We start from the raw sequence: 72,089 nt of genomic DNA, 5'->3' as shown, positions 1-72,089 counted from the left end.
CAACCTCTACCCCTATCACTACTCCCATCGCTACTGTCGTGGCCCTTGCGACCCCCCCCCCATTCCACCCCTCCCTCGGTTCGGCGCAGTGGATTGCTGGAAGGGGCGGTGTCTCAGGGACAGGAAGGGAGGAGCCTGGATTGAGAGTGACAGGAGGGAGGAGGAACAAGGAGGGGCAGGATAGCGTGGCGGTGTGGGTGCCCGCGAGGTCGCCTCAAGTTTAATGTTGAGATAGGGGTGGACCATGAGTCAAGCGCCTCCACCCTCTCATCCTGTGCTGCTGGTGCTTCGGGGCGATGCGAGGCACACGAGGAGCATGACGCTGGGCTGCGTGAGGGTTGAGATAGAGGCGCGGCACAGGAGATTTGGCCTGAAGCCATGTGGAAGCCCGACCTTGCCTGGTAAAAGCTTGGGAAAGGGCATCTTATGCGGTGTTGCAGGAAGCATAGTCCTGGGTCTTGACAAGTCTGCTGAGCCTGGAGTTGCCAATGAGTGATAGTAGGTAAAATATTGAGTCAGAGAGAGAAAGACAGCCTCAGGAGCAGGTTGAAAAACGTTATGCAGGTGGGCACACATGCGCCATGCCTTGGGAACTTATGAAATACTTTTAGAAATGCTATCTGAGAGTTCAGGGCAGAGAGCTATTTTACATTGTTTATATTTTAGGCTTCAGGTTAATTGGTTAACTGGTCGGGGTGTTTTACAAATATCAACAGGTGTGTGCTGGTAAAATGATTTCAGAGGAGGTTCATTGTTTAGGGACGCCATCACTCGTGACTTTTTAAGAGCCTTTATTTAGACAGCACTTACGATGCCCAGGGCTGGGTCTTGAGGTTTGAGCTTGAGAGCCGTCCCCTCTCGAACGTCCCATCTTGTGCTGTCTCCTTTTATACCTGCCGAGCCCCCTCTCTGGAAGCGTCTATCACCCCACTCCCTTCGGCCAATCCTCACCCTTCTCCACCAACGTTTCTCAACCATCCTTCTACAGTCGACACTTGCTTCCTGCCTTTTTACCTTTAAAATATTTCCTCTAATCCGTTTAAATCTTTCCTCTTGTGTCAGATATGCGGTCTGTTATCTTGGTCACTTCAATTGTTAAAGTACAGTACTGGTTATTGATGACATTTTACATTTAAGTTTTCAGGCAGAGAGTCCTGGAGCTGAGTTTTGAGTTAAATTTTTTGACACAGGAAGTGTATCGGATTTCCAGGGTTACAGGCGGAGCGATACAAGAAGCATATCGAAGGTTTTCCAGGGTTATAGGCAGAGTGATACAGGAAGTGTATGAACACGTTCAGTGTGACAGGTAGATGGTTTGAACGAGGCAGTGTGTAAACAGGTTCAGTTTTACAGGTAGGGTGGTATCGAGGCAATTACCGGCCATCGCTGTGTCTGGGTAGCAGCCGTGACCTGCATCTGCCATGCACTTCAAGGAGGAAGCGTTTTCTGTTATTGATGAACCTCCTAGGCCTCCACATTTATGCAGCCTGTGACCTGTGGGCATCCGATGGCTATCGTATTGTCGAGAATGTAGCTCAGGGGTCTGAGGCTGCACACTGCTCCTGAGTGTAACTCAGGGGTCTAAGTCTGCAAGCTGCTCCTGAGTCTAGCTAAGGGGTCTGAGGCTGCACGCTGCTCTGTGCTGAAGAGTGACTGCATTGAGAGTTCGCGTGGGCTGGACGGCTTCACGAGCGGTTTTGGAGAGAGGTCCTCATGGACCCCAATCCAACCGTCACAGCTACTCCAACCCCTCCGTAACCTCTCCCACCTATCCTGTCATAACTCCACCACCGAATTTAATAACAACCTCACTATTTGTAATCAACAACTATCATATTTACAATTATATAATTGCTCGATAGTGTCTTGGAAAAGGGTGCTATATATTTAAATCTATATAAGATTGACATCCTCATCGACACGGTTCTCCTGCAGAGATGGAGTTCACCTCTCCGGTACTCACGATCAGTGGCATCGATGGAGGCAGCTCCACACTGCACTGTTTCAATTCAAGTCCAACGGTGCAACCGCGACGCGTGACGTGGTACAAGAACTACCCGGACGAGAAGCTCGCCTCGTGGGACGGGGCAGGAGGCGTGGTGTACCCCCCTCACGGAGGGAAGCTCTGGCACCTCCTGGGAGTTGAGGGAATGAACTGGAGCCTGAAGCTGAATACCACGCGGCATGAAGACGCTGGCCTGTACGCTTGCGATGCGCAGTTGGAGGACGGACGGGAGGAGGTCACGGTAGTGCGTCTGAGCGTCATGCACGGTGACTCCCATAACGTGAACATTTGTCACTAGTATGCTGCACCAAGACAAGACAAATATCTCCCGTATAGCTATTAATATACTGTAGGGGCAAGTGCAGTTAGCGAGTACTTATGAAGGCTGGCACGGCACACGAGGGGGTGGGTTGCCAGCGGCACACCCTCCCGCCTTTGTTTCCGCAGTGGCGATGTTGACACACCACACCAGGTCCTCATTTGAGGCTGAGTAGAGCTAGCGGAGGCCCAGGACCAGTTCAGATAATCGCTATCATTGGTGTTGGTGGCCGTGAGTGCTAACCCCTGAACCATTGCTACCACCATGTTGCACCACTACGATTAACATGATCATCATCACCCATGTCTCTACTAGCACCACACGCATCATTATCACTCTAAACGTATTTATGGGTTATAGTCAGGTAACCATCTGACTACATTTGTGTCGGTGAAATGATCCAATGCTCAACAAAGCCAATCAAATGTGTAACACAGAAATGATTATTTCAGCACATCAGTAAATTCAACAATGATCACAACCACATCTAATTTATTTGAAACTGCGTCAAACATAATCGGACAAGAATATATGTCACACCGTATGTAGCCAACCATGCTAATTGACGGTGCGGAGAAGGACAACAAACTAAATACAAAAAGCAGTTCAATTGAAATGGATGTTGTGTCAGGTTAAATATCTAATTGTCAGAATAACAGTGTCAGCCGATCCAGGTTCTTAAATTAAACTATAAGACCCACTGAGCTGTGTATCTACTTTTCAGAAGTGACCTGGCTACCGCAAATTATATCTCAATTAAGTGGCTTATCACGTGGCCATCGATAGCAGCCAAATGCTCTAAACGCGTTTTTCTAAACGTGGACGGAAAAAACGGAGAAAAATCCACATGACCACGACGAGATTGACACACAGACTCGAAATATACAGCAGGTGTCAGGGTTGGGATTGAACCCACGACCTCCTGCATACCAGGAAAGGGAGTTAACATCTCGCCACCCAGGCACCCCAATTTATTATGACCTCATAGGAACAGCATTCAGATCTAAAATAGATACGAACAATTCGTAATTTATATATTTCTAGGTACGTTTTTACGAGCAACATTACGATTTTATTTCGCTTAGTTTGGGTTAGAGCATGTAGTAGGTACAATATCACGTGATGTTTAACTATATCCCTGCCCCACCCGACAGAGGCAATCAAATCAAATTGTCACATGGACAAATATGTAGATTTGTTTGGTTTGATATCAAAACTCCCGGAACGTTGAATGCAAGCAAAATGTTTACATGTTTATACGAAACATCATCCAGAATCATCGGGCGTGAGCAAGAACACTGATCTCGTAAACAAGGGATTGTACTACAAGAAATTGGTGATAAAATGTGCACCATAGTATTTACAAGGTATACAGTAGAATGAAAACAAAATATGTGGACAGAGATGAAGATGGTGAGACATTATCTCATTGAAACTTGGAGGGACAGCGATAAGTTGACGTTTAAGCGAAGGAAAAAACTTGCAAAAAATGGAGTAAGGTTTAAGCAGTATGGTCATGAAAACTCAATCACCTTAACATGTGCATGTAAATCGTTGTCTCTTTGCATCTTGCAGCTTGCCGGGTCGTTCTGCCAAATGAAGAGATACTGAAAACGCTGGGTAACTCCGTTTTGTTTTCGGCTCAAATAACCACGCCTCCGAGATGCACACTCAAGACCATCATGTGGACCAAGGACTCATACATTGACAGAGCCAAAGGGACGTCATATAAGCTCCAGATCGCATCGTTCAACAGTTCGATACATGTGCACTCACGCTACCTGGGGAGAGCCTGCCTCTACGGTAACAACTCCTCCAACTCCTCACTCTCCATTGAAGCGCTCACAGCAGACGACGCTGGATACTACAAAGTTACAGCCGTTTGGGACTCGGACAAGGGGGAACTGCGATCTGAGAGCAAACAGATCTTAGCTGTTCGTGAAGGTAACGAGATGGCCTTGGTCCTGAGTACCTGCAGTCCCGTCTGGCCCCCCAGACATCTGGTAGATACATATTTTGTGCTCCTCAGGCCAGGGTCTGTCGAGTGTGGCTCCTAAGATCTGGAAGTCACTTCTGCCGGCCTCTCAGATTGGCTCCGAGCACCGAACAGTTCAGGAAACTCTGCAATACATTTTTTCTTTCTTTTAGCTTTTCCTTGAGTATGACCTTTCATTTTGATATTTAAAATGTGTTTTTATTTTATAGGTAGGACTACCTTCGCTTATTTTATACTGTAAAGTATTGTGATGCCCTCTTTAGTGGGGGCGAGTTCTTACTAAAAAAATACATTTAATGAATGAATGGAAATCACTCAGTCGTGAGTGGTACAAGTGTGATAGCAGGGCAATGACCATTTTGTATCTTACCTGGTAAGGCCCCCATCGAGCTATGTAGCTATTTTCTAGAAGTTACCCGGCCACGAACTATAGCTGCCCAACGAAGTGGCTTATGTGGACATTTTTAGCAGCAGCCAAATACTCGAAGCACGTGACCGTTGATTCTTAAACCGGAAGACCCGGAAAAATTTACACACAACCACCACGGTGGAGAGAGACACGCAAAACGCCAAATATACAGCAGGCATCGGCAAGGTCGGGATCGAACCCACGATCTACTGCATACAAGGAGAGGTAGATAACATCTCAGCCACCGTGGCGCCCATTACAATTGCCTTTCAGGATAGCCCTGACACATTTTGACAGTGCCTAGGCACCCATATACCCCAGCCGTTTCTGTTTGGCTAGATAAGGGGGGCCTAAATGGGTGCGGCACAGGCTGGAGTAGAGATGGGCTGATGGGGTACAGGAGGATGTGGAGCCGAGTGGACTTGCCGATTGCTGACCATCCACTCCCTCGTGTGCCCTGTTGGCCTTCATAGGCGCTACTCCCTAACAGCACTTGCCCCAACAGTATGTTTAGGCTATATGGGGGATCTTTGTCTTCTCTACTTGTGTGAATCCGTGTGTGTACCCTTTGTGTGTGTGTGTACCCATGTGTCTGTACTCATGTGTGTGTGTACCCATGTGTGTACCCGTGTGTGTACCCGTTTGTGTGCACACCCGTATGCCCAGCCACTGCCTGCCCAAGCAGCTTCTGTTTGGCCGCATAGAGGGGGCTAAACAGGCACAACATGGGCTGGAGAAGAGAAGGACTGATGCGGTACGGGAGGATGTGGAGCTAAGTGGACTTGCCGACAACTGGTACCAGCGTTGTCAAGATCGGCCTCTATGGAGGAGGCTTATGAAGGACGCTGCTGGGCAGTTGGAGGCAGTTGCCCTCCAGCAACAATGGAGGGCAGAGGAGCGATGCTTAAAACAGTGAGCAGTGCACCAGACAGCTAAAATGCAGCAAGGTGGCACAGTAGGAGGTACAGCTGGTGCATCTACCAGTCATCTCAATCACCCGACCCAAGACGCCTGGGTCTGTTCCGATACCTCCTGTCAGCGAGCCTTTGACAATTCACGTGGCCTCAAAGTGCACCTGTCTTGGCACAGGCGGCGTGGTTATATCGCCGTCACTTAGTGGCGAATGGCGGGTATTGGTATTGGTGTACCCGTGTGTGTGTGTGTACCCGTGTGTGTGTACCCATGTGTGTGTTTTACCTCTCTGTCCCTCTGTGCCCTCTCGCAGGCTGCGAGGTTTACACTCCACGGGATTCACGTCGCTGCGCTCCTGGGGAGACGGTGACGCTCCCGTGCCAGGCGTACTCTCTGCTCTGTGCCCTCGACACGGTCACGTGGCTCAAGGTCACCTCAGGGAATCAGTCAATTGTGAGACGCATGAAGACCGGCAATAACCACACGGAAGCTGGGTACAAGGGCAGGGTCCGCCTGGCCGCCTTGGGAGCCCACGACGCCTCCCTGATCCTCACCAACGTCAGGCTCAATGACAGTGGAATCTACACGTGCCAACATCGATGGGGACCCGAGAACGAAATCCGTTCCAGCGATGCATCCGTTACGCTCGAGGTCCAACGTGAGTTGTTGCCGAGGCCCCGGAGTAAGGACGATTCTTGAGAGTGAGTTTCACGGTGTTGGCCATGGGCGGGGGAGAGGTGGAACTTCGTCAAAACAGACTCAGGCTACAGACCCAGCCACGTGAGTTTGATTCAAGGTGACGGGCTAACATTGGTGGTGAGCAATATCTAAATCTGTCCGAGTGCGCCCTTTCCCTCGGGCGTGAAGTATTACTCAGCTGCTATGTAGCACTTTTTCAGGAGTGACCTCTCTATCACATGTCATAGCTCAACAAAGTGGCTGATATCATCAGTATCACGTGGAAATGTGTAGCAGTCAAATACCCTAACCACGTGATGTTGATTCTAAATGTGGACGGAAAAAAAACAGAGGACCCGGAGAAAAATCCACAGGACCACAGGGAGAGAGGCACGCAAACTCCAAATAAAGGGCAGGCGTTAAGGTTGGGATCGAACCCACGACCTCTTGTATACCAAGCAAAGGATTTAACATATCCTAGCCACTGTGATGATGACAGGGAGACATGCAAACTCCAAATATACAGCAGGCGTCAGGGTCGGAATCAAACCCACGACCTCCTGCATACCAGGTGAGGGAGTTAACATATCCTAGCCACCGTGATGATGATGAGAGAGAGACATGCAACTTCATATATTAGAGCAGCCATCGTCAGGGTCGGGATCGAACCCCCGACCTAATAATAATAGTCAGAACCTCTATTTTACAAAGCGCCTTTTATATTTGATGTATCCCAAAGCGCTGTATGTAAAATAACAACTCCACTCACAAGTACAGCAGATGCAATCTCAGCGAATCAGAAAGCTGACACGAACAACATCAATGACTCTACGCTCGAAATTCCAATAACATGAAGAACTGTGATTAAAGCAAATAATAACACTGGTCTACAGACAATATGGTTCCGAAATAAATGTAGTCCAACTTTACTAATGCTGGGTAACTGAGAATGAAAACGATGCTTAAAATTGTTGATTGGCTCTAGTTTTCAAGATATGTTACTGGGTCAGTATATACGACCCTAGATGTGGGAATGGCGGAAGATAAGCGGGTTATAAAGGGAAGGGATCTCAATTTAAACCAGAATTGACTAAAATACATCTTTGACGGCATCTATGAATAAATATATGACTGGGTTTGGACAATACATATTTTTGAGCAAAATAATGAATAATGCAATCTGAACCTGGTATTGTATCATACATTATATGAATTGCATCATGGTATTCCAATAAGTCATCGATGATGTAATCATTACTAGGCTTACATCCCTCTGCTGAACAAATTGCCCTATATCAGCTCTAGAAATTGTACAGTGTTGTGCTCTCTTATTTGTCAGTGTTTGATTTTGCAAAGGGACACATGTCTGTTTAGCCAAAGTGAGCAGAGATGCCTCGTACTTGTGTGAACAAAGCAGATACATTTTGCTATGTTTGTGGTGAAGTGACTTGCATCATAAAAGCGCAGTATAACCACTATGTTTAAGAAAGCCTATCACCTTCATTTTGGCTGCAAAATTGGAGATCAGGACAAGATGTGTGCCCCACACATATGCTGCAACACTTGTGCAACAAATCTTTGCCAGTGGTTTAAAATGTTAAGTAAATCTATGCATTTTGAAGTGCCAATGATTTGGAGAGAGCCAACATCATATCAGCATGGTGCCTCCAGTTGGGAAAGGTGTGTCAAAGAAGAAAAAGTGAACTGCGCATTATCCAAACATTCCATCAGCTATACGCCCAGTACCCCACGGAGAAGGACTTCCGGTTCCTGATGCACCAGAATCATTCTCACTTGAGTCAGATGAGGAAGAGGAAGAGTATGAAACTTCTGGTCCTGAACCATCAAGGTCACATGACCCAGATTTTCTCCCATCTTCCTCCTCTGAGCCACACCTCATAACACAAGGTGAACTGAAAGACCTTGTCAGGGATATGGAACTACCCAAGAGTAAGGCAGAGCTGTTGGGCTCCAGACTGCAGCACTGGAATCTCCTGGCAGGTGATGTCAGGGTTTCCATGTTCTGTGACCATCAAAAGGATCGTGTCCCATTCTACTTCATGGAAGGTGATCTTGTAGTTTGCAACAACATTGATGGTGTGATGGCAACCCTCAACATCGTTCATTATCCAGATGAGTGGAGACTGTTCATTGATTAATCGAAGATGAGTCTTTAAGCTGTTTTGCTGCATAATGGAAATGTTTTGCCATCAATTCCAGTTGATCATGCAGTCCAAATGATGGAAACCTATGACAACAAGAAACAACTTTTGAGGTGCATAAACTATGACTAACATCAGTGGCAGCTTTGTGGCGATTTGAAGGTTGTTGCTCTCTTGCTTGTTCTGCAGACTGGATACATAAAGTACTGATGTTTTCTCTGAGAATGGGATAGTCGTAAGAGAGATTCCCACTACATCAAGATAGATTGGTCACTCCGACAGTCATTGAAGCCTGGGAGGAAAAGTGTTTAGCATCCACAATTTGTTGAATCAAGGAAGATTTTGTTACCACCCTTAGACATCAAGCTGGGTCTGATGAAGAACTTTGTAAAAGCCATGGACAAAACACAAGCAGCTTTCAAGTTCCTCCGTGGAAAATTTCCAAGGTTAAGTGAAGCTAAGAAAAAGGAAGGTGTCTTTGTTGGTCCTCAGATTCGTGAACTTCGAGATTATGCATTCGATAGTGCACTGCGTGGCAAGGAAAAGACGGCATGGAGAGCCTTCCAGTTAGTGCAACAAATTTTCTCGGAAATAACAAGGCAGACAACTACAGGCAAACAAAAGCCTTGGTTGCAACATGTCACGAAAGATACACCTTTTTCACTCTCATCTAGATTTTTTCCCACCGTACTGCGGAGCAGTGAGCGGCGAGCATGGCGAGTGATTTCACCAGTACATTGAAACAATGGAGAAACGCTATCAGGGCAAATGGAGCCCATCAATGCTAGCAGACTATTGCTAGACATTGACAAGAGTTGCTCTATTTAATGAATACAAGAGACAACCAAGAAGCACCTAGTAAACACCAAATGAGGACTAAACTATGTACTTATATATATGATAGTTTTTTGCCTTTTTTTTCATAATACAATTTATTTATATAACCCTTTTGATGATTTTTAAAGTGTTACATGAACAGGACATGTGACATGTTACAATTTAAAGCAACCATAAACACATGATCAGACCTAGGTTTACAATTTATGAGTAAAACTCGACTATGTACACTATACATGATGTAAAATGTAAAAACTTAATATCTTGGGAACAGTAGCCAATCAGTTGTTTTAATTGTCATTTATTTCAGCACATCAAAATCCATAATAAACAGCACATTTCATCCCTGAAGCAGACGTCGTTGAAAAAATTGTAGACCAGTATGATTGAAGAGCAATCAAATCAGATGACAAGATTTGGATTTTAAAAAATCTTAAGTTACAGGGAAAGCCCGCAGGTACACATCGGTGAGTTTTTTTAGACGGTGACTTTACAAAGTGAAGCAGACCCAGAAGAGTCACTCACGGACTGACGGAAGAGGATTCCAGAATCTTTGGATAAAATATTTTTTTTGTTATCTTCACTTCACACGTTGGTCGCGTTCACCGTTCAAGCCTTAAGCTTGAGCGGCCAGTGCCCTCTGGCGGTGGTCACAGTTTATTTTCCCATCCACATTTATAATCAACATCACGCGGTTAGAGTATTTGGCTGCTATACATTTCCACGTGATGCTGATGATGATATCAAGCACTTCAGTGAGCTGAAATTTGTGATAGCCAGTTCACTGCTAATAAGTAATATATAAAAAAAAAAACTTTTTTAAAAACATGCTTTTATGAAATGTACTAGTAATGGCAGAACTCCACGACTCCAGGAAGTGGCCCTGAAGCTTGCCATAACGTAAGGGACCGTGGCCAATTACAGCCAACGTCAGTTTACCATGGACAATTAGACCCAAGCCGAAACATAACATAAAATAAAATGTTTAAAAAAATATAGATATATTTATGATAGAATATAGTATTGTCATCAGTATGACATAGGTATACCAAGTTTGCAGTCGATACATTGGGAAGTGGGTTAAAATGGAGTTACAAGATTTGAGGATACAACAACGACAACATCGACAACAGAGTGAGTTAAAAGAAAGCGTGTAAACAGAGCTGCATAGCATCTCGGTAGTGGGGCTTTACCTGGTAAAATTTAAATAATAGTTGTATTTTAGTTTCTAACCGTGGCTTAGATACAGCTCACTCGAGGCACAGAGTCGAGTTTGAGTGGAGGCACAACAAAGACGACGCCTCTTAAGTGTGGTAACGGAGGTCCAGTGAAATTAATTGAGAATTAGTTGTGTTATGTGTGTATTGAGTGTGTGGTTGTGTGTATATGTGTGTTTGCGTGTGGTGCTTGCGTGTGGTGCGTGCGTGTGCTGCGTGTGTGTGGTGTGTGTAGCATATGTAGTGTGTGTAGGGTGTGTGTGTGTTATGTGTCCGGCAAAACAACCTCCTACCTCCTCGCGGTGCCGGACGGGCAACACTGTCGTGGGCAGTGCTGTGGGGGGAGGGCCAATGCCCATTGGCCTCTCCCCTCATGGCGTCTGTGACCACCACAGTGGCTAAACGGGGGCTCTGGACGGGTGCGAGGGGCTGGTAACCCCTCCACCTTCAATTAACCACCACTAAACTACGAATTAAACATAAACCTGTAATTAATAAGCTTGTGCCGGAGGCCCCGGGGGGTCAGGCTTTTATGACGTCTCCTGGCCAAACCCCATTTGGCGGAGCCAGGAGATTGAATTTTAACCCTCGGGGCTCCTCCAGAAACAACGAAAAACCATTGCGGATGGCCACGTGGAATGTTCGAACGCTCACTGCGGAGGAGAGGCTGCCACTCCTCTGTCGGGAGCTGGACCGGTACCGCCTGGATCTCTGTGGCATTCAGGAGGTCCGGTGGACCGGTTCTGGCTCCTGCCACCATGAGGGGTGGACAGTCCTCTACTCGGGGCAGGAGACTGCCAAACAACAGGGTGTGGCTCTTCTTCTGAACAAAAGAATGAAGGGGGCGTGGGAGCGTGGCGGTGAGGTGTGGGAAGCTGTAAGCCCCAGGATACTTTGGGCTCGCCTTCCCATCAACCAGTGGTGGTCGTGGTTACTTATGCCCCCACCGAAGACGAACATCCGTGGAGGGATGCAGGCAAAGCCGATGAGTCGGACGCTTTCTATGACCTCCTGTCACAGGTGCTGGCTAAAGTGGCCACTCGGGACAGAGTCATCTTGTTGGGTGACTTCAATGCCCGAGTTGGTCATGATCCTGGCACCTGGTCTGGAGTGATTGGAAGGCATGGGCCAGATCAGCTCAATAATAACGGTAGGAGGCTGCTAGATTTTTGTGCAGCCCATGGGCTTGTAATTACCAACACGCTCTTCCGGCATCGGCGCATCCACACAACATCATGGATGCATGCCGGGTGCAAGCAAGAACATCTGCTGGACTACATAGTGACGGACCAGCGGATGCGAGCCCATGTCCTTGACACCAGGACCTACCGTGGAGCTGATCTGCCCTCTGACCATCGACTAGTCATCTGTAAGATGCGCCTGCCATTCTTCCACTCCGGTGGTGGGTGTACACCCAGGATCCCATTCCAACCAAAAGTGGCCTGGTCTAAGTTAGCTGATGAAAGTTGCAAGCGAGAATTTCATCATCGCTTGCAGCTGGGGTTGGCATCGTCCCCCACTCCACCTGATGTCGAGGGTAAATGGGCGAGGTTTAAGACTGTGACTCATGCAGCTGCAATGGCTGCTTTGGGTACGCGGTCCAGACCTCCCCAGAAACCCTGGCTGACGGAGGAGGTGTTCAGGTTAATTGAGAAAAAGCGACAGGCCCACTCTCATCGCCTACAGCATCCCACGTCAGAGAATGAGGAGGTTTACCGCAGCCTTCGCTCGGAGGTTCGGAGAGCCGTAAGGCGCTGTAAGGATGGGTGGTGGTCGCGGGTTGCTGAGGAGATGGAGTCTGCCTCAGTGGCCCGCGATCACAAATCACTATTTAACTCCATCAAAAAAGTAACCTGCAGCGCCACACCTATTACCATCATTAGAGGAAAAAACGGTGATCCAATCTCCGACCCCCAGGAACAGGTTTGCAGATTTGCTGAGCATTTCTGTGAGGTCCTGGGGGAGGGAAAATCTCTCAGCCAGGAAAACATCATGGCACAAAGTGGGGATAACCCTGCTGAGGCTGCGGTGCCTCAAATATTGGAAGAGGTCACCCCCTGTGAGTGGCTGGCTGAGGTACCAGCTGTTGAGGAAGTACTGAGGGCGATCCGGAGTCTGAGACCAGGGAAGGCACCGGGCAGAGATGATCTCCCAAGCGAAATGCTGAGGGAGGGTGGCGTTTGTGCACAGACTGCCCTATATGACATCATAACAACAGTCTGGACCACTGGACGGGTTCCGCAGGACTGGAAGGATGCCCTGGTGGTCCCCCTCTTTAAGAAGGGGGACCGTACCGACTGTAACAACTACAGGGGCATCTCACTCCTCAGTGTGCCGGGTAAGGTCCTGGCAAGGATTATTCAACATCGCCTTGCTAGGCACGCTGAGGAGAGGCTTGCGGAGCCCCAATGCGGTTTCAGGAAAGGGCGGTCCTGCATAGATGCCATATTTTCTGTCCGTCTGCTACAGCAGAGGTGTAGGGAATTCCAAAAAGACCTACATCTCTGCTTTATTGACCTGGTCAAGGCCTATGATACCATCAGTAGGACTGGGCTCTGGGTTGTTCTTCGTGCTTTCGGAGTCCCTGACCCTCTGCTCACGATCATTAAGGACCTTCATGATGGTGAGCGGGCCCGGGTAAAACTACGTGGCCGGGAGTCGGAGCCTTTCCCTGTACACCTTGGGGTGCGACAGGGATGTCCTCTGGCTCCCACATTATTTAACATCTATTTCGACTGCATAGTTCGTGAAGCCTTCAATAGCTGTACCGGGGGAATTACCATTTGGTACAGATGTAATAAACGACTGGACCACGATGTCTGGCTCAGTGTCCTTTATTATTCGGTTCGTGCTGTACACCCACACGGCTGTCTTGACTCGGTAGCTTCTCCTCGGTGCTGACTCCAATGTCGGCCCGATCCACAACAGCAGCTCCGCTGCTGTTTCTCTCACACAGCCCCCCAACGGCTGTACTCGCTGCTGCTCTTCTCCCTCCGCAGCTCTCGCAGCTTCTTGCTCTCTCTCTCTCTCTCCGCAGCTCCTCCTGGCAGCCACACCGCTGCCTCTAACACGCAGCCCTCCTGGCTGTCTCCTCCCCAGCTGCACACCACTCCGCAGCTTCCTCTTATCTTCGGGGTTGGCTCCCGATGGCCGTCGGCGCCCCCCCTCTCCACACTCGCCCCCGTGGCCTCTCCACACTCGCCCCCGTGGCCTCTCCACACTCGCCCCCGTGGCCTCTCCACACTCGCCCCCGTGGCCTCTCCACACTCGCCCCCGTGGCCTCTCCACACTCGCCCCCGTGGCCTCACTCTTTTCCGCTCACACCCCGACTGCCTTCCTCTTCCGGTTTACCCGCTTAAAGCCCCGAACCTTCCACCCACGTCACCTGGCTCCGCCTCCTTGTGACGTCACATCCGGAAGGTCGCTTTCGCCCGCATTACACCACCCTCCCCCGTAGAAAAATCCCAGCCGACCTCGGCTGACCAATAGCAAATCGTAATGCGGCGAACCGAGCTTCCCCCCCTAAAGGACACTAAGCATATAATGTAACAACAAGAACAACAACAACGCAAAGCACAACAACGCACATCCGCATGTCGTACACGACAGCCCCCCGGCCCCAGGATAGAGATGATGTAATTCCGGGCCGCTTAAGAAACCCCCAATAATTACCCAAATAACCGCGATGGACGCCCCAGTATTTACATTTGAACAGCAATATTATTTACACGTGAAAACAACAACAACAAAAAATATCTGCTCTTACCCACCAGCAGTCTTCCCTTGAGGACCAGCACAGACCTCAGTCGTACACAGCATGTACCCACAGTCACTCTCAACAAACCAACAACCCCTAATCGCACACCCTCGCGTGGAGAGCCACGCTCCCCAGCGGTAACGTTTAACTCGCCGTAACCCTCACCGTGGTCGTCAACCCACGGCAACATCCATTTACCATACTCTCGGCTAGTGCCATTTCGGGGATGAGCAGCACTCGGCCATGCTCCTCCCTTACTATCCCATCAGCGATGGACACACACCAGCCTCTTATAGTCTGACGCTTTATAGCCAAGGGAAGATCAATCCCTCGGCAAGGCCAGATATCAACGACCCCCCCCATGGGGTAATGTTCTCTTATAGAGACAATAACGCCCTAACCCAAATCCCGTGAGCCCCCGGCACACCAGGTTCAGTCTGCCACCGCACAACTGAACCATGACTCCCCGAGCCATATGAGCACACGGCCCATTAGTTTAAGACATACCACGGAGGTTTCGCCTCCCGGCTGTCAGGTCAGCCATCAGCCATAGGCCGACGTGACCACCACTCGTGCATCACCCAATCAACAATGGCAGGCATAACAGATGTAATATTTGCCCCACCGAGGTTTTTCCCGCGCGCTCAAAATGGCGGCCCCCTTCGCCCAGCGCGTTCGCGCAATATCTCGCGCGCACTCAAAATGGCGGCCCTTTCCGCAAAGCGCATCGACGCCATACCCCGCGTGTGCGCAAAATGGCGGCCCAACGTGCGAACACGTGGCCAGTTTTCTCCATTCGTGCACCCCAGCTTCCCTTTGCTGGGGGTCACAAATTGCTTCCCCCGTCTTATTGTAACAATCCCAACAACGATAGACGCACAGCCCCAGCTTGCTGCGCGCAGCAGTCATATCGGGGAATTTTTAACCAATATTTTACCAACCACATTGGTTACACAACCCAACCCGCAAAGCAACTCGTGGCTGCATGCGATCAACCGAATACGCGACGCAATTTGGCGCCAATTACGGTCCCATTAGCATTAACCTTTGAGACACCCACAACGGCGTCATCACGCACCCTCAAAGCGCGCTCTCTCTCTCACAAAGCGCCGTTACCCATAATATACACAAAATCGCGTGTACATAACATCCATACGACCAAATAATAGGGTCCCCCTCGAATTTGTTACCAATTTCCAAACAGGTACGCACAATTAATAACATCCCAATCCCAATAGTCAATCAATGCATCGCACCCCATAACCGTACAGAACGGTGTAACAGCACATACAGTCAACATATCGCGATCACACGCGCACATTTAAGCACAATAGCAAGCCGATCTGCAGGTAACCAACACAGCATTAATCCAGTCGTAACATTGCAGCAACAACACAATTATTCTCTCTCTTGCAACAACCACATCGCACATAGCACCTCGCAGCACAATACACCAAAAAAAAAATATATATATTTTTCAATTAAGCCCATCGCACAAGGTAACCCACGAGATGATACAGCGCAAGATACCCGACGCTCCCGAGTTAATAATTAACTTCGACATCAATATAACAACTCCACACCGCAGCGCACACACACAATTTAACACTCAGCAAGCACAGCACACTCTCCGTCCATTCTCAACACACGTACACACTTTAATTGACACCGAGCAACAAGCAGATAGCGCGTTCATCGTTATCACACACACACACACACTTTCCGAACCGCGCTCCGCACAATCGAGTCATGAGAGAACAAAATCGCCCCCACCCGGCCCTCGAAAGATGGGTGAGGTGTGTGTAAAGGCCGGTTGCGTATCGTTACGACCCGCCCGGGGCTGCAGCAAGAAGAGGATGGCAGGGCGGCAACTTGAGTCGTCTCGCAGAACTCGTTCGGCGACTTGACTGCTCCGTTGTCACGCACCCGAGCCAGGACGGGAGAGCTCCCGCCCCAGCAGCTGTAGCGTCGTCGTCCTCTCCTCGCAGCTCCCCCTCGCAAAACAGCAGCTCACAGCAGGCTGCTCTCCCCGCGGCACCTCCAGATGGCAGCGCAAGGCTGCCTCTCCGCCGCGATGTTGAAGATGGCGGCGTCTCCCCGCCGCGGTGAAGACAAGATGGCGGCTTCCCGCCGTTTCTCCCCTGCCACGCCCAAGATGGCGTCTTCGTGCCACGTGGCAGATGGCGCTGGCAGCGCAGGCAAGGCGTCGGCCTGCAGACCACCATCGGCTTTCCCCACTGCCGTCGTCGGCGTGGTGAGCTCACACGGTTTCGCCAGCACGATTTTCCAGGTCTCCAGCTGCGCCATCTGTCTCAATCGTAAGTCGGATGATGTAGCAGATGATGGCACAGGAATATTCTTTCTTCCGAGCCGTCTTGACAAGCCGTTTCACTTCTGACACCAGTGTAATAAACGACTGGACCACGATGTCTGGCTCAGTGTCCTTTATTATTCGGTTCGTGCTGTACACCCACACGGCTGTCTTGACTCGGTAGCTTCTCCTCGGTGCTGACTCCAATGTCGGCCCGATCCACAACAGCAGCTCCGCTGCTGTTTCTCTCACACAGCCCCCCAACGGCTGTACTCGCTGCTGCTCTTCTCCCTCCGCAGCTCTCGCAGCTTCTTGCTCTCTCTCTCTCTCTCCGCAGCTCCTCCTGGCAGCCACACCGCTGCCTCTAACACGCAGCCCTCCTGGCTGTCTCCTCCCCAGCTGAACACCACTCCGCAGCTTCCTCTTATCTTCGGGGTTGGCTCCCGATGGCCGTCGGCGCCCCCCCTCTCCACACTCGCCCCCGTGGCCTCTCCACACTCGCCCCCGTGGCCTCTCCACACTCGCCCCCGTGGCCTCTCCACACTCGCCCCCGTGGCCTCTCCACACTCGCCCCCGTGGCCTCTCCACACTCGCCCCCGTGGCCTCACTCTTTTCCGCTCACACCCCGACTGCCTTCCTCTTCCGGTTTACCCGCTTAAAGCCCCGAACCTTCCACCCACGTCACCTGGCTCCGCCTCCTTGTGACGTCACATCCGGAAGGTCGCTTTCGCCCGCATTACACAGATATAATGGGAGGCTGATCGACGCCCGGGTGCGATCATGGGATGGCTCCCTATTGGTCAACCACGTTATGTATGCCGATGATTTGGTAATAGCTGCTCATTCAGAAGAGGAGTTGGAGACGCTGCTGCTGAGACTGGAGCGTGCCACTAAGAGGTGGGGCCTTACCATCAGCCCCACCAAAACTAAGCACCTGCCTGGGTATTTTGTACCATCGGGCACTCCACCCCCACAACTCTCAATCGGTGATGGGGCAGTTGTGGAGAGAGTGGAGAGTTTCCCATACCTGGGCAGTGTGCTTATGACCGGCTCCAGTTTATCAGCAGAGGTCTCACTCCGAATCAGTCGAGCGGCAATATCTTTTCATCGGTTGCGTAACGCTGTGTGGAAGCTACCTGGTCTGTCGCTCCGCACGAAGCTTCAGGTCTTCTCGGCCACGGTCATTCCCTCCCTTCTCTACGCTTGCGAAACGTGGACCCCCCTAGTGGAGCATCTTCGCCGGTTGGAAACATTTAGGCTGGCCTGCCTACGATCCATCCTGGGTTTAACCAGGCTGGATTGTGTGAGGAGCTCACAAGTCCTTGAAAGATCTGGGCAAAGTCCCATCAGTGAGCTCCTCCGGCAGGCAAGGCTGCGTTGGCTGGGTCATGTAGCCCGCATGCCCAGCCACCGCATGCCTAAACAGCTTTTGTTCGGCCGGATCGAGGGGGCTAAACGGGCGCGGCACGGGCTAGAGAAGAGATGGAGTGATGTGGCACAGGAGGACGTGGAGCTGAGTGGACTTGCCGATGACTGGTACCAGCGGTGTCAAGATCGGCCTCAGTGGAGGAGGCTCGTGAAGGACGCTACTGGGCAGTTGGAGGCAGTCGCCCTCCAACAACAACGGAGGGCGGAGGAGCGACGCTCACAACAACGAGCGCAGCGCCGGGTGGCTAAAGCACAGCAAGTTGGCACAGTAGGGGGCACAGGTGGTGCATCAGCCAGTCATCTCGGTCATCTCGGTCAGTCGACCCGTGGCACCTGGGTCTGCCCCGTGACCTCCTGCCAGCGGGCGTTCGACACTTCACGTGGCCTCAGGGTGCACATGGCCTGGCACAAGCGTCGTGGTGACGTCACCGCCACTTAGTGGCGAATGGCGGTTGTTGTTATTGTTGTTGTGTTATGTGTATGTGTGGGGAATCATTCACTGGCGTCATTCTCGAAAACGTCCGTGTCGTTTTGTTCCCAGACGCGACCACTCAAAGTGCTGCTGCCTCAGCCACCCCGAGAAGAGGAGGAGGAAGTCTCGCTCGAGGTATTCACACCGACAGACCAGAATTGATACAGCGCGTCCAATACATTCCCACGTGATGATGATGATATCAGCCACTTTGTTGAGCTATCGTTTGGGATGACCAGGTCGCTTCTGAAAAAGAGATAGACAGGGACTCCTTTTCTCACGAACGAGTTAGGTTCCAGAGGTCTGTTCGTAAGTCGATTTGTTCTTAAGTCAAACTTTACTCCGGTCGATTCTAAACATGTTGTACGACATCTACACTAAACACGTGGAATGGCTTTATGAGTTGTATAATCTCCTGTAGATGTAGATGCCACTGGTTGTTCACGTTCTGTAGATGTAGACGTTACTACCCTTTGGTGCTCGTGTTTCCTCTCTACTCTCTTGAATGTTTTACCAAGAGATGTCTGCACAGTTGCTCTCTTCATAAATCAACTTGTAACAGGCATTACCATCGTGAGCAGCTGCAACTGGACATATGGACAGGTTTGTTCGTATCTCTGAAAGTTCGTAAATCGAATGTAGAGGAGTCCCTGTATGTTGAGGCTATGGCTAGCGGTGTATCGCGAGTCTGTATGTCCATCCGTCTTCTCGCTGCAGCTCACGACCTCACTTTACACATCATCTCTGCGGTGCTGATCTTCGCCGGCATGGCGCTGATTGTCCTGCTGTACTTTGCGCGTAAGTCTGAACTCCGACAAATTTAACTGTTTTAAAACTATAACCTATTTTTTTTTTATTTTACCAGGTGTATGGCCCACTACTGAGCTATGTAGCTTTTTTCAGATGCGACCTGGTTATCACAAATGAGAGCTGCTCAACGACGTGGCTGGTATCATCGTCATCACGTGAAAAATTATAGCAGCAGCCAAACGCACTAAATGCTCGTTTCTAAATGTGGACGGAAAAAACCGGAGGACCCGGAGAAAAATCCAGGCGACCACCGCAGGGAGAGAAAGATGCAGACTCCAAATATACAGCAGCAGGCATCGTCAAGGTCGGGATCGAACCCATGACCTCCTGCATACCAGGCGAGGTAGTTAACATCTAGCCACCGTGGCATCAGGGTCAGGATCGAACCCACGACCTCCTGCATAACAGGCGAGGTAGTTAACATCTAGCCATTGTGGGCGCCCATTTGTTGCCAAGTTGACATCGAATCTGCAAGGTCTGCCCTTACTATCTCATCACCACCACCTGGAATATGAAAGTTTATGCGTATGTTTGTAGTATATAGTGTGGTGTATAGTGTAGTGTATATTTGTGTATAGTGCAGTGTACAGTGGCTTCCCAGTATCGGAAGGAAGAGCGTTCCAGACGGCCGCAGAAGCAGCGCATCTGAAAGCGCTGCACAATGATCCAGTGACCACCGTCTTTGTTTTTTGGCCAACCAGAAGTGGAGCGTATAGTAGAGTGTATAGTAGTGTATAGTGTAGTGTATAGTGTAGTGTATAGTAGTATAGTTTAGTGTATTTATAGTGTATAGTGCAGTCTATATAGCAACTGAAAGCGCCACACGATGATGCGATGACCATCGTCATTGTTCGATGGCTTGCAGCCACAAGAAGGCTCAATGTGAAGACTCAGTGTAGAGTTCAATGTAGCTGATAACACAACTCTGCCTGTCTGCCTGATAATCCTGGTTGATGTGCATACTGGCGAAACGTCACGGTACTCGAACTGTAAATGTTGTAGTGGGTTTACTCTCGAACACACAACCAGTGTGCTGTACTAATAACGAATTTAACTGTTTTGTTTACGTTACAAACTCCGCAATAATTAGTTGTGTCGGGTGGTGGTGGATTTAATGGCATATTCATACTTACCCGATGTAACCCAAACAAACCTCTATCATGGATAATATTGGTCGCGAAAGCCTGCTACGTGTTGAACTCTAAACTATCAGTTTATTTATTTATTTTTGTTTTCTTTATAAAGGGAAGAAGCTGCTGGGCTGTGCTTCCAACTGCGTGGCTAAGCACACTCGCTCAAAGGCCAACATAGATGTGAGTTTAAAGCATGCACCATTCTGATTTCCCTGAAACAGACATGACTTGGCCTCACTGGCTCAGTGATAATGGGCAATGCCATCTCTCATAGGAAAAACACTCTGCCAAAGCAGTGTTTTTTCTTCTTAACCTAGAGTTTTGTGGGTGCGAGACATAGCCAGATTGTTTTAGAAGTAAATCATCAAAACACAAATTAAGACACATAAGCACCACTACTTTGTTTAATAAAACCCTATATATTTATGTTTTTTTTTTTACAATTGCGATACAAAGGGGTGCAAGGCTGAACTAAAAGTTTAGAACCACTGAACTAAGCGCATTTATTATGCTCAAACTATATTCGAACATTGCATGTGTAATGTAGTAACTCCACGGGAGACGACTTCACGGGTAACACACTCTTTATTTTATCAAACTTGGTTACAGGTGACTAACACCTACTTTGTATCTCGGGTGACAAACACCCACTTAGCTACTTGGCGACTAACGCCCACTGAGCTACTCGGATGACCAACATCCACTTAGTACTCGGGTGACAAACACCCACTTAGCTACTTGGCGACTAACGCCCACTGAGTTACTCGGATGACCAACATCCACTTAGTACTCGGGTGACAAACACCCACTTAGCTACTTGGCGACTAACGCCCACTGAGCTACTCGGATGACCAACATCCTCTTAGCTACTTGGCGACTAACGCCACTGAGCTACTCGGATGACCAACATCCACTTAGTACTCGGGTGACAAACACCCACTTAGCTACTTGGCGACTAACGCCCACTGAGCTACTCGGATGACCAACATCCACTTAGCTACTCGGCGACTAACGCCACTGAGCTACTCGGATGACCAACATCCACTTAGCTACTCGGCGACTAACGCCACTGAGCTACTCGGCTTCACTAGGTCTTCAGCTCCGTCTTCGGGTCTTCAACTCGGTAACTCTCCCCGAGTGCTCTCGCGCGTCCCCCTTTATACCCCACCTGCGGACGTCGCTGCGAGCACCCACTTATTCGACCAATCGCCGGGCGCTGGCTACGATCCTCTTTTCCCACATCTCATCGTGCCTCACCACTCACTCCGCGCCGCCTCGTCATCTGTCACTCCCGGCGCGCGCGTCCACACCACGCCCACTGCGCGTGCCCAACCCCGCACCCCGCGCCGCCCCGTGATCCATCACTGTCACAGTCGGCGCACGTCAATACCACCACTACATCACCCCCTACCACATAGCTCGCAGCCGCCCCGGCTGCTACAAAAATATACAAACCCTCCCTGTGTGCCCCGTAACACAACACAACAACAAGAACAACAACTAAGCTAACAACACAACACGACGCGAACACCACCATCCGCAACCCTCAACCAATGCCACCGCGACAATAGAACAATATATACAAACCGGCGAGTGACAATAGCAATGTGTATACAAAAAAAATAAATGGAAATTTTTTTTTTTTTCTTTCGACTCGTGCAGTGTCCCCTTTTCTTCCGAGCGTCCCTACAACGGGACATTACCCCGGCAGAGGGGAACACCGGGCGAGCTCGGTGTAGAGCACAAAAAAACCGTCCTCATGAAAATTGTTGAGACCTAGCCCGAGTCCGCCTTGCCGGTCCGTCGTACGGCACCAGACGCGGTTGAACGTCCGGTGGTGCCGGCGGTTCAGGAAGACATCGGCCAGGCATCGAGGACTCGTGCGTGCCCCGGGGTTCAGGCTCTCGACGGTCAGCAGCCGTCAAGCCCGAGGCACCGGGTTTTGTTGGGATGACTTGTGGCCCTGGTCGTCGTCCCGACGTGGTCCTGCGGCGCGCGGACGCGGGGCCCGGCACCCGGCTGCGACGTGACCCCGAAGGCCGCAGTTGTAGCAGACGACGGACGTCGTAGGTTTCGGTTGCTCCAGCTTGCGGGGCGAACGTGTGGGCGAACGACCTCCCGTTCTCCACTCCCCCGGACACGATGCAGCGAAGCCCCGCTCCTGCACCGCAGCTGGCTGAGGTTCGGCGATCGTGGCGGCCAGTGCCGCATTCCCCGGCCATTTGCAGACGACCCCCGGCTTGCGTTTGAGGACCTCGTACGCGTGAATGCTCGTGGCGATCGCCAGGGAGCAGATCTCCATCTCGTCTGCCACGTTGATGGGGACCCCCAACTCGTGGGCCAACACCAGCAGCTGCTCCGTCACCATGGCGTCCTTCCCCTCCTTATCCATGCGGGGAAAAGCCGCGTCCGCCAAGGCGAGCAGTGCCGTGCGGTAGGCTAGCGTCGTTTCCCCAGCCACCTTCCGCCGATCGTAGAACTGGTGGCGGCACGTGGAGGGCGGCCCGAACACCTTCGCCATCAGGTGTAGTGCGGCCTGGAGCGTAGAGCGGGACGACCTTGCAGCAGATGTGAAGGCTGCAAGCGCGTCGTCGTCAAGCATCGCTGGCAACGCACGCAGGGCAGTGGTGTCGGACCACCCCGACATCTCCTGATGAGCGAGGAACCTTCGTTGGAAGGCTCCCCAGTCGCCCCCATCCGCCTTGAACGCCGACAGCGCGGGCAATCTTTGCTGGAGGACCCGATCGTCGTCGACGTCGGAGAGATTTTCCCGCGCTCCGCTGGAGTTGTGTAAAATGTCGGCTCGGTTGTCAGGCGCAAAATGGAGGGCTCCGGCGCGCGCCGATGACGTGGGCTGCGCTGCGCGGAGGTGTCCGGCCACGTGGCGTCCGTCTTTCCCGCCAATCGGTGGCGGCCCCCCAAAAACGGCGGCAACTTCCAGGCTTTTGGCGCGAAGCGCCCTTTGGCGGGAATCCTCCACCGTCGCTTCCTCCACGACCCCCGCAGCCGTTTTTCCGCTCGCCGGAACGGAGATGTCGGCCAAGACAGCGGCGGCGGCGAGTAGCAACTCCGCCAAGCGGGCGTGCGCGTCCTGGAGGCCGGTGTCGGAGGCAAGCGGAGCGTCGGCCATCACCGCGAAGTGCTGCATCGGCGGCAACTCCTCGTCCTCTACTCCCGAGGTCGGTGTCCCCGGTACGCCGTCGTCATCCCGACCTCGCTCGTGGGTACGGGTAGTCTTCCTTGTGTCCATACTTCTTGAAGACAGGTTTACTTCTGACGCCAGTTGTAATGTAGTAACTCCACGGGAGACGACTTCACGGGTAACACACTCTTTATTTTATCAAACTTGGTTACAGGTGACTAACACCTACTTTGTATCTCGGGTGACAAACACCCACTTAGCTACTTGGCGACTAACGCCCACTGAGCTACTCGGATGACCAACATCCACTTAGTACTCGGGTGACAAACACCCACTTAGCTACTTGGCGACTAACGCCCACTGAGTTACTCGGATGACCAACATCCACTTAGTACTCGGGTGACAAACACCCACTTAGCTACTTGGCGACTAACGCCCACTGAGCTACTCGGATGACCAACATCCTCTTAGCTACTTGGCGACTAACGCCACTGAGCTACTCGGATGACCAACATCCACTTAGTACTCGGGTGACAAACACCCACTTAGCTACTTGGCGACTAACGCCCACTGAGCTACTCGGATGACCAACATCCACTTAGCTACTCGGCGACTAACGCCACTGAGCTACTCGGATGACCAACATCCACTTAGCTACTCGGCGACTAACGCCACTGAGCTACTCGGCTTCACTAGGTCTTCAGCTCCGTCTTCGGGTCTTCAACTCGGTAACTCTCCCCGAGTGCTCTCGCGCGTCCCCCTTTATACCCCACCTGCGGACGTCGCTGCGAGCACCCACTTATTCGACCAATCGCCGGGCGCTGGCTACGATCCTCTTTTCCCACATCTCATCGTGCCTCACCACTCACTCCGCGCCGCCTCGTCATCTGTCACTCCCGGCGCGCGCGTCCACACCACGCCCACTGCGCGTGCCCAACCCCGCACCCCGCGCCGCCCCGTGATCCATCACTGTCACAGTCGGCGCACGTCAATACCACCACTACACATGCATAACGTGCACAGTATGTTGAATAAAAATGCGTCACTCCATAACTTGCTTTTCGTTATTAGTTTGTTGTCCTTCCCCCGCACCTCTGACTGGCATGGTTGGCTATGTACGGTCATGCCAATGGAGTTCAATATACATACACTACACTACTATAGACTACAAAACACACTAAATACTACACTAACACTACACTAGACACTGTAAACTGCTATACACTATATTACTATACACTAAACTATACACTACACTATACACAACACAATACACTACGCTACACAGTAACACTATACACTGCTATACACTACACTATACACTACACTATACACGTACGTACATAGTGACAGCCACCGTTAAATTGACGTGGACATTTCAAAACCACTTCCCCTTCTCCCTCCTCATCCTCCTCTTCGTCTCTCCTCTCTGTGTCTCTCAGGATGCTGCTGAGGTGGTCTACACGACGGTGACTGTGGCCGGCAAGCAAACCGCCGGTTCCTCGAACCGAGAAGATCACCACCACCGCCGCATCATTATCGACAATAACGACAATTCGGAGCGTGTGATTTACTCCACCGTTACAGGCCACTCCTAACGCACTTCTCGGGGTTTCTGTCTCGACTCATCACATCTCCACTCATCACGTCTTCCACGTACATTGGCCGAGTCTCTGTCCTTTCAACTTTTGTCTTCATCACAACTTAACCACGCGCGAGCCCCGGCTAACACGACGGCGATCGCAGAATGGAGGGTGTTTGGGTGGAACGTGAAGGGGAGAAAGATTTGGTCTCACTAGCCCTACACAAAAAATATATATACTCAACTATTTTTTATTTGACCAGGTGTAAGGCCGTCAGCTGAGCCATATATACATATAGAGCAGAGTCTCGATTTTAAACATAGAATTTCGTGACCAATATTAATCATATTAAAGGTTTTTGGGTTATAACCCTCCATCACCCGACACAGCCAGTAAGGTTTGTGATGTAAACAACATGCCAGGTAGCTACTACTTCAGCCCACTGGTGTGTTTGAAAGTGAATCCACAACATTTACATTTTGTACTCTTTGGTTCTTTCGGTAAAGTCACATAGGTATAAAATAAATTAAATCACAATTTGAATACGACGTTTCGGTGATAATTACATCCAGCATTATCGGGCGATTTGCCAAAATAGTGAAGCAATCCACCTGCTTGTGGTCTTAAATAGAGCAAGATGACAGCATCACTGTGAGCACATCAGGTGTAGGGATCAGAGGGGGAGTAATTAGTTTTACACAACACTTCAACGTTATCAAAAGCAATTGAGTAGCCTTTTTGGCAAGCATGTTCTGCAACTGCCCACAGTTGTGTTTGAGAGTTCCATATTTCTTCGGTGTTTTTTTAATCATATGCTAATGTTACGTCCCGTCTGTCCAATATAGCATCTGCTACATAAGCAATTAATCCGATATACATCTTCTGTTAATAACGTAGGCAATTGATTTTTAGTTCTAGATACTAGTTTTAGAATGCTGTGTACTGTGCCAAATCTTGATTTTTAATTTTTCCAAAATTCTGGCTAGTTTGTCAGTTAATCCCGCAATATATGGTATTTTAATTGTTTTAATAACATCGCTTTCAGCAGTATTTTTGTTTGATCTTGGTTTGGCATTCAATGCCCTGTTAATTTGAGCATTATTGTAGCCATTTAATCATAGCGCTTTTTTAACATGTTTAATCTCGCTCCTCAGACTTTCACCATCTGACACTGTTTTAGCCCGATGTATAAGCGGCTTGATGAGAGAGCATTTCTGTGCGGGGTGATGATGCGAATCTGCATTCAGATTGTGTCACTGTCAAATAAAATAAACATGAGAGCGACATGTGAACTTGGGTGTGATACTGTTCCACCGAGCAGAGCTCCGATTCCAAATCCTTCCCTCCCGTTCCCGACCATCCCATCCCCACCCACGCACCATAGTGATGGGGGCACCATCCGGTCTCTCATAGAATTCAATGTTAAAGGCTTTAATAGACGTCAATCTTAAAAGGCTCCCAGTATATTGTTGTTGTAATATGCGGTTCACAGATAATACAAAACGGTATTGATATCTCATTTTTGCGTGTTTTTTTATATTCGGTTCATATAGCCGTGTAAAAACCTTTTTTACACGTAAAAATACATATGCCGTCCGATTTTGTCATAGCCGCGATTCAGTGTATTCCGATGTCCTACTTTATCTTAAACTTGATTCTGAGTGTAAGATTACGTGTTTTGCTTTATTCACTGAATACAAACAATGACAAACATAAAAAGAGATGAGTAGCACCTCAAATGGTGCCACACACCCCAGAGAAATAGAACCACAAAGCCACGCGCATAAAGCGTACACAATCAGAACTTCACTCACGCCTATGGCCTTATGCAATCCTGACGCACACACAGTCTATCGATTCCATACTCTTAGTTCTTTCGGTAAAGTCGCGTAGGTAAAAAATGAAATTAAAATTAATAAAAATAAAATAAAAAATCAATTAAAAATCACGACGTTTCGGAGGCCACACAAGTCTCCGTCATCAGGTGGGACCGTCACAGCCAAATTTGCTGCATCAAGTGAGGCAAGGATTCAAGATACAAGCCCTTAAATACAAGTTGAGGGGGGAGGAGAGGGGGGGAGCTTATCAGAATGTGGTAGCCAATGAATGGAACGTATCGGGAGGGGGGGGGTGGGGCTAAAAGAAGGGACGAAGTGCTACGAAGAACGTATCGGGAGGGGGGCTTAAAGAAGGCACGAAGTGCTACGTAGGCGTCGGCGACGTGGACGTGTTTGTGCGCAAGTAACTATTTTTGCACATGCTAACGTATTGGAAGAGGAGGGGGGGGGGGCCAAAAGAGAGTACGGGGTGCAAGTGTACGTGTATATGTACAAGCACCTGTTGATACACATGATAGAAAAGAACGAAAATGGCCATGTTTATACTAATGTTGGCTGACAATAGAGTACTGTTAAACACTGGGGATGTTAACACTCGGTAAAGTAAAATAGTGCCTGTCAGATAAGATGGTCCAAACATGTGTAGTTAAATCTTTTTTACATGGTTAATAACATCTTTCCAATGATTACTAAGTTTGTACCCACCATCACGGTTGAAATTATGTCGGTGTTTGTATATCTGAATGGCTTCGTGTACAAACCTTTAAATGGTAGCCAGAGGGTTTGCAGAGCACCTTAGTCTCGCAAAGAACAATATCATGAGAGCCCACCGCGTTGTAGCAATGATCGGCAACGGCGGAAGACTCAATTTTTAAATCCTTTATATTATGTTCGCTTGCTTGCTTAGGACCGTGCACATCTTTCGGTCGTTTTTTAACCCACTTCCCGTGATCCAATCGAGCTGACATTTTCCACACAGACTAGTTTTGCGGGACAATTAATGTTCGTGAATTTTTTTCCCCAAAATTTTACACTTTTTAGGACAAAAATATTATATTTAACTACCAATTGCTTAATGGTGCAATGCAATCATCTGACCCATAGGTGGCAGCCATCTCAAGCCAGAGGACGAGAGGACTCTAGCCGCCACGCATATAAAGGATTTATAGTGAAAAACTTTGTTTTTACGGGTTATACTTATTCCGTGTTTCAAATCCGACTTGTGCTCGCGGACACGATCGGAGACATGACGTTTCGTTTCCCCAATGTAACAGTCACCACAGCTGCAACTCAGTTTATAGACTCCAGGGTATTACAAGTCAGGGATGACATCCTTCACAGATGGAATTAGATCACGGATTTTATGTACTGTACTGAATCGGACTTGGATCTTATGTTTGTGTAGAATTTTGGAGATATTTTTAGTCACGCCTGCTATGTATGGCAACGTGATAGTTTTGATCTGAGTTTCAATTGGTTGTTTCTGCATGGTGAGAGAAACAGCTTGGTGGATGGTGCGTTCAGAATATCCGTTCATCCTGAGGGCCCGATGTACATGTCTTAATTCACTGGCCAGGTGGTGTTGGTCAGAAATGCCATGAGCTCTGTGGTATAGCGTCTTGATGAGAGAATTCTTTTGAGATGGGTAGTGGTGGGAATCCGGCTTCAAGTAGGAATCTGTGTGGGTGGCTTTCCTGTAGACAGAATCTCCCAAGGATCCATCAGATCTCCTCTCAAACAGAATGTCTAAGAATGGTAGTTTGCCATCTTTCTCCACTTTCACGGTGAATCTGATGGATGGGTGTCTGGAATTGATGTGGTCCAGGAAGTGATTCAATGCTGGGAGGCCATGTGGCCAAATGACAAAAGTGTCATCCACATACCTCTTCCACAGGGAAGGACGCAGGGTGGATGTCTGGATGGTGTCTGATTCAAACTTTTCCATGAACATGTTGGCTATCACTGGTGACAAGGGGGAGCCCATAGGGGTACCCTCATTAAGGGCTTGCATCTTGAATCCTTGCCTCACTTGATGCAGCAAATCTGGCTGTGACGGTCCCACCTGATGACGGAGACTTGTGTTGCCTCCGAAACGTCGTGGTTATTTATTTTATTTTATTAATTTTAATTTTATTTTTTACCTACGTGACTTTACCGAAAGAACTAAGAGTATGAATCCTTGCAGTCACGAAAGCTTCAAATCTAGTACCGATTCCATGTCTGCACGGCGCATCTTCCCCACTGAATTTCAGCTGGCAGCAATCTTGGTGAGGGTAGAGGCCTGGGCTGGATCCTCGCACCTGCCCACTCCTTCCGGTCTACACAAGACGCGACTCGATGTGCTGCCTCTCGCTGCTGCGGCTACCCTGTCTCTGTTTTTGAAATCTATTGAATTAGGCGAGTGATGGAGAAGATATTGGCGGTAATGGAACCAGGATTGGTTTCAACACCCCACCTAATAATGTATTTTGTAATAGAATGCTGTCCAAAATGATGTGTTCTGACATGTAGAGCTACGTGTCTATAAGTACAGGTGTAGTGGCATCGGTGGAGGCCACTGCATGAGGTATACGCCAGCCTGTGTGAGGCACGATGCGCGCCGCTCACACCAGCCACATACAGTGCCAGCCTCTGGCGATTAGGGAGCGCAAGGGTTCACCTGGAGCCATGGCGCTCCAGGTGAACCCGGAGGCCTGGTGACCGGAGGTACCGGCCAAGGGGCCCCAAGGAAAGGGGCTGGGGGGACCACGGGACCAGGACCAGGTCCCTCTCGAAGGCTCGAGAAGGGATGCGTGGCTAGGGGCGGAGGAAGCCCCTGGACTGGCAATATAAGCCGGACCCTGAACGGGTCGAGGGGCTGTTGCAAGACTGAAGACAGAAGCCGCCACCCGGAGAAGACCTGCCTGACTACAGGAGCCGGACCTGAGCCAGGGTCTGGTCCGGAATAGCCACCCCGCGTGAGCGAGGGTTAGCTAGGGTTAGCTAGCACGGGGGAGATACCTCCTTAAGATAGCTGGTGAAGGGGCAGTTATACCCCTTCGTGTTTTAGTGCTTATTGTGAAATAAACGTGCTGCCTCCCTTGTGTGAACCACTACACAGGTGACAGGTAGAGACCTATGAAACGCAAAATATGACATTGTAGAATATTGCAGACTGGATTAAAAAAATTAATAATATGGGAGGTGCCATTATTTTATAAACCGCTATTTGTCTTTAGCTCTGCATGGCTCTGTAAACTCTCCAATCTCGTGATGAAGAGCAGCAGCCCCGCATGTTGTGTCAAAGGCCACTGGTGTCATTGGTGGCCGTGACCAGCGTGGTGAAGTATGGCTAATCAGCCAGTAGTGCATAGATCATGGCTGATGCTTAAGTACTAGTCTTTTTCCGTGTGGCTGATGTAGATGCAGATGTGACCCCCGCCCACTGTGCCTCGGTTCTTCCTGGCCGTGATCATCCTCTTGGGCACAGTGCGGGTGGTCAACAATAATTAACAAAAAAAACGATAGTTCTCTAGCGTGATCTTCTTTCTCTCCACGCTTGGATACACGAAATCCAGGTGGAAACTCCATTCACACGGTGGGTTAGTGAACCAGCATCTTCATTACACGAGTATGTCGGACCATCTGAAATGACCAAATGTGCTGTCAACTTCATGCCCCACGCCTCACTGATCAAACCCCTGCGCCACGCCAAGCCGATTCTCAAATCCACAACTACATGCGACTCTTCGTGGAAGATCAAACCCAGGAATCTTCTTCGTTGGGTCATTCACAAGGTGTCTGTGAGTTATTTGAACTCCAGCTCTCCGGACTTCATTTGCGTTGATTTTGCTTTAAGGTTAAGCGCATGGATCCAAAAGGGCTTGCGTGACTTCAAGCGATGACGAGCGATGTTATTGAGATCCGGTATGTATTAGTGCAGGATTGGGGAGGCCTTCATCCAGTTGTGGATAGACTGGCCAATTGTGAATAAGAAGGGTGCGGGGAGGCTTGGGGAGTGAGGCATTCATCCAGCAGTGGAGAGAACCTGGCTTATACTGATGATGAATTAGAGGGGGGGGAGGGTGAAGGCGAGGTGAAGCCTTCATCCTGCAGATAGATTGACCTAAGACCTATGTATAAAAAACAATTCACATCAAGAACTATGTACGTTGTGGAGAGCGAGAACCCCTTACCCCGAGAATTGGTTTGTATACACTCACATAATTAATATTAATGTAGTGCTCGACTCGACACCATAGCTTCTTGTCTTTCCTCTTTCACTTTATTTTGCGTATTTCAATCAACACTCCTCCATCCAACATCGCTCAACGTTCCTCCAGCCAACACCGATCCACGGTTCTCCTCCGCGCTCTCCGCTCGTTTGCCGCGTTACGCCGGCCTCACTCGCTCCACCTCACTCTTCTGTCGACTCTCGTCTCCACTCTCCCCGCCACAGTTCGGCTGCTCTTTATCAGCTCCGCCGTCCCACTCTGTCGTAACTACATCATCTTCTGTTCCCACACTGCAGCCGCTTTCTACTGGCTTTGTCGTCTCACTGCTACTCTACACTCTCCACTGCTACCCTACACTTCTCCACTGTTACCCTACACTTCTCCACTGTTACCCTACACTTCTCCACTGTTACCCTACACTTCTCCACTGCTACCCTACACTTCTTCACTGCTACCCTACACTGTTATTAGCTCTGCTGCTCCGACTCTTCCATCCTCTGTCTCCTCCCAGGCGCGAACTCCCGTCTCCTCCAAAAACCCCTGTCTTTATCCCCGAGCCCATTAATCCCCAATTAATCAGGGCATCCTCCGTGACGCCACTCGCCGCCTGCCCCCGCTGCCACTTGGCATGTTTTTCCAGACAATGCGGCACCACTCCGCGACAACAACACCCTCTCGGCCAATCAGCGCCCTGCGTCCTTAATTACTCCCTGCCACCTGCTACCATCTTAAGACAGCGCGGCCCACATCTCGACAAGAACAACGGGTAGCCAATATTTGTTCCCACTGTACGCCGCATGCGCGCACACCAACCTCAGCGAGTGACGCGTACTTTCAGGCACTACATCAACATACAATCGGGCATGAGAATTGCACTATTTTTGTATGCACTCGTTGAATCTAGTTTCAGATAAAAACGGACATCATAATTCAAAGTTTCCTCATTTATATAAAAACGGAAATGAAAATTAATAAAAACATAAAAAAGTTACCGGGTTAATCATATTGTGCAGGATACTCGCTTGCCAATCGATCCACATATCTAGTAATTATGTGACACGCCCCCCAACCCCCCCGCCCTCCCACATTCATTGGATTGGCTAATATCAGCGAGATCGGCGATTGGTTGCAGTCCGCATTGATTGTTACCACAGCGGCACTGTGATAGAGCTAAGATAGAATCGCACACCCGACAAAATCACCGATCAGAGATTTACACCCCCCCCCCCCAATATAGGGAAGAGAGTGGGCATGGCTTTGTCCGAATGGGGGTGTGTTATTGCCTGTTACAAGTTGATTTGTGAAGAGAGAAGAGAACAACTGCACATAATTCTCTTGGTAAAACATTCAAGAGAGTAGATGGGAAAAACGATAACCTAAGGGTAGTAGCATCTACAGTGCCATCTACATCTACAGAACGTGAAAAACCAGTGGCATCTATGTCTACGAACATGAATAAGCAGTGGCATGTAAATCTGCGGAAGCTGAAGAACCAGTTCCATCTTCATCTGCAGAACGTGAAAAAACAGTGGCATCTACATCTGCAGAACAGGAAAAACCAGTGGCATCTGTATGTGAGAGGGCCAGGAGGTATGCGGTCAACAATGCTTGACTCAGGGAGGAGGACGCACCTGCCATGCATAGTCCCATGGGATGTTGGCTATCAACAACAAGGCAACTCTTATGACTAATTGGGAATGGGACGCAAGCGTAGGGTTGATCACCCTGTCGCTGGCCGCCTTTGGGGAGGGTGTATAGTGTGAAAGGCCGAAACACCCTAGGAACCAAAGGTACACTACTGACGATGCGCTCCCCAAATTTCACCAGGCTCACTGTTCATGAACTCTTGGAAGTGCTTGCACAAAGGATAGTAACATCTCATCCTGTGTTCTTGGAATCTGCAGAACATGAATAAGCAGTGACATGTAAATCTGCAGAAGTTAGAAAACCAGTGGCATCTTAATCTGCAGAACGTGAAGAACCAATGGCATCTACATCTGCAGAACGTGAAGAACCAGTGCCATCTGCATCTGCAGAACGTGAAAAACCAGTGGCATTTACGTCTACAGAACGTGAATAAACGGTGGCATGTACATCTGTGGAACATGAATAACCAGTGGGATTTACGTCTATAGAAAGTGAAGAACCAGTGGCATCTATGTCCACAGAACCTGAAGAACCAGTGGCATCCACATCTGCAGAACATGGAGAACCAGTGACATTTACATTTGCAGAACATGAAGAACCAGTATCATCTACATCTGCGCAACATGAAGAACCATTGGCATCTATATCTGTAGAACGTGAAGAACCTGTGACATCTACATCTGCAGAACATGAAGAACTAGTGACATTTATATTTGCAGAGCATGAAGAACCGGTATCATCTACATCTGCAGAACATGAAGAACCAGTGGCATTTACATCTGCAAAACATGAAGAATGAGTGGCATCTACATCTGTACAACATGAAGAACAAGTGGCATCTATGTCTACAGGACGTGAAGAACCAGTCGCATCTACATTTGCAGAACATGAAGAACCAGTGGCATCTACGTCTACAGAACGTGAGCAAATAGTGGCATTTACAGCTTCAGCACATGAAGAACAAGTGAAAACTACATCTGCAGAAGATTAATCATTAGTGGCATTTACATCTGAAAAACGTGAAAACCCTGTGGAATCTACATCTTCAGAACGCGAAGAAACAGTGTCATCTACATCTGCTGAACATGAAGAACCAGTGGCATCTACATCTGCAGAACAAGAAGAACTAGTGTCAACTACATCTACAGAAAGTGAAGAACCAGTGACATCTACATCTGCAGAACGTGAAGAACCAGTGGCATCTCCATCTGCAGACCAGGAAGAACCAGTGGCATCTACATCTGCGGAACATTAATAACCAGTGGCATCTATATCTGTAGTAAGTGAAAAACCTGTGAAATCTCTATCTGCAGAACATGAAGAACCAGTGACATTTACAATTGCAAAACATGAAGAACCAGTATCATCTAAATCTGCGGAACATGAAGAACCAGTGACATCTACATCTGCGGAACATGAAGAACCAATGGCATCTATATCTGTAGAACGTGAAGAACCAGTGACATTTGCAGAACGTGAGAAACAAGTGGCATCTACGTCTACAGAACGTGAAGAAGCGGTGGTATTTACAGCTTCAGGAAATGAAGAACCGGTGACAACAACATTTGCAGAACATGAATACCCAGAGGGATTTTCGTCTACGGAACGTAAAGAACCAGTGGCATCTGCAGAACATGTAGAACCAGTGGCAACTACGTATATAGAACTAAATAACCAGTGGCATCTACATCTGCAGAACATGAAGAACCAGTGACATTTACATTTGCAGAACAGTAAGAAACAGTATCATCTACATATGCAGAACATGAATAACCAGTGGCATCTACATCTGCAGAATATGAAGAACCAGTGGCATCTACATCTGTAGAACATGAAGAACCAATGGCATCTACATCTGCAGAACATGAAGAACCAGTGGCATCTACATCTGCACAACATGAAGAACAAGTGGCATCTATATCTTCCGAATGTGAAGAACCAGTGGCCTCAATGTCTACAGAACGTGAAGATCGAGTGGCATATACATTTGCAAAACATGAAGAACCAGTGTCATATACATCTGCAGAACATGAATAACCAGTGGCATCTATGTCTGTCGAACGTGAAGAACCAGTGACATCTGCATTTGCAGAACGTGTAAAAACCAGTGTCATCTACGTCTACAAAACGTGAGCAAACGGTGGCATTTACAGCTTCAGAACATGAAGAACCGGTGATAACTACATCTGCAGAACATGAATCACCAGTGGCATTTACATCTGAAAAACGTGAAGAACCAGTGGAATTTACATATTCTTAGGTTTTTTCGGTAAAGTCACGTAGGTAAAACATCAAAATTAATGAAAATAAAATAAAATAAAACAAAATCACGACGTTTCGGAGACCGTCACAGCTAATTCGGCTGTGCCGGTCCCACCTGATGACGGAGACTTGTGTTGCCTCCGAAACGTCGTGATTTTTGTTTTATTTTATTTCATTTTCATTAATTTTGATGTTTTACCTACGTGACTTTACCGAAAAAACCTAAGAATATGAATCCTTGCAGTCACGAAAGCTTCAAATCTGGAATTTACATCTTCAGAACGTGAATAACCAGTGACATCTTAATCTACAGAACATGAATCATCAGTGGCATATACATCTGCAGAACATGAAAAATCAGTGGCATCTACATCTGCAGAACATGAAGAATCAGTAGCATCTACATCTGCAGAACAAGAAGAACTAGTGTCATCTACATCTACGGAAAGTGAAGAACCAGTGACGTCTACATCTGCAGAACGTGAAGAACCAGTGGCATCTTCATCTGCAGACCAGGAAGAACCTGTGGCATCTACATCTGCAGAACATGAAGAATCAGTAGCATCTACATCTGCACAACATGTAGAACCAGTGGAATCTGCATCTAGAGAACGTGATGAACCAGTGACATCTACATCTGCAAAGTTAATAGCCAGTTGCATCTACATCTGCAGAACGTAAATTAGTAGTGGCATCTACATCTTTAGAATGTGAATAACCAGTGGCATCTACATCTGCTGAACATGAATAACCAGTGTTATCTACGTCTACAGAACGTGAGCAAACGGTGGCATTTACAGCTTCAGAACATGAAGATCCGGTGAAAACTACATCTGCAGAACATGAATCATCAGTGGCATTTACATCAGAAAAACATGAAGAACCAGTGGAATCTACATCTTCAGAACGTGAAGAACCAGTGACATCTTAATCTGCAGAACATGAATCATCAGTGGCATCTACATCTGCAGAACATGAAAAATCAGTGGCATCTACATCTGCAGAACATGAAGAACCAGTGTCATCTACATCTGCTGAGCATGAAGAACCAGTGGCATCTACATCTGCAGAAAGTGAAGAACCAGTGACATCTACATCTGCAGAACGTGAAGAACCAGTGGCATCTCCATCTGCAGACCAGGAAGAACCAGTGGCATCTATATCTGCAGAACATGAATAATCAGAGGGATTTACGTCTACAGAACGTGAAGAACCAGTGGCATCTACATCTGCACAACATGTAAAACCACGGGAATCTGCATCTAGAGAACGTGATGAACCAGTGACATCTACATCTGCAAAAACGTTAATAGCCAGATGCATCTACATCTGCAGAACGTAAAGAAGTAGTGGCATCTACATCTTCAAAAGGTGAATAACCAGTGGCATCTACATCTGTAGAACATGAAGCATCAGTGGTATCTACATCTGCTGAACATGAAGAACCAGTGGCATATACATCCGGGTCAATTGGTAGAGTCACGAAGCTGGACCACATTGGGTGGCTGGAGGAGATCCGCGCCATCAGCCACGTGGCCGGAGGAGCTTCGAGCACACCGTCGGCCAGCGGTGTGCGGAAGCGGGGAAGCGGAGCGACTGACGGGAGAGCGCGTGCGGGGCGCGCGCGAGGAGCAACTGGTCCACTGTCGGGACCAGCGGAGTGCGAACGTCAACCAGAATAAAGAGTGACGGAGACCAAGCAGTGTGTCGGCAAAGTCCATTATTACACAGGTATGGGCGTGACGTCCGCCCGTTCCATTGCCTCCTCTACTGCATTGGTCGGCTCCCGCTGGGCCTCTGCCGACCCAGTGAAGGGGCCCTGCTTGCAAGCGCCCTCTCTGAGGGATTTGCTCGTGCTGCTGGCCTTGGAGCCGCACGGGGTTAAACCACACCCCGTGCACACCACAGTTGTCTCTAACAAAGGGGCCGCGAACCTCACTATCACCTGCGAGCGATAAACTATCAGCTGCGCTGTGGCGACCGTGCACTCCCGCCTGGACGCGATTTCCTAACTAAGCGCTGCGGTGAACGCGGGCCTCACACACCCAGCCGCTGTCACTAACCGGAGGGCTACGAATGCATGCTTCCACCTGCGTACAATTAGCTCTTAACACGCACGCCTATACACATCGCGGCCCCGCTGACAAAAGAGGGCTGCGAGCGCGCTTACACCTGCATGATTACCTCACCCACGCAAACGTGGTAGCGATTCCGCGATCTACATCTCAGGTTCACTCTCGGCATGCGTTTCCCAACTGCTACCCAGGACTCAGCTTGCACACGTAGTCGCTCCACACAGAAATCGCAGACACCACTACACATTCACACTGTGCTAACTTTTATTCTCGGCGCAAACCAAAATCCTTTACAGTAAGCTGCTCGGGGAGAGTATCTTGTGAGAAAAGCCTAGCCGAGTGCCGCCTATGCCTACGCAGTCACTCAAGCGTCCTACCACGTACCTCCTAGCTGTAGAAGGCAGGATGGGGGTGTGTATTTGGTGTGGGGGTCAGGGGGTGTGACCCTGGTGCTGCGTTCCCCTGACCTCATATTCTGCTTTTTTCGCTTATTTCGCCCCCGGATTCTCCCGATGCCGTGAATGACTCATCGCGGCTGGTCCGGTAACTTTTTTGTGCCCATACACTATTAAGCCAATTCAGGGGCACTGCGATGTAAATTGTCGTGTGAAGGTCTGCCAATCCCCTGGCATCGGGAAACCGTGGAACTTTCCTCATAGGTACCCTTCGGATTAAAACCCGTTGTGCCAAGCAAACTCATGCCAGGATACTATGTGTGTGCGCTGTGTGTGTGTATTCAGTATGGGGGCCAGGGGGAGGTCGCGGCACTTACAGTTTGGATTCGAGGCCGTGGCACCACAGATCCTTATTCTAATTGTAGTAACCGTGCTGCGTGCAATCAGATTTTCATCACATAGATTGTTTTTGTGTAGCAATGCGTACACTTTCATTTATTGTAGCATCAAGGGTTGACATAGACAAGCCATCATTGCCATCTCTACAGGGTCATAAAATGGATAGCACTTTTGCGAAGTTGTCAGTGCTTGTTAAAGATGGTTCCTGTCATGGGAATGTGGAATTTACACTGGTGGAGATGAGCACTGCCCAATTTCTTCCTAGGAGCATATAAACCTTTTGTCAATCAACTGCTGGATGAAGGCCTCCCCACGCCCTGCTGGTTGTAAAGGCCATTTGACCATATTTCACCCCAGCTGGTCATTGAGGAGTGATATAGGCAGGCAGCATCGACTTATAGTACATCTACATATAAACACAACTTGGCCTCGCAACCTTATGACAACCTGTTTGTGCATTGTGGACACCCATCCAGGCAATGTCTCAGCTCAGATCTGCTTGGCTTTTGAGGTCCGGTTGATTTGTTCAAAAGTCGCTGAGTGTTATAGTGAAGCTGTACTTAAAAGTTACCATTTTGTGTGGGTGAGATGATAACTACCACGCCTGGTATACAGGAGGTCGTGCTTTCGATCCTGACCCTGACGCCATAGAGTATGAATGTTCTCCCTGGGGTTACATGGATTTTTCTCCAGGTCCTCCGGTTTTCCCTCCAGAATTACAAACATGTGCTTCGAGTATTTGGCTGCTATAAATTTCAACATGATAAGGAACTTAACTTGGCTATCATGTGTGGCGAGGTCGCTTCTGAAAAATAGGTGCTCACTAACAGCACTTGCAGTCTATCGAGGCTATAGGGGGTTTAGTTTTCTTTGTTTGTGTTAATATGTGGGAGGTGCGCTTCCTGGGAGGGGCTCCTCTCTGACCCTCACTCTCTGACCTGCACTCTCCCTCTCTGATGGTCTCTGTGGTTGATTGAGCCCGGACGTTATCGTGGACTGGGTGCACCGTGTTGGTAACACTCATCTCTCTCTGTGTGCTCTGCGCTGTTTATAATAGCGGAACGGCACGAATTCACTCCTGAAGCTGTCTCGTCGTGACCAGATGAACTGACTAAACGTTGGTGTTTATTTGTATTGCTGCGATCGTATAATATAAATTAAACGCGAGGATTAGAATTCAACCGATTCTGGGCAAGACTAGCGAATGTCACGGACCATTGGGCCAGTATTGGTATTGAATTTGGCCGGTTGACTGTGTTGTGGTGGAGGTGGATCGCGATGGACTGGTTGGTGCTGTTCGCTCTACCGCTGCTCACGCTGGCACAACAAGGTACTGGCTACACACACGCACACGCACAGACACATACATACACATAGACACACGCATATACAGACACATAGACACGCATATGCAGACATAGACACGTGCATACAGATACATAGACACGCACGAACAGACAGAAAGACACGTACATACTACATACAGATACATAGACACATGTACAGACACATAGACACGCGCACATACAGATGGATAGAAACGCATGTACGTGCAAACACAGACACACGTCCATACATACAGATACTCATACACATAGACACATACGTACACATAGACATACGTACATAGACATACATACACATATATACAGACACGTATACGCTTGTACTTTTTCAAGGTAGCAACGCTAAAAGATGATTCACTGTTAAAAGGGATCGGCTGCTGATGGGCTGCAGAACCTCTTGTCCACTTCCCTAAAACTACTACTAAAAACAATGTGTATTTTCCCAGGTAAGGCCCACATGGCTATGTAGTTATTTTTCAGAAGTGACCTGGTGATCACAAATGATAGCCAAACGAAGTGGCTTTTCATCATCATGGAAATGTTTCATAGCAGCAAAAATACCCTAAACGTTTGACGTTGATTCTAAATGTGGAGGGGAAAACCAGAGGACACAGAGAAAAATACATGGGACCACCACGGGGAGAGAGAGACACGCAGACTGCAAATGTACAGCAGTCCTCAGGGTCGGGATCGAACCTACGTTTCTACAGACTGATAGACCCACAAAGACCCACAAAGGTTGAGAGACTCGTATATAACTATAGAGACTCACAGAGACTTACACTAATCGAGACCCATATTAAAACTAAACTTTTTATTTTGCTAGGTAAGGCCCAGTGAGCTATATAGCTCTTTTTCAGAAGCGACCTAGCTATCATAAATGATTGCTGCTCAAGGAAGTGACTTACCACGTGGAAATGTATAGCATTAGCCAAATACTCTGAGCGAATGACGTTGATTCTAAATTTGAAAGGAAAAACCAGGAGGACCTGGATAAATATCCACGCGATCACCACGGGGAAAGAGAGCTGCAGACTCCAAATATACAGCAGGTGTCACGGTCAGGATCGGACCCATGGTAAGCACGAAGCTTAGGATCTTCCCGGCCACGGTCATGCCCTCCCTTCTCTATGCTTGCGAAACGTGGACTCTCCTAATGGAACATCTTCGCTGGTTAGAAACATTTAGGCTGGCATCCATACGATCCATCCTGATTTTAACCAGACTGGTTTGTTTAAGGAGCTTACAAATCCTTGAAAGATATTGACAAAGTCCCATCGTGAGCTCCTCTGGCAGGCAAGGCTGCGTTTGTTCAGTGGGTTATATGGGGCTAAATGGGCACAGCACATGCTAGAGAACAGATGGAATGATGTGGTACAAGAGGGTGTGGAGTTGAGTGGACTTGCCGATGACCGGTACCAGCGGTGTCAAGATCGGCCTCTGTGGAGGAGGCTCGTGAGGGACGCTGCTGGGCAGTTGGAGGCAGTCGCCCTCCAGAAATAACGGAGGGCAGAGGAACAATGAGCGGAGTGCCGGGTGGCTAAAATGCAGAAAGTTGGCACAGTAGGGGATACAGCTGGTGCATCTACCAGTCAGCCAACCCATGGCACCTGGGTCTGTCCCTAGACCTCCTGTCAGCAAGCCTTCAACACTTCATGGGGCCTGAAAGTGCACCTGGCCTGGCACAGGCACCGTGGTGACGTCACGATCAATTCGCGGAGAATGGCAGGTATTGGGTATTATTGGGTGTGTGTGTGCTTGTATGTGCTTCTGTGTGTGCATGTGTGTCCGGGAAAAACAACCCCCTACCTCCTCGTGGTGCCAGACGGCAACGCTGTGGTGGGCAGAGCCATAGGGGGAGGGCCAATATAGATTGGCGTTTGTAGCCACGACAGCGGCCAAATGGGGGAACTTGATGGGTGCAAGGGGATGTTAACCCCTCCAACTTCAATTAACTACCACTAACCTATGAGTTAAAATGTATTAAGCTTGTGCTGGAGGCCCTGGAGGGACAGGCGTCTATGACGTTTACTGGCCAATCCCGATTTGACGGAGCCAGGAGACTGAATCCTTACCCTCAGGGCTCCTCCATAAACAACAAAAAGCCACTACGGATGGCCACGTGGAATGTTAGAATGCTCACTGCAGAGGAGAGGCTGCCACTCCTCTGTTGAGAACTGGACTGGTACTGCCTGGATCTCTTTAGTATTCAGGAGGTCCGTTGGACCAGCTCTGGCTCCTGCTACCATGAGGGGTGGACAGTCCTCTACTCTAGGCAAGAGACTGCCAAACAACAGGGAGTGCCTCTTCTTCTGAACAAAAACAAATGAAGGGGGCGTGGGAGCGGGGTAGTGAGGTGTGGGAAGCTGGAAGCCCCAGGCTACTTTGGGCTCGCCTTCCCATCAACCAGAGGCAAGGAGTGGTGGTCGTGGTTACGTATGCCCCCACCGAACATCCGTGGAGGGATGCAGGCAAAGCCAATGAGTCAAATGTCTTCTATGACTTCCTGTCACAGGTGCTGGCTAAGGTGGCCCCTCGGGATAGTCATCTTGTTGGGTGACTTTAATGCCCGAGGTGGTCATGATGCTAGCACCTGGTCTGGAGTGTTTGGAAGACCTGGGCCAGATCAGCTCAATAACAACGGTAGGAGGCTGCTCAACTTTAGTGTAGTCCTTGGGCCTGTAATTACCAACACGCTGTTCTGGCATTGGCGCATCCACACAACATCATGGATGCATGCCGGGTCCAAGAAAGAACATCTGCTGGACTGCATAGTGATGGAACAGCAGATTCGGGCCCATCTCCTTGACACCAGAACCTACCGTAGAGCTGATTTGCCCACTGACTATTGACTTGTCATCTGTAAGATGTGTCTGCTATTCTTCCACTCCGGTGGTGGGTGTACACCCAGGACCCCATTCAGACCCATAGTGGCATGGTCTCAGCTAGCTGATGAAAGTTGCAAGCGAGAATTCCATCATCGCTTGCGGCTGGGCTTGGCATCGTCCCCCACTCCTCCTGATGTCGAGGGGAAATCGGCGAGGTTTAGGCTTGTGGCTCATGTAGCTGCAATGGCTGCTTTGGGTACACGGTCCAGACCTCCCCAAAGACCTTGGCTGACAGAGGAGGTGTTCAGGCTGGCTGAGAAAAAGCCACAGGCCCACTTTAATCGTCTACAGCATCGCACGTCAGAGAATGAGGTGGCTTACCGCAGACGTCGCTCGGAGGTTCAGAGAGCCGCGGTTGGTGGTCGCGGGTTTCTGAGGAGATGGAGTCTGTCTGAATGGCCCGTGATCACAAATCGCTCTTTAATCCCATCAAAAAAGTAAACAGCAGCACCATACCTATTACCATCATTAGGGGAAGAATATTGATCCAATTTCTGACCCCCAGGAACAGGTTTGCAGATTTGCTGAGCATTTCTGTGAGGTCCTGGGGGAGGGAAATCCACCAGCCTGGAAAACAACGTGTGACAAAATGCGGATGACCCTGCTGAGGCTGCGGTGCCTCAAATATTGGCAGAAGAAGTCACCCCCTATGAGTTTTTGGCTGAGGTGCCATCTTTTGAGGAAGTAGTGTAGGCGATCCAGAGGCTGGAACAGGAAAGGCACTGGGCAGAGATGATCTCCCAAGAGAAATGCTGAGGGAGGGTGGTGTTTGTGCACAGACTGCCCTACATGACATAATAACAACAGTCTGGACCACTGGACGGGTTCCGCAGGATTGGAAGGATGCCCTGGTGGTCCCCCTCTTTAAGAAGGGAGACCGCAGAGAATGTAACAACTACAGGGGCATCTAACTCCTCAGTGTGCCGGGAAAGATCTTGGCAAGGAATATTCAACAACGCCTTGCCAGGCACGCTGAGGAGAGGCTTGTGGAGCCCTAATGTGGTTTCAGGAAAGGGCGGCCCTGCACAGATGCCATATTTTTTGTCCGTCTGCTACAGCAGAGGTTTAGGGAATTCCAACAAGACCTACATCTCTGCTTTATTGACCTGGTCAAGGCCTATGATACCATCAGTAGGCCCTCGCTATGGGTTGTTCTTCGGGCTTTCGGAGTCCCTGACCTGCTGCTCACGATCAATAAGGACCTTCATGATGGTGAGCGGGCCCGGGTAAAACTATGTGGCCGGTATTTGGAACTATTCCCTGTTCACTTTGGGGTTCGACAGGGATGTACTCTGGCTTCCACATTATTTAACATCTATTTCGACCACGTAGTTCGTGAAGCCTTCAATAGCTGTACCGGAGGAATTTCCATCTGGTACAGATACAATGGGAGGCTGATCAATACCCGGATGTGGTAAAGGGATGGATCCTTATTGCTCAACTATGTTACGTATGCCGATGATCTGATCATTGCTTCTCACTCAGAGGAGGAGTTGGAAGCGCTGCTGCTGTACCTGGAGTTTGCCACTAAAGAGGTGGGAATTTAACATCAGCCCCATCAAAACGAACTACCTGCCTGGGTATTTTGTACCATCGGACACTCCACCCCCACAACTCCCAATTGGTGATAGGGCAGTTATGGAGAGAGTGCAGAGTTTCCCATACCTGGGCAGTGTACTCATGACCGGCACCGGTTTGACAGCAGAGGCCTCACTCCGAATCAGTCGAGCGGCATTATATTTTTCATTGGTTGCGTAATGCTGTGTGGAAGCTACCTGGTCTGTCGCTCCACACGAAGCCTCAGGTCTTCTCAGCCACGGTTATTCCCTCCCTTCTCTACGCTTGCGAAACGTGGACCCCCCCTAATGGAACATCTTTGCCAGTTAGAAACATTTAGGCTGGCCTGCCTACGATCTCTCCTGGGTTGTGTGAGGAGCTCACATATCCTTGAAAGATCTGGACAAAGTCCCATCGGTGAGCTCCTCCAGCAGGCAAGGCTGCGTTATCTGGGTCATGTAGCCCGCATGCACAGCCACCACATGCCTAAACAGCTTTTGTCTGGATGGATCGAGGGGGCTAAACGGGCGCGGCACGGTCAAGAGAAGAGATGGAGTGATGTGGTACAGGAGGATGTGGAGCTGATTGGACTTGCCGATGACTGGTACCAGCAGTGTCAAGATCAGCCTCTTTGGAGGAGGCTCGTGAAAGAGGGTACTGGACAGTTGGAGGCAGTCGCCCTCCAACAACAACAGAGGGGGGAGGACCGACGCTCACAAGAACAAGTGGAGCGCCGGGCGGCTAAAGTACAGCAAGTTGGCACAGTAGGTTGCACAGGTGGTGCATCAGCCAGTCATCTCAGTCAGTCGACCTGTGGCACCTGAGTCTTCCCCGTGACCTCCTACCAGCGGGCGTTCAACACTTCACGTGGCCTCAACGTGCACATAGCCTGGCACAAGCGTCGTGGTGACGTCACCACTAGTTAGTGGCGAATGGCGGTTATTGTTGTTGTTGCATGTGTGTGAGTGAGCGTGAGTGAGTTTGAGTAATTATGTGTGTGAGTTTTGTATGGGGAACAGTGTCACAGCGTCTTGTGCTGTGCCACGAACCTGGCAGAGACATAAGTTCGATACCCGCCCATGGCCAACACCATCAATGACGATTATCTGAACAAGTCCTGGGCCTCCACCAGGTCGACTCAGCCTCAAATGAGTACCTGCCCCAGTGTGTAGCAAACCACCGCCAATGGGGATACAAACGCGGCCGAGCGTTGTTCTGACCACCGACCCCCCTTGTGTGTCCTTCCAGTCTTCATCGGTGCTGCTACTCAAAAATAACAGCACTTGCCCCAACAGTCTGTTAAGTCTACACAGGGGATCTTTGTTTCGTACAATGCCTTGTGACCTGCAGGTGAAAGGCACTTTGGAATGCAATTTATTATCGTGAATGCAAGAGCCTAGTTTAGTAAAAAAGAAATTAGGACAAAGACATAGATCCCCCATATTGCCTGTAACAGACTGTTGGGGCAAGTGCTGTTAAGCGAGCACCATTGAAGTCCAGCACGGGACACGAGGGGGTGAGTGGCCAACACCACGCCCGGCCGCCTTTGTCTCCCTAGTGGCGATGTTTACAAACCGCACCAGATACTCATTTGAGACTGAGTCGACCTTGGGGAGGCCCAGGACCGGTTCAGATAATTGTCACTGGTATTAGCCATGAGCAGGAATCGGACCCGGGTCGATATGTTCGAAGCACAGTGAGCTATCCGCTACACCATCACTCCCTACTTTTCAGACCTCCCACCCACACACACGTGGAAGTGTTATGAACGAATGTGGTGAGTTTAGTTATTTTAGACTAGCCTGTGACGAAGGTTGTTCCATGAGTTTTCCATTCAGGTTTACCGCAGGGCTAGAGGTTAATGTTGACCGAATGTTATATCTGATGCAGATATCTGCTGCACTCACATATTTCAATAGCACTGCCTTAAAATGCGATAGCGTATATACTGCAGTAATATGCGCAGTCAAAATGTGTTGAGTCGCACGGGCAATACGTGTTCAGAAAGATCTTCGTTTAAATTATGTTAACACAAAAAAGCTTGCGATAAAAAGTTGAAAAGTGTGCAAAAAAAGCGTGGAGATATGCACTTTTGGATCTAAACTAAACTGCAAACTATTTTTTATATGTTACCAGTAAGGCTCCACTGATCTGTGTAGCTTTTTTCAGAAGCGACTTGGCTATCACATATGATAACAGCTCAACGAAGTGGCTTATCTTGTTGAAATGTTTTGCAGCCAAATACTCTAAAACATGTGACGTTGATTCTGAATGTGGAGAGAAAAACCGGAGGACCCGGAGAAAAATTCATACGACCACGGGGAGAGAGAGAGACGCACACTATAAATATACAGCAGGATCGTCAGGTTCGCGATTGAACCCACGACCTCCTGTAAACCGGGCGAGGTAGTTAACATCTATCCACCGGACGTAGCCAACCGTGCTAATCGGAGGTGCGGGGAAATAAAAACCAACTAAACTCAACAGCAACAACAAACAGCAGTTCTAAAGAAATACATTTTAAATATATTATCGCGGTGTAGTGCAGTGTCAAGCTATGACGCACGTGCCCTGTGGAGGCCTTGCGACTTCACGCTTTGTAGCCAGGTGCCACACCCAGATAAAAAATATATATACATTTTCCACATTCTCAGCGGGTGAAAAACATTGACCCCCACAGCCACCCACTGAAACCTCCTTCACCTCAGACGTCCCGCTCGCGTAAACCCGCCAGTGGTCTCTCGAGATGAACGTGCGCGAGGGTAGTGGTGGTCGTTGATGACGACGTTGTTGTTGTGAGGTACAGGCTTGATGTAGTCGACTCTCTGGGCAATCGTGGATTTGCCAACCGCGGTTTCATGTAGGCACGGTCTATTATCTGTATAGCAATGTATAATCTGTATACCAATTTATCATCTGTATACCAATTTATCATCTGTATAGCAATGTATCATATGTATACCAACTTATTATCTGCATACCAATTTATCATCTGTATACCAATTTATTATATGTATATTAATGTATCATCTGTTTCCCAATTTATCATCTGTATACTAATTTATCATCTGTATACCAATTTATTATCTGGGGCCTGAAAATGTGAGTATCCACGGCCAAGCACGGCGTTCAGGAAGTTACGTGACGTTTGCAACGCGTCATTGAATCACGGAATTACATAATTGTATTGCGTGACGTCATTCAAGACGTACTGTACCTGCTAACCAGTCCTTCCCCCATTATCTCATTGTTATCATCATCGTTAATTTTAACGGTTACCTAAAGTTAATGCAATGTTTATTCATGTTTTGTTATTTTCTCGTGTATAGTACCGTATTTTATTGGTGTTTAGGTACTAAACAGGCAGCTTAGTTAATCTATGTGTTTCCCCTAACCCCCTGTTTCCTGTAGGCCCCCATACTTTACAAACCGCGTTTTTGCCTACCGTGGAATTTTCCAGGAACCGATCCAATGCAGATGGAAAAGGATTTTCTGTAGTTGTTTATTTTCCAACTGCACTATATTGGGAGTCTCTCTCTCTCCTCGTGGTCGCGTGAATTTTTCTCCGATGCCTCAGGTTTTTTCCTCCACATTTAGAATCGACATCACGCCTTGAGGTAGATTCATACGAATACATTTCCACGTGATGATGATAATTTATTATCTGTAATTTGTGGCCAGGTCACTTCTGAAAGAGAAGCTAAAAGCTCAGTGGGCTTTACCTGTTAAGATTTAAAACAATTGTTTCTTTTATTTAAAATTTTTAAGTGATTTGTTTACCTATCATATACTTTCCACTCCGATTGTGTTTTTGTTTTGTTTTTTTGTAACGTTCTGATTACCCCGTGGCCCTACTGGACATCTGTGAAAAAGAGCTTTATCGCTGTTTGGTTTCCTCCTGCAAAATAACGATTATATAACCTATTAAACTAAACAATTTAATAATTAGCAGGTGAAGCCCACAGAGCTATTAGCTTTTTTTCAGAAGAGACCTGGCCACAAATTAGAGCAGCTCAGCTTAGTGGCTTATTGTGTGGAAATGCATAGCAGCCAAATAATCTAAACGTAGGATGTTGATGTGGAGGGAAAAACTGGAAGAACTGGAGGAAAAAAATCCACGCAACCATGGAGAGAGAGAGACACACACACACAAACTCTAAATATCAGGGTCAGGATCGACAAAGAGTTATAAGGCTCATCGGATTCCTCCGGTATGAATAAACATTTTGATTGCTGAAGGATATTGCTTCCAGCCTTCATCACGCTGGTCAGGGCGAGGGTGTAGAGGCTTTTTAATTTGTAGAGGATGTCGCTCGGCTGACATGTGGAGCTCCTCAGGGTTCATCGTTCAGGAGACCCCAACCTTTTTAACCCTGTCAGGGGGTCCGTTGAGGCACCACGCCAACTAAAATCATAGAAAACCAATCGTTAAGAGTCCCCAATTTAAGCGTGGCAAAATGGGAACAAAGTAGTGGAAATTAAATTTTGAAAAATGCACGGTGCTTGACGAATGTAGTCGTTTTTATTTTCAATCCAAACATGTCGAACTTTCCAGAAAACTCTGTAAAACCCTAAAGCGAAAACATGGATAGTCTATTGAAATGCAGTACTATTATGTAATCCTTGAATATTTATTTTTATTTACGTTATGTTTATTTCAACCAATTGTTATTTAGTGTTTTGATGATAATTTTAAAGTATTTTTAAGGTAATTTAATGTAATTCATTTAAAAAGATGGGGTTTCATAGGAAAACATCGGTATTCGCTATTCACGAGTGTGTGCGGAACGTGTCCCTAGTCGTGAATAACGAGGGAATGTCACAGTGCATCACTCGGGCTAACCGCTAAGGCTGGGGGTGCAGGGTACACAGTAGCCTCTTACATATGTAGTGACTAACTCGGAGACAATAAGACTTAGAGGCACTTCTTTATTTCCTGAGCACCCCACTTAATATTATGATCATTAGAACAGTTCAGTTGGTAGGCTGTCTGTCTAGTGTCGCCTCCGGGATGGTGAAGACGGAGACGACGACGAGAAGAATGGTGATGATGACCTTTAGCAGCACGACGAAGATCCCACTTCCAGCAATAGCCACGAGGTCCCCCACACGGGCCCCTCTTATACTGTCAGCGTGGCCTCGGTCTGCCCTAGATGCCCCCCTCTCGTGTCTCTCATGGCCTTCTGGAGTCAGTACTGCTGTGCACCGCAAATCCCCTTTTTCGCCAGCAGCCAGCGCTATGCCACTACAAATAGAAAAACCACAGTGGAAGTCATCAAAAGACAAAACTCTTCCATAAAATTATCCTGGGTACAGCCTGTTGTTCTCCTGTAACGTGGCAGTAGAAGTAGTAGTTGACGTTCCCTTGAAGAACACCACGCTATGGAAAAATCGCGTTATGATAAATAATATATAGTATGGGGGGTAAAGCAGTCCGCGATAACGTGTAAAATGCGTAACCCAAGCTGAACAATGACTGAGGTGCATGGTGGGTAGCATCCCATTGCTTTGTGTGATGATGATGCTGCTACTCTGAGCCAGCCATACGGCCACTTGTTCCTCTTGGTGCGACGTAGCTCCATTCACTCGATCGCGTTATATATCCAATTCGCATCTATCTTATTAGATATATCCAATATTTTGTTGTGTATCCAATATCGCGTTGTATATGCAATTTCTCGAATATGCAATATCGTGTTGTATATCTAATATCGCGCTGTAGATCCAATATCGCGGTGTATAGCCAATATCGCCTTTCATAGCCAATATCGTGTTGTATAGCCAATATCGCATTGTGTAGCCAATGTCGCGTTGTATAGCCAATATTGCATTGTATAGCCAATGTTGCGTTGAGCAAACATCATGCGCCATTATAATGGAATGCACCGAAGGCGAAACATCTCATCGTCCTCGCACGTCGAATATCTCTCGCTTGTCGGGCAAAGCGTGCATGCATCTGTATTCTCCCAGTGTTGGTTAGCATAGTGGTCATGAGCACAGCGCTAGTGACTGCGACTTTCCTCACGTGGCCCGCAGGCTGTGGAAATTGATGTCCGCTGGACGTCCGCTCCGTTGACTTTCCCTCCCTCCTCGTTTTATTCACATCCCACCTGAAGACGTAACTCACTTTAAGGTTTTTTTCCCATTTCTTGAATCCTTCTTGCTGGGGTTGGATCTGATTTTGTGTGAGCTTGCTTGCGTACGTGTGAGTGTGTGCAAGTGTGTGAGTGGGGAGCTCGTCTCAGCAGCAGCGTCTCCAACTCTTATTCTGAATGAGCAGCTATTACCAAATCATCGGCATACATAACGTGGTTGACCAATAGGGAGCCATCCCTTGATCGCACCCGGGCGTCGATCAGCCTCACATGATATCTGTACCAAATGGAAATTTCCCCAGTACAGCTATTGAAGGCTTCACGAACTACGCGATCAAAATAGATGTTAAATAATGTGGGAGCCAGAGGACATCCCTGTCGCACCCCAAGGTGTACAGGGAAGGCTCTGACTCCCGGCCACATAGTTTTACCCGGACCCGCTCACCATCATGAAGGTCCTTAATGATCGTGAGCAGAGGGTCAGGGACTCTGAAAGCACGAAGAACAACCCAGAGCCCAGGCCTACTGAAGGTATCATAGGCCTTGACCACTAAGAGGTGGGGCCCGACCATCAGCCCTACCAAAACTAAGCAGCTGCCTGGGTATTTTGTACCATCGGACACTCCACCCCCACAACTCCCAATCGGTGATGGGGCAGTTGTGGAGAGAGTGGAGAGTTTCCCATACCTGGGCAGTGTGCTTATGACCGGCTCCAGTTTAATAGCAGAGGTCTCACTCCGAATCAGTCGAGCGGCAATATCTTTTCATCGGTTGCGTAACGCTGTGTGGAAGCTACCTGGTCTGTCGCTCCGCACGAAGCTTCAGGTCTTCTCGGCCACGGTCATTCACTCCCTTCTCTACGCTTGCGAAACGTGGACCCCCTAATGGAGCATCTTCGCCGGTTGGAAACATTTAGGCTGGCCTGCTTACGATCCATCCTGGGTTGTGTGAGGAGCACACATATCCTTGAAAGATCTGGGCAAAGTCCCATCGGTGAGCTCCTCCGGCAGGCAAGGCTGCGTTGGCTCAGTCATGTAGCCCGCATGCCCAGCCACCGCATGCCTATATAGCTTTTGTTCGGCCCGATCGAGGTGGCTAAACGGGCGCGGCACGGGCTAGAGAAGAGATGGAGTGATGTGATACAGGAGGACGTGGAGCTGAGTGGACTTGCCGATGACTGATGCTAGCGGTGTCAAGATCGGCCTCTGTGGAGGAGGCTCGTGAAGGACGCTACTGGGCAGTTGGAGGCAGTCGCCCTCCAACAACAACGGAGGGCGGAGGAGCGACGCTCACAACAACGAGCGGAGCGCCGGGTGGCTAAAGCACAGCGAGTTGGTGCAGTAGGGGGCACAGGTGGTGCATCAGCCAGTCATCTCGGTCATCTCGGTCAGTCGACCCGTGGCAACTGGGTCTGCCCCGTGACCTCCTGCCAGCGGGCGTTCGACACTTCACGTGGCATCAAGGTGCACATGGCCTGGCACAAGCGTCGTGGTGACGTCACCGCCACTTAGTGGCGAATTGCGGTTGTTGTTGTTGAGTGGGGAGCAGTAGCGCAGTGGCTAGCGCTACGCTGCGCTACGAACACGGCAGAGACCCGAGTTCGATTCTTGCTCACGGCCAACACTTTTAGTGACGATTATCTGAACCGGTCCTGGGCCTCCCGCAGGTCGACTCAGCCTCAAATGTGTACACTGTACATCAGCTCCGTTGACTCCTTCCCCCACACCTCGGGTGACTGGAGGAAATAAATATGCGGTGGGTAAGTGAAAAGTGCGCGGTGGTAATAGCAGATGATGTTATAACTTACCCTGCCGGTGATGGTAATGAGTGGAGGGTGAGTGAGTGAGTGTGTTTTTAAATAAGTTAATGGTGGGGTGGATCAGTCAGTGCGTGAAGGAGTGAGTGAGTGAGTGACTGACTTAGGGTGTGGGTGGGTGGGTAGATTGGTCAATGGGTTCGTTGGTGGCTGAGTGAGTTGGTCGGTGAGTGAGTGAACGGGTGGGTGAGTAATTTGTGAGTGAATAGGTGAAGGTGTGGGGAGTGGTAGTGTAGCGGTTATCACGCTGCGCTACCGGAAACTCGGGTTTGATTCCCACTCACGGTCACCAACGCCGATGATAGCGATTATCTGTACTGGTCCTAGGTCTCCCGCAGGTCGACTCAGCCTCAAATGAGTCAAAATTGGCCGGCCGTGTTGCTGGCCACCAACCCCCTCGTGTGCCATAGTGCTGGCATTCATAGGTGCTGCTACTATTCGCTACGAACAGCACTACCCCAACAGTCTGTTGCTGGCTACACAGGGGGGGGTCTTTGTTTCTGTCCCAGGTTGTGAGATTCAGAGCCAGAAGACTGCTCCGCTCCGCTCGATTGCGGGCGAGACCGTGACCCTGCCGTGCCATGCCCGCTCTCCGCTCTGCATCTTCCAAATAATAATGTGGTTCAAGATCACGGCCCGATTTGACTCAAAGCAAATACTGAAGCGTGATCGGACGAAGAGAGTTGTCACCCAAGCGGCATACCGGGGCCGGGCCCGCCTGGCTTGGTCGCAACCTCACGATGCATCGCTCATCCTTACCGACGTCAGCCCCAGTGATAGCGGAGTTTACGAGTGCAGGCATTTTTGGACTCACGGATACGTGTACTGGAACAGCGTGGACACCGTGACGATGGAGGTCACCAAACGTGAGTTGCGTGAACATTTAATTCATACATGCAGAATTCTCAGTTACCCAGAGAGAACCCGTGGCATTTTCATTTCACTATTTTTATCTAACCAGGGCATGGCCCACTGAGCTACGTAGCTCTCTTTAAGAAGCAACCTGGCTATCACAAATGACAGCTCAAAGAAGTGGCTTATCACATGGGAATTCATAGTACCTACGATTATCTCTGTTACACTCTTATCGTTAGTTGTTTGTCTATTGTGTTTGATGTTGTAACTTTGCTGATCCAGTGCCGATACTGGACATCTGTGATGAAGAGCTTTGTAGCTCATAGGATTTCTCCCGCTGAAGTCTAAGTAGAGATTCTGATAGGCGCAGCCAAATGTAAATGCATGATGTTGATTCTAAACGCAGAGGGGAAGAAAAACGGAAAGAGTCTATTACAGACATCGATTATTCACACCAATACCGCCTCCGCTTCGCTTCTTCTGCTAAATTGCACATATCACTACCCTAATCCCTATCACTACCCCTACCCATCCTTAACCTCTCCCACCGCCATAACTATGCCACCACTTATAATAACAACCCCAACAGTTTATTATCTGCACCACTGTTAATTGTGTAGTTGTTGCAAAGCGCCTTGCACTAAGGCGCTATATTAATCTGTCTAACATCACATAGATCCAATTGGATATTTTTCATCTCGCATGTAGAAAAATGCACACATGCGCGTGCACTCATCGACCCATCTGCGTTTGAAGTGCATTCTCAAGGGCGGTGAGCCGATCATATCAGTGCGGACCACAGACGAGTGCACAACTCCCATCGCAATTTAAAAAAGACGCGTCACCTCATTTGGCTGCATTCCAGCATGGACAGCGCACCACTTGTCACCGCGTAGCATGAATGATGCACTGCTGCGTGGAGTATCAGCCCAGGGTAGATGAAGAGGGCTGCGTCGGTAACCTCGAAAGTAGTTTGGTGTCGTCATCTTCGGAGATTTGCCTCACGTAATGATTTCGTTTCACAGGCAAGACCACTTCAGCCACAACCACAACAGCCACCACAACAAAGACAACTACAGTGACGACAGATGGCCGTGCAAGCGGTAGGTGGGAGCTGGTGTATATATATATACGTATCCTTGGGAGCTGGTCTATTTGTATGGATGATTATCCAATTAATCGCAGTCCATACGTATTTCAATCTCTTGAATTAACGGAGTATTGGAGATTTGCTTCTGACAGCGGTGGATGGTGAGCACTTCTGTGACACATCGAGCCACTGGGAGCTGCGGATAAACAGACTATCTTTAATATTTGTTGGAATTTAAAAATATATATTTCCGCTTTTTCTTGAGAAAAAACTTTGCTGTGTTACCGTTGTGTGTCCCATAGAAGGGGTATTTTTGCATTTCTTTAAAATTGGATATTAAGTTTTGTGAGAGTGTACAGTATTCCCTCCTTATGTGGAACATTTGCATCATCCATGTCTGCGAAAAAAATAATCGCAACCTCACAATCAGCAAATGTAATGAGAATTAATTTATCTACTAGTTCAATGGGTGCCACGGTGGCTAGGCGATGTTAACTACCTCGCCTGGTATGCAGGAGGGCGTGGGTTCAACCCCGACCCGAGCGTCACAGTGGCGGCGAGATGTTAACGTGCCCATGTTTACGTGATGCCCTTATTAATACACAGCCAGTGTTAACGCGGTGCCCCTGTTAACCGCATGCTGTTTGTCTCGCGGTGATAACGTGCACAACACAATGAAATAAGAGGCAGGTATTAAAGCGACTCCGTATGTATGTATGTATGCATGTTGAACTTCTTTTTGCACTACCGTACGTAGCCAATCATGCTCATTGGAGGTGCGGGGGAAGGACAACAAACAAAACAACAACAACAACAAGCAGTTGTAAATAAATTAGTTATCAATTTAGTATAGTAGTGTAGTGTATAGTAATGTATAGTAGTGTAGTGTATAGTTCACACCGAAGGATAGTAACCTCATAGTGGTGGCTTTGTGTGTTACAATAACCTTCAGAGCTATGTCGCCTGGAGTCTTATACTCTTGGTACAGTCTTCCTTAGTGAACAGGTCAAGGGAGAGTTTCCAGAAAAATAAAGGTCCCCTTCTGAGCTGCGTTGTCCCCAGAGGTGCGATGTGCAGGTCCAGGTTATATGGATATTCCCTGGCTTTGGTCAACCACTGCCCCACTGCCTTGTGGGTAAGTCACCCCGAGACACGCGGTTCTCCGATAGACTGGAGCGTCGGCAAACTCCTGCAGCCGTGGGGAGGTGCTGGTAATCTTGAAATTTCTTCTTTGCACTGGAGTTCATTCTCCCAGAGCGAAGAAGTGATGTTTGGATAAGCGCATCCCCCATGTTACTCTATGTAATTTCAGCACAAAGGTATCCGTTACTGCGCTTTATAAATTTTGATTTAAAGCTTTCGTGACTGCAGGGATTACTTTTCTTGGTTGTTTCGGTAAAGTCACGTAGAAGGGAAGTAATACAATAATAATCTATACCATAGAGCCCAATGCATTTCCGACCAGGAACACATTGCCAGTGAACTCAAACACGTACGCCAAGCTCTTAAGGCTAATGGTTACTCCGACTACACAATCCGCAAAGCCATCACTCCAACCATCAAGAAGGATCCTGTTGAGGAGCCTCTCAAGACCATCACCTTACCCTACATTGCTGGGGTCACAAAAAATATCTCCAAAATCCTGATTAAACACAAGATCCAGGTCCGATTCAACACAGTACATAAAATCCGTGATCTGGTCCCGTCTGTAAAAGATGTGGTTCCAGACATACAGTACCCTGGCGTCTACAAACTAAGTTGCCTCTGTGGTAGCAGTTACATTGGAGAAACCAAACGACATGTCCCGGACCGCATCCGTGAACATAAAGCAGACTTGAAACACGGTAGGACAAACACCTCAGCCGTGGCAGATCACTGTTACAATTCAGTGGGTTCACATGATATTGACTTCTCCAAGACAGAGGTTCTCTGCAAGCCATCTGGCTACCATGAGAGATTCGTTCATGAGGCGATCCACATATACAAACACAGAGACAATTTCAACCGAGAAGATGGATTCCAGCTTAGCAATCATTGGAAGGACGTAATAAACCATTTCGGATCTTAACTGATTGTGTCCACGTTTACGGTGACTTTCAGACCGCGTTCCACTCACTGACATTGACTATATATCTTGTATTCTCCGCAGGGAATGGATTCTTTGCTCCGCTGCAAGCTTCCTACCACCACTCTCCCATTGACATATTTCGTTGGTTCCTCTTAGTACCGTTCACGCGACGGTCAATGGTATAGTGTATAGCATATTGTATAATAATAAATAGTATTAAAGTGTAATGTTTAATACAATGTATAAGGTATCGTTATTGTATAGTGAATATACAGCAGTGTGGTATACAGTTGGGTGGGTAGAATAATACATAGTGTAATATTACACTATGTATTATTCTAAGACATAGGGTAGTGTATATTAATACAGTATACAATTTAATGTTGGGTTTGTCTATGGCAGCATATAGTACGGGATAGACCCGTGTGATGTAAGGAAAAAGTTTTAAAAGTTTAGCTGGAAGCATATTATTATATTTTTTGCGACCTAGAATTGTAATATATTACTTATGGTTAGTAGCTCAGCTTATTGAGAGTATATTTAGCATACTGATGATACTATGTAGTTCATACTTTAGCTTTTTACGTGGTTGTTTAGTTACTGCAGCTACATACTATTAACATCCCTTCCTTTTATTAATGCTACCCCTACCCCCTCCCTTTGATGCTGCTAATCCTGCATAATGCATGGGCATAATATGACTTTGAAAACCCCCCGCCCACCTCCTACGCATTTCACAAGTAGCACTAGTCGCATTCCTGCATTTCCCATAAATATGCTAAATTCCTCTTGATATGCAGATTATTTTGTCAAGGCGCATTTTCCCCCCCCTTCCAACCCAGCTTAAATAGACGCTCCAAGCGTGGTGGTGTTTCATTTAGACGCTATCGCCTCGACAGACCTGGTCTTCACCTGAGGACGGCTGCTTGTGTTGTGGCTGAAACGTCGTGAGAATTTTTTTATTATGTTTTATTTTTATTATTTATTACTTCCCTTCTACGTGACTTTACCGAAAGAACCAAGAAGATGCTCTTTATAAGTTCCATCTACGATTTCCTGCACCATGAAAGTCTACTGGCGATGGAGTGCGTGGTGACGGGGGCAGGACTGAATGATCCGGAAGCTCCTAACCAGGCCCCTGCCCAATAACGACACAGGGAGCTATTGGTTGTCAGCAGCTCAGATTTGAGTGGCAGCTGCTCTCGGAAGACCCCTATATGTCTCAGCAGCCCTATTTAGGAGCCACACTGCTTAGCCCAGATGTGGAAAGTCCTAGAAATGGTGGCCTAAATATTGCCCACTCTTACTCTCCTGGATAGGTCGCTGCAGCTAGCAAGACATTCCATTAAGTGGTAGAAAACCAAACAAGAAATATGTCCCTTTACGACTTGCAACATGGAACATAAGGACCGACAGGCCTGAACGAAGGACTGCAGCAGAGCTGAAGTGACATAACATCGACATCACTGCTCTGAGTGAGACCAGACTCCTGGTGAAGGGTCGCTCACGGAGGAAGGAGAGGGCTACACAATCTTCTGGAAAGGATCCCCGCCAGAAGGGAAACATCTGCATGTGTGGGCATTGCCACGAAGAACTGCCTCCTGCCAAATCTCACAGAAACACCAACTGGCAGAAGCTAAAGGCATACATTACTCCGCATTCCCCTCATTGGAAAGCAGCATGCCACTCTCTTCAGTGCTTATGCACCGATTTTACCATCATAAGATGAAGCAAATAACCGCTTTTACCAGATGCTGGATGAGGCCATCCGCATAGTCCCCAAACATGATAAAATCCTGTTATTGGGTGACTTCAACGCAAGAGTGGGGAGAGATTGTTAGATATGGATTGAAGTGATGGGACATCATGACGTCGGTTATGCTGGTGTAATGCGGGCGTAAACGGCTTCGCGGATATGACGTCATGGGGGGGAGGAGTTAGGTCACGTGTGAGAGAGGAGTGAGGTCTTAAGGGAGAGATGCCGGAAGAGACAGGAGGGTGTGGGAGACAGAGTTAGAGTGAGGCCACGCATGGAGGAGTTCGAGGAGTGGCGAGATCGCCACACACACGGGGGAGTAAGACTTGGCACCGTCGGCCAGCGGTGACCAAGCACGGAGGAACGACGGGCAGCGGTGGAGCTGCAGTGAGGGCAGCGGTGGAGCTGCAGTGAGGGCAGCCGGAGGACTGCACAGGGGATCTGCAGCGGAGCTGCAGAGGTGTGGAGGCTACGGGAGCGAGAGCAGCTATGGAGCTGCCAAGGGGAGAGCTCTGAGCGAGGGCCGTGTGGGAAAAGTGTAAGAACTCGAATAAAGGACAACGGAGACAGACCCAGGATCGAGTCCTTTATTACACTAATATAAATGGATTGAGACTGTTAAGCCTTCATGCTGAAAAATAATTCACCATCACCAATACCATGTTCCAAATGAAAAATAATTACAAAACTTCCTGAATGCACCCACGGTCGAAGCACTGGCACCTCATAGATGATATGATTGTCAGGCGCTCTGATGTCAGGGACGTCCTCATTACACGAGCCATAATAGGAGCAGAGTACTGCATGGCTCATCGGATGATCTTAGCCAAGCTCAGAATGAAGGGTCGTATAGCCGTCTACCTCAATAAGTCCACCAGAAATTTGCTGCATTGTGCTCGACTTCAGGAAGCAGAGGCACGAAACAGCATATGCTGCTCTCTAGCAAAACAAAACTAGGGAGCATTGAGACTCTCCTGAGTGCAGAGGGTTTGATTGCCGACAAATGGTCCTCCTTAAGTTCATCACTGCGTCAGCAGCTCACTCCATCGGCTACAGCATCAATAAACACCAGGACTGGGTCGACGAAAATTTCACATTTATCTCCACCCTATTTGACAGCGTGCACAGAGTGCATGAAGCCCCAATTAACAACCCCACTTCTGAGGTCACTCAAAAAAGCAATAGCAGGAGCAGAAGAGGAAGGCTCAAAGTGCTCTACAACACCTGCAAAATGAGTGGTGTATCTCCAAAGCACAGGAAATCCAATCTTATGGGGATAAATATGACATGCACAACTTTTATGATGCCTTGAAGACCACCCATAGCCCAACAAGTGTATCTCTTTGTCCCCTCAGAAGTGCAGATGGGTCCTCTCTCATAAAGGACAAAACTAAGATAGCCAAGAGGGTGGTTGAACACTTTGGAGTCCTCTTAAGCCAGCCAAACCCAGTTGACTACTCAGTCCTGGAGGAGCTCCCAACACTGCCCACCATCTAGACTCTAGAGCCTTGATCTCCGACCGACCTATTCTGAGGTTTGTGCCGCCATCACGTCACTTATGAAAAAACAAGACCCCTGGACCTGATTCCCTCCCTGCTGAGATCCTGAAACAGTTCACCTATTCATCTCTGAGATATTGAGGTAAGAAGGCATCTCCCATCAATGGCAGGATGCAAACATTGTCGCCATATACAAAAATAAGGGGGACATCCATCTGCGGCAACAGCAAGGGCATATCCCTCCTTGCAATTGCTGGCAAAGTCCTGATGAACGACATACTCCGCAGATTCATTGACACCATCACTGAAGAGTCCCAGTGCAGTTTCAGAAATAACAAAATCACGGTGGGCATGATCTTCACTTCACACCAACTGCAGGAAAAGTCATGTGAACCGAAGCAAGAACTGTTCATGGCTTTTTGTTGACCTCTCTAAAGTCTTCGACACAGCACACAGTGAACTGCTATGGAAGGTCCTTCTGGCACTGGTGTGAGGCAAGGTTGTTTGCTTGTGCCGGTCTAATTCAATGTCTTCCTCCTATATGTCACAACAGTTCTGCACAAGAACATGTAAACGGAGATTGGGGTGACCCTGGACTTCAGGCTAAATGGGAACCTCTTCAACATCAAGAGGCTCCAAGCAGCCACAAAGCTTAAATATGAACTTGTACTTGAGCTCCAGTATGCGGTTGATTGCATTCTTGTGGCACATACCCTAGAAGCTCTGCAAGCCACCCTCATGGCAGCTGTGAGAGCATACAGCAGAATGGGGCTATCTGTTGATATCACCAAAACAGAGGTCATATGTCAATGATTATCTGAGCCTCCACTTGAACCATCAGCATTCTCCATCTCAGACTTCCCAATTGCCATCGTTCCACACTTTAAATTACCTCAGAAGCATCCTCTCAGAAGACTCCAACATCGACCAGGACATGCAGCACCAGATCAAGCAGGCCTCATCCTCATTTGGACGACTCAGGAGGAGGGTATTCAACAACTGTTACCTCCACCTACACACCAAAGTTGAAGTATACCAGGAAATGTGTGTTTCTACACTCCTCAATGGATGTGAAACGTGGACAGTTTACAGCCGACAGCTAAAACAACGTGAGTCCTTTCATAAAAAATGCCTCCAACGCATTTTGAAAGTGACCTGGCAGGACCGTTTTCCACATTCTATGATTCTACAGAAAACCAGCTGTAGGAGCAATGAGGTGAGCATTACACATCACCAGCTCAGATGGCTCGGCCATGCAATCCGAATGCCGGAGGACTGCTTGCCGCGAAATATGCGGTACGGACAGCTAAAACTGGGCCGTCGCTCTGCAGATGGGGCAAAAAAACGGCTTGAGGATCAATTGAAACCTCACCAAAAAGGTGTGGGATAGACCCTGCCTTCATTGAAGCTGTTGCTGCTGACCGTTCCACCTGGCGCAGTCACTGCCGTCAACGAGTGCAGTTAGCTGAGGAAAAAAGGGCCGAACGTCGCCTGATCAAGCGGCAAAGGAGACATGTGACCATGGCTGCATCAACCTCAACGGGACAGGCATATGTGTGCTCTGTCTGTGGCAGACTGTGTGCATCCCGCATCGAAATATACAACCATCAGATAACCGACAAGAAGTAATGGAATTCATCGTAGGATGCGATAGACTACCTTAAGCAAGCACTCAAGTGTATAGTCGTGTATAGTGTAGTGTGTAGTGTATAGTGTCAGAACCGGCAGTCTGCTTGCCACCCACAGTCACTGTCGTTTACACCACCTCACCGGCATCCTGGGAAAGACAGAGAGGAGGAAGGAGGGGTGATGGTTTTGAAAATGTCCATGTAGTTGTGTAGTATATAGTAGTGTAGTGTAAAGCAGTGTATAGTGTAGTGTGTAGCGTAGTGTATAGTGTAGTATTTATTGTGTACTAGCGGTTAGTACCCGGCGTTGCCCGGGCGAAAAAGGCAGACACATGTAGTTACACACGCAAATCCATTGATACACACACATAGAGTTACACGCACAAATGGACTCACACATACATACATAGACTGAACAACAACAACCGCCATTCGCCACTAAGTGGTGGTGACGTCACAACAACGCTTGTGCCAGGATATGTACACCTTGAGGCGACGTGAAGTGTCGAATGCCCGCTGGCAAGAGGTCACGGGGCAAACCCAGATGGCACAGGTCGACTGACTGAGACGACTGGCTGATGCACCACCTGTGGGCCCTACTGTGGAAACTTTCTGTGCTTTAGCCACCCGGCGCTCCGCTCGTTGTTGTGAGTGTCGCTCCTCCGCCCTCCGTTGTTGTTGGAGGGCGACTGCCTCCAACTGCCCAGTAGCATCCTTCACGAGCCTCCTCCATAGAGGCCGATCTTGACACCGCTGGTACCAGTCATCGGCAAGTCCACTCAGCTCCACGTCCTCCTGTACCACATCACTCCATCTCTTCTCTAGCCCGTGCCGCGCCCGTTTAGCCCCCTCGATCCGGCCGAACAAAAGCTGTTTAGGCATGCGGTGGCTGGGCATGCGGGCTACATGACTCAGGCAACGCAGCCTTGCCTGCCGGAGGTCACCGATGGGACTTTGTCCACATCTTTCAAGGATTTGTGAGCTCCTCACACAATCCAGCCTGGTTGAACCCAGGATGGATCGTAGGCAGGCCAGCCTAAATGTTTCCAACCGGCGAAGATGCTCCATTAGGGGGGTCCACGTTTCGCAAGCGTAGAGAAGGAAGGGAATGACTGTGGCCGAGAAGACCTGAAGCTTCATACGGAGTGATAGACCAGGTAGCTTCCACACAGCGTTACGCAGCCAATGAAAAGATATTGCCGCTCGACTGATTCGGAGTGAGACCTCTGCTGTTAAACTGGAGCCAATCATTAGCACACTGTCCAGGGAAACTCTCCACTCTCTCCACTACTGCCCCATCACCGATTGGGAGTTGTGGGGGTGGAGTATCCGATGGTACAAAATACCCAGGCAGGTGCTTAGTTTTGGTGGGACTGATGGTAAGGCCCCACCTCTTAGTGGCATGCTCCAGTCTCAGCAGCAGCGTCTCCAACTCCTCTTCTGAATGATCAGCTATTACTAAATCATCGGCATACATAACGTGGTTGACCAATAGGGATCCATCCCTTGATCGCACCCGGCGCGCGATCAGCCTCCCATTATATCTGTACCAATGGAAATTTCCCCGGTACAGCTATTGAAGGCTTCACGAACTACGTGGTCAAAATAGATGTTAAATAATGTGGGAGCCAGAGGACATCCCTGTCGCACCCCAAGGTGTACAGGGAAAGGCTCTGACCCCCGGCCACGTAGTTTTACCCGGGCCCGCTCACCATCATGAAGGTCCTTAATGATCGTGAGCAGAGGGTCAGGGACTCCGAAAGCACGAAGAACAACCCACAGCCCAGGCCTACAGATGGTATCATAGGCCTTGACCAAGTCAATAAAGCAGAGATGTATGTCTTGTTGGAATTCCCTAAACCTCTGCTGTAGCAGACGGACAGAAAATATGGCATCCGTGCAGGACCGCCCTTTCCTGAAACCGCATTGGGGCTCCGCAAGCCTCTCCTCAGCGTGCCTAGCAAGGCGATGTTGAATAATCCTTGCCAGGACCTTTCCCGGCACACTGAGAAGTGAGATGCCCCTGTAGTTGTTACAGTCTGTGCGGTCCTCCTTCTTAAAGAGGGGGACCACCAGGGCATCATTCCAATCCTGCGGAACCCATCCAGTGGTCCAGACTGTTGTTATGATGTCATGTAGGGCAGTCTGTGCACAAACGCCACCCTACCTGAGCATTTTTCTTGGGAGATCATCTCTGCCCGGTGCCTTTCCTAGTCTCAGACTCCGGATCGCCTTCAGTACTTCCTCAACAGATGGCACCTCAGCCAGCCACTCACTGGGGGTGACCTCTTCCAATATTTGAGGCACCGCAGCCTCAGCAGGGTTATGGATTAACAGGCACATAGACTCACACCCACGCATTGACTTACACACACACATCGAGTGACACACACACATGTATGGACTTACACACACATGTGGACTAACACACACACAGCGACTGATACGCACACAAATGGACTGACACACACACACTTGTACGTACACACACACATGGGGCGTTGTCCGTTTGAAAAAGACAGACACACACATGGACTTACACACCGACATGGACCCACACACGTAGAAACCCATCGACTTACATGCACACAAACACATATGGACTCACACACACAGACATTGACTTTAGGGATACACATGTAGTTTCTGCACACGAACATTATAATTGTAATATTAGGCAACTTATTAGTTTCATAATAGTAAACGAAGCAGAGTTGTTATGTGCACACAAACATTATCATTGTAATATTTGTAAACTTATTTGTTTAATAATAGTAAACAATAAACCTCAGTTCTTAGCGAAAGATGCAATAAAATTGTACTTTACATTGGAGTGGTGACGCGTCGTCCCGTGCAGAGCCCGCGGCCTCGCCTAGATTGCCAAGCCGGAGGAGGTGAGACATTGCTAGGCTACAGGCTGGGCCGCTACCCCCCCCCCATCATCCCCCCGCCCGAGGCAAAATAATACTATGTCGGCGCTTTAAGAATATTAAGTTAATATCTAAGAACTTTATAGCAGTAACTGCACGCATTGGGGTGGTGGGGGGGGACATCACACTGTGAAGAGAAATCGGGAGCGTGATGTGTATATTTATACCATGTTAAATGCGTGAAATAACATTTTCTCGTGAGCTGGAGCGAATGCGCAGTACTTGGTAGGGTCTGGCCCCTCCCCACGCAATTTGCGTCACTTGGTACGGTCGACGGCGCGCAATAAGTAAATAATTAATAATAGAAACGGCACAAATTTGTTAATTAAAGTACTTTAACGTTTACGGATGGGAAAACGGAATAGTCTATTCCCACCGCGGGGCTTAGGGCGTGCCGCCCGACAAATTATTTTCTACGTTAAGGCCACCGTCCGAGAGCCAAATCCCTCGCAAGCGCGAGCGCGTGGAGACTTTTATATATAAGATTGGAGTGTTTTGTGTATATGTTGAACTTCATTGGCACCACCGTACATAGCCAACCATGCTAATCGGTAGTGCTGGGAAATGGCAACAATCTAAACACAACAACAAGCACTTGTAAATAATTTATTTTGCAATTGAGTATAAGAGTGTAGTGTTTAGTAGTGTAGTGTATCGTGTCCTGTGTAGTGTGTAGTGTACGATATAGTAGTGTATTGTAGTGTGTGCTGTATAGTGTAGTCTATAGCATTGTATAGTGTTATGTATAGTGGTGTAATGCGGCCATTTAATTTTGCGTGTTCTTGTTGTCGTTCGTAGGCAAGACCACGGGAGATACAGTGTCACCCACGGCGACCGAGGACGACGGTCCTACAGTGGGTGCGTGAAATTGTCGGATGTATGGGGGCACATCGTGAAACGGAAGTTTTATCATCATCAGCATCATCCTCCCACTTTTGCAAGGCCTGCAACAAGTCGTCGTAGTGACGCGTGAGTGGCAGGAGATGCCTTCCCGGAAAAACGCGTTCAGAGAAAGCTATTTCCCCACGAGTAACAATGGGGATCCCATTGGGCAGCTGGTAGGAAAAACGCCTGTGGAGCATTGGCAATGATGATGGTCTTGGAGAGGTCACTCCAAAGGATGTTGAGGTCATTGGTGTAGTTTCCTGGTACGCACACGCCATGCTCTCTGAATAGCCGGGGCCTCACTGGTTTCTTTGCTGGATACAAAATATTGAGCTGTCAACATACACTTTTTATTTATGCAGTGAAGAGAATGATCTCAAATTTTTTAGACATCCTCTCCAAATACTCCCAACATCATTATGGACGCAGGCGAATGTACACCGGGTAGTTGACATCCTGAAAGAGAACAGAGAATGTGAGTGCTGCTTCCTCCAGATGAATGAGGCTGCAGTGCACCAGGGTTTCACCTAGGCCGAGCAAGTACTCTGGGGTGCTGCGCGTCTTGAATGGAAGCGCCGACTTGCAAACCAGCTGTTCCTCAGATAGCAGAGGCAAGTTTTTGATGAAGGCGTATGGGTCGAACACCTCCCAGTCTTCGCCGTAGCACGTCTCGGCAGGCATGGCGGCAGGGACCAGGTATGAGCTCTCGGGCGGCAGCATGGCCGGCTCCTCCTTCTCTGTCTTGCCGTCATCGTGTGTGAACAATTGGGAAACTGCTGATGAACGGTCCCCAACAGGTGTGTTCTTGGTTGGGACTCAGCATCTGTGGACTCCTTCCCATTTGGTTTGATTTAATTTCATCCACCAATATCTTCGTTGTGCTGGGTTTTTCTCCTCGTGACAATTGACCTGGTGGCAGAAGTTATCGAATCCTCTTGAGCATTTTTTTCCCTCTGCCCTCCCTCTTCCATTACATCTTCACTTCCACCTGAACAGGACTTGCCCTCACGGCTTTCCTTGTCGGGCAGACCTGGTCACGTTGCCATGTAACTGCCCGGTGGTCCGAGTGAGACCCCCGGTTGAGACCCATTGTGGCCTTAACCCCGTGTGTATTTTCCGAAATGCAGATGTCTCTCTCTCTGAATCCACCGAACGTGTCTGATGTGGTTGTGAGGGGAATGGGGCGGGGGTGGGGTGGGTGTTTGTTGAGGTCAGAGTAAACATAGAAAAATGAGCTGCACAGAAAAACGTGAGGTCTGATTCATACAGAACACCCGTGGAATGGAACGGCCGTCGTGCCAACACATGAGCCTGACCGTGTATTGAACAGGATGCAAACATAATCTTAACTCGTGTTGACATACTTGAGTACAGAGGTCTCCACTCAATGTTTTTACCAAAGTAATTTAAAGTCACAATAGGTTATTGCGTGCAAGAACAGTGAGATCAACTAGTTTTCTGTTACTATAGCCTTCGCTCTGTACGTTTTAATCGAAATTCATCATTTACCGGACACAGTTCTTCTTTCATATGAATTAATAGCAGCGGATTAAATATGCAATATTTAGATGTTGTTCTCCACTCAATTGTCTGTTCAGAAGCAGAGTGGATCTCGTCAATTTGTCCTTTAAAGGAGTGAAGACGACAACAGCAACAGTGGCAGCGGTAGTGGAGAGTTTACGATGCTGGTCGATGGTTTGGGATTGGTGGCCGCACATTCGCAGGCCGTCAAATCGTTGATTCGCCATTTGTGGCATCGGGTGGCCGCATCGGCCACCGGTCCTAATTCGGTTGATGGTCGACCATTGGCGGTTTGGAAGGTTGAAACCGGGGAGGTTCGACGGTAGGGATCCCCCCGTACGAAATGCTGATTTTAGACGTTGGCCGCAGGCCTTGACTCTCGCTTCCATTTTTGATTTAAAGCTTTCGTGACTGCAGGGATTCATCTTCTTGGTTCTTTCGGTAAAGTCACGTAGAAGGGAAGTAATAAAATAATGAAAATAAAACATAATAAAATGAAATAATTCTCACGACGTTTCGGCTACAACGCAAGCAGCCGTCTTCAGGTGAAGAATGAGACACTACCAAGCTAGGAGCTTATATATAAACTGGGTTGGAGGTGGAAGAGCGCCTTAACAAAAAAGAATGTGCATATGAAGAGGAATTTAGCATATTCATGGAAAATTCGTAGGAGGTGGGCGGGGGGGGGTTTCAAAGGCATATTATGCCCATGCATTATGCAGGATCAACAGCACCAAGGGGGGGTGCAGGGAGTAGCATTAACAAAGGAAAGGAATGTTACTGATATGTAGCTGCAGTTTCTAAACAACCACGTAGAAAACTAAAGTATAAACTACATTAAAAACTAAAGTATAAACTGCATAGCACCATCAGTATACTTACTATACTCTACAATAAGCTGAGTTACTAACAGCAAGTAATACATTACAATTCTACGTCGTAAAAATTATATAATATGCTTCCATCTAAACTTTATTCTCTTACATCACACGAGCCCTGTCCCCAGACGACCTGCTTGTCAGTTTTGATGTGGTTTCCTTATTCACCAAGGTTCCTGTACCTGACACCATCGCAATCATTGAAGACTTGGTTCATCAAGGACTGAATGCTGGGATACCCCCCCTGGTGAGACACTGCTTAACCAATACATACTTCACTTGGAATGAAACTTTCTACAAGCAAATTGAGGGCACCCCAATGGGCTCCCCCCTATCTCCGGTTGTAGCCAACATCTTCATGGAGAAATTTGAGACGGACGCCATCCAGACTGCCACTCTATGTCCGACCTTATGGAAGAGGTACGTAGACGACACTTTTGTCATCTGGCCACATGGCCGGCCTGCTCTAGACCAATTTCTCGACCACATCAATTCCATACACCCAGCCATCAGATTCACCATGGAAGTCGAAAATGATGGCAAGCTACCCTTTTTGGATGTCCTAATCAAAAGGAGACCTGATGGTTCAATGAGCCACTCTGTCTACAGGAAAACCACCCATACGGATGCTTGTCTAAAACCGTATTCCCACCACCATCCATCCCAGAAGAATTCTCTCATCAAGACTCTATATCATAGAGCCCAATGCATCTCCGACCATGAACACATTTCCAGTGAACTCAAACACGTACGCCAAGCTCTTAAGGCTAATGGTTACTCCGACTACACAATCCGCAAAGCCATCACTCCAACCATCAAGAAGGATCCTGTTGAGGAGCCTTTCAAGACCATCACCTTACCCTACATTGCTGGGGTCACAAAAAAGATCTCCAAAATCCTGATTAAACACAATATCCAGGTCCGATTCAATACAGTACATAAAATCCGTGATCTGGTACCGTCTGTAAAAGATGTGGTTCCAGACATACAGTACCCTGGTGTCTACAAACTAAGTTGCCTCTGTGGTAGCAGTTACATTGGGGAAACCAAACGACATGTCTCGGACCGCATCCGTGAACATAAAGCTGACCTGAAACACGGTAGGACAAACACCTCAGCCGTGGCAGATCACTGTTACAACTCAGTGGGCTCACATGACATTGACTTCTCCAAGACAGAGGTTCTCTGCAAGCCATCTGGCTATCATGAGAGGTTCGTTCATGAGGCGATCCACATATACAAACACAGAGACCATTTTAACCGAGAAGATGGATTCTGGCTTAGCAATCATTGGAAGGACGTAATAAACCATTTCGATACACATTAGGGTGGGTAGAATAATACATAGTGTTATGTTGAAATGTATAAGGTATAGGGTGGTTTATAGTAATACAGTATATAATTTAAAGTTGGGTTTATCTATGGCAGTATATAGTACGGTATATGCTCGTGTGATGTAAGAGAATAAAGTTTAGATGGAAGCATATTATATAATTTTTACGACGTAGAATTGTAATGTATTACTTGCTGTTAGTAACTCAGCTTATTGTAGAGTATAGTAAGTATACTGATGGTGCTATGCAGTTTATACTTTAGTTTTTTATGTAGTTTATACTTTAGTTTTCTACGTGGTTGTTTAGTAACTGCAGCTACATATCAATAACATTCCTTTCCTTTGTTAATGCTACTCCCTGCACCCCCCTTGGTGCTGTTGATCCTGCATAATGCATGGGCATAATATGCCTTTGAAACCCCCCCCCCCGCCCACCTCCTACGCATTTTCCATGAATATGCTAAATTCCTCTTCATATGCACATTCTTTTTTGTTAAGGCGCTCTTCCACCTCCAACCCAGTTTATATATAAGCTCCTAGCTTGGTAGTGTCTCATTCTTCACCTGAAGACGGCTGCTTGCGTTGTAGCCGAAACGTCGTGAGAATTATTTCATTTTATTATGTTTTATTTTTATTATTTTATTACTTCCCTTCTACGTGACTTTACCGAAAGAACCAAGAAGATGATCTCGCTTCCATCTCTCGCTTTTATTTGTATTTGTGGCGTGGAGTGAGGCTGCTTCTGCTGTGATCCAGAAGGGGGTGTGGGCATGATCTTAGGCGTGAACAGGCGGCATTGGGTTTATGTCTCCGACGTATTGGAAGGTTCTGAGGGGTTGAGAATGTTTTTGGCACTCCCGGAGGGCCGCTGCTTCACTACGGATTTTTCGGTGGTGCGATGTGGGGGTGAGCACTGGGAGCCACTTGGAGTCACCGGACACATGCTTCAACATCTGCAGGCACTGCCCACTGCTTCACGCAGCAGAGCAACCTGAATGGTGTCCTGACCGCGGCGAGATAATTCGCGTCCGTGCCGTTGTAGAAATGACGACAAACGCGTCGTCATGTCACGTGATCTCCGGCGCTGCTGCTGCTCATGTCACGGCGGTGATGCTGCTGGAGGTCGTGGTGGTGGTGGTGGCGGTGGTGGCGGTGGTGGTGATCGTCCTCCTCATTTGCCATTTCAGACGTGAGTGGAACAGTGACGATGTCATGAAAAGGTGGGGATGGAAGGGAGGGTGTGGGAGGAGGGGGTGGAAAAAGGGGTGGGTGGGAAAAGAGGAGGGTTGGCGGTGGCGGGAGCGGAGGGGGTAGGGAGAGGAGGGGAGGGTTTAGGGGCGGAGAGAAGGGGGTGGGGGGAGGAGGGGAAGGGGTGTGAGGAGGAGGAGAGGGGTTGGGAGGAGGGGGGAGGAAGGGGTGAGGTGGGAGGGGAGGAGGGGAGGGGTGGGGCGAGGACGGGAAGGGGTCCCCTCAGAAGTGCAGAGACAACGCAGACTCCAAATATGAGAGAGACAACGCAGACTCCAAATATGCAGCAGCAGGCATCGTCAGGGTCAAACCCACGACCTCCTGTATACCAGGCGAGGGAGTTAACATCTGGCCACCGTCGCGTTGGGTCGGGATCAAACCCACGACCTCCAGTATACCAGACGAGGTAGTTAACATTTCTTTATCAGACGCTGATAAGGAGCGAAAGGCAGAAAATAAATTCTGAAATCAAACGTACGGTTCTTAATTTATTCACCGATACAAAAATGACATTCATCCGACTTGATATAAATTCATCATATATAAATCACTCAACACCCATTTACATATTGTCCCTATTACTTAAAAACATTTGAAGTTGGTGAATACCGTGCCAAAGTGCACAAATTATATCGTAATAATTCGTAGACGGGAAAAATGTAACGTAGGCCACGCTACCGTCGCTCAGCTGTCACTTTAGCACTAATTGACTCGAACCTGCCATAAACATTCAGGAATAACTTAACAGCCCTTTGCCAATGCACTTCCTAGGACCTGGTGCGGTGTGTAAACATCGCCACTGGGGAGACAAAGGCGGTCGGGCGTGGTGCTGGCCACCCACCCACTCGTGTACCGTTCCGGCCTTCATAGGTGCTCGCTAACAGCACTTGCCCCTACAGTCTGTTAAGGCTATACGGGGGATCTTTGTCTTTGTAGTGGTCAGTGCTATGCTGCGCTATGAAACCGGCGACCCAAGTTCGATTCCTGCTCACGGCCAACATACCAGTGACGATAATCTGAACTCTCAAATGTAAACATCGCTACTGGGGAGACCAAGGTGGCCAGGCGTGATGCTGGCCACCCACCCCCTCGTGTATCTTGCCAGCCTCGATAGGTATTCACTAACAGCACTTGTCCCAACAGTTTGTGAAGGCTACACGTGGGATCTTTGTCTCTGTGGTACCAGTACAATCTGTGATTGTGTTCTGTGTGAAGCAGGCAAAGGACGGACATCCACCCACGACGTCTCTCCTCCTGAAAACGAGGTGAGTCTGTTTAACACGTAGGCTGTTAGACACTTTGTGATGACGACACAATTACAGTCTGGTTGACACTGTAATGACGACACAATGCCAGTCTGGTTGACACTTTGTGATGACAACGCAATCACAATCTGGCTAATCTTAGGTTCGGGGGTAGGACAACAAACTAAACACAACAACAAGAATTAGTTCTAAAGAAATTAGTTTTAAATTTAGTACAGTGGTGCAGTGTATAGTCGTGTGTGTATTGTGTAGTGTGCATTGTAGTGTATAGTGGAGTGTACGTGTAAAGAAGCTCGTTGGAGACGTCCATGAATATGAAGGTACGTCGTTATTTTAATAGGTGTAGATGGTCACTAAAATTGTAAAAGTTAATTTGGAAATAGTTGGCATCAGTGAGGCGAGAACTTCCAAAAATCTGAAAAGTGGCATTCTTATTGTTTTTATCACACATTTGGTGTGTTTTATAGCATAAACAGAATGCCAAATGACGCGCAGAAATTGATTAAATGCTCGAGCCATGAGTGCGATTTGGCATGACGTTAAGCTCGAGCTAATTTTGCTTTACCCTGGAAGGACTCTACAGACCGGAAGACTCTCCTTTGGAATAGTTACTTGGTGAATTACTCTGCCAGCAGGAAGTGATGTTTGCAATATATAATAATACTCTGCCAGCTCGGTAATATGCGGTGCCATTTTCATTTTTTCGTGCCAAATGTGGACCCTGACGCTGGCATGCAATTACCTACTCTTTCTGAATGACGTCAGGGGAATCTTTAACGTCCACTGTGAAGCAGGCAGCACGTAGTAGGAGTAGCAGCAGTTATGGTAGCAGCAGTAGTAGCAACATTCATAGCAGTTGTAGTAGCAGCAGTTGTAGTGATTTTGTTACTGTCATTGCACCCTCTGTAATAATCCAGGAGGCCTCTGGATTCGAGCCGTGAAGCTCTTTAAGAACTTAAATGACGACTGCTACCATGCGGTCTGAGTGCCCCCCATTGCTGTCGACCAAGCACCACGTGGACACGGGACTACAAGTAGGCCTGGGACAGCAACAACAACCTCTATATTGTGACGTCATTGTGCAACCACGTTGGGGTTTTATTGTGTATTGGGTGCAATTGTGAACAACAGTCATATATCAATCGTAAGTACGTCTCATGGGTATCATCATAATCGGTTCACTGCAGCTCAAAGACTCGGTCCATAGAACGTGTATATGGTGAAGTTGAGGAGGTGTCCACGTGCGCTCGGCATTTGAAGGGATGAAGACCGGATCTTCCACCCGTCCTGTAACCCGTAATGTGTGGGTGTATTGTTTATATGGGGAGAGAAGGAGAGCTGTTAGTGTGCAGCGCCTATGGGTTTCTGTGTGCTGACGAGTCTATGGGTGTCTGTGTGATGACGAGTCTATGGGTCTCTGTGTGGTGATG

The 72,089-nt window shown here is 48.4% G+C and overlaps 1 pseudogene; it reads right to left on the bottom strand.

Moving 5' to 3' along the window:
* Positions 1 to 36,656: 36,656 nt before the first annotated feature.
* LOC144953522 (CTD small phosphatase-like protein 2-A pseudogene) lies at positions 36,657 to 65,504 on the bottom strand (annotated as a pseudogene).
* Positions 65,505 to 72,089: the final 6,585 nt, after the last annotated feature.

The sequence above is a fragment of the Lampetra fluviatilis genome, chromosome 77 (assembly GCF_964198595.1).
Source record: "Lampetra fluviatilis chromosome 77, kcLamFluv1.1, whole genome shotgun sequence".
Classification (NCBI taxonomy): domain Eukaryota; kingdom Metazoa; phylum Chordata; class Hyperoartia; order Petromyzontiformes; family Petromyzontidae; genus Lampetra; species Lampetra fluviatilis.
Note: the sequence above shows the minus strand (reverse complement) of the source record. Positions and strands in the feature narration are given on the sequence as shown.